This window comes from Astyanax mexicanus, chromosome 13, assembly GCF_023375975.1.
Source record: "Astyanax mexicanus isolate ESR-SI-001 chromosome 13, AstMex3_surface, whole genome shotgun sequence".
NCBI classification, from domain to species: domain Eukaryota; kingdom Metazoa; phylum Chordata; class Actinopteri; order Characiformes; family Acestrorhamphidae; genus Astyanax; species Astyanax mexicanus.
The window spans coordinates 39,094,607-39,149,738 of NC_064420.1; the positions used below are offsets into that span (position 1 = coordinate 39,094,607).

Genomic DNA, 55,132 nt, shown 5'->3' on the forward strand with positions numbered 1-55,132 from the left:
CACTTCTCATCACACTTGTGGCACAGTCGGCACAGCATCCAGCACAGCTGGCACACCATTGGGTGCACTCAGCACACAATTTGGCACAGTTGGCACACCATTCACCAGAGTTGGCACATTACCGGCACATAGGTACACCATTTGGCACAGAATTGGAACACCCTTCGGCAGAGTTGGCACAGCATCCGGCACACAATCTTTACACTATCCAGCACTTGGCACAGTCGGTATGTCATGTGGGACAGAGCACATCTGGCACACCATCGAGCACAGTCAGAACACCATCCAGCACATAGTCAGCACACCATTTTGCACAGTTGACACATCATCCAGCACACAATCCAGCACTTCTCAGCACACTTGCAGCACAGTCGGCACAGCATCCGGTACACTTAGCACAGCACCTGTCACAGCTCACACACCATCAGGTGCACTCGGAACACCATTTGGCACAGTTGGCACACCATTCGACACAGCTGGCACACTACCGGCACAGAGGCATACAATTTGGCACAGCCGACACACCACCCAGCCCACAATTTGAAACTGTCTGCAAACCATATGACACACAATCCAGCACACAGTTGGCACACCATCCGGCACAGTAACCACACCATCAGGCATTGCTAACACAGTATCCAGCACACTCGGCAAACCATTTGGCAAAGTCGGCACACTATCCGGCACAGTTGGCACACCACCTGGCACACTAAGCATACGTTCCAGAACAATTGGCACACCATTCAGCGTTGTCAGCACAACCTTCAATACATAGTATGCATGCTGTTCGGCACAGTCGGCACACCATCCACTATTGTTGGCACACATCTAGGATACCATTTGGCAAACCATTTGGCACAGTTATTACACCATCCAGAACACTCAGCACACGTCTAGCACATTCGCCACACCATACATGACACAGTCAGCACACCATTTAGCACAGTGTGTAACCTGAACAAACATGGAATCCTACAGCTGGAGTCAGAGAAATATGTGATGATGACATATGGGATTTTCTCCACAAATGTTATGGTTTAATAATCATAAATCTGCTAAATCACAGACACCATATTAGTCTATGTCTTTATACTACAGTTTTTTTTATCTGTTAGATGTTTTAGATCTATAGATCACTGTGAGTTATTCATTAAACAGCTATTAACTCTCACGCAAGGCTGCTGCTCCAGTTGAACTGTTCTGCCATCTGGTGGTGATCAAATTTAGACAGAGACTGTAAAGTACTGGAAACAGTATATGAACTTATTATTCTCAAAACGTATTCTTCATAAACTGAAATGTTTGCTGTAGTCTTTCTTTTCTGTAGAATTTCTTTGCTTTTAGAATTTTATTTAGAAGCCTGCAATGATGACACTGTTTACAAACAGTGGAGAACGATTCAGTAATGTAAGTAGCTAGCTAACTTAATGGAATCTGTAAGAGTGTTTAGGACACTAGGAATAATTGCTTTAAACTAAGATTTAAGATCTGTTGCAAGGTCCAGCTTCATAAATATATTTTCGTTAAACTTATAAAACGTAGTAGTCACGTGCTTGTTTCTTACAGCTATTTTTAATAATGATTTTAGTCTCAGCCTTCTCTATGGCGTTTACTGTATATCGTCATTTGACTACCAACAGCCGAGAGCGAAGTTTTTAAATGCAAGAGTCTATTTCATGCAGCGCTCACGGATTTTAAAACAAATATAGGTGTGCTCACACAAATTTATCATGCTCTCTCTCAGATTAACACTCCTTTTGTACGAAACGGCGCGCGCGCTTTAGGATATATCATGCTGATGTCCTATCTGTCTGTTCTTAATGTTTTAAGAGCGTGCGCGCGCACTCAGCTTTCCCTTGTGTGCTTGCAGAGCGTTTTCGCTCGAGCCCAGAGATTTTCACTGCAACAAACACTCTCTCCCTTAACCGACAGACAGTACACGAGAATGATATATCTGAGAGCGCGCGCGCAGTTTCGTACAAGAGGAGAGTTAATCTGAGAGAGAGCTGGTAAATTTGTGTGAACTCACCTATATTTTACACGTGAGCAAAAAAAATCCATGAGCGCTGTATGAAATAGACTCTTGCATTAAAAAAGTTCACTCTCGACTAGTAAAATGAGCATGTTTATGCGCTTTTTTACGTCGGACGCGTGCTTTTACGCATTTTTGCGCACTTTTACGCGTCTAATGCGTTATTACGCATTTTGTGCGCTTTTACGCATCTGGTGCGTAATTACGCATTTCGTGCGTCTTTACGCATTTGGTGCGTAATTACGCATTCAGAGCGCTTTTACGCATCTGGTGCGCAAAACAGGTAACTGAAGTATACTCACACAAAATGCTCTTGTCTTCTCTTTGTGTTGTCACACGTTGATTTGAATAGTTGCTTGGTTCGGATTTTTGCTTTACCACTAGCACCTAGCACTACTTATTATCCTGGTGAAAGTAAAACGCCGCAACTTTTATCAGGAAATTCAGCATGTGTCATTAAAAAAAACATTTAAATCACTTATATTAACATATAATTTAAATCTACACATATAAAATTCTGCCACAATTTATACACAGACATATCTTAGGTTTTTACTGTAATATTATTGTGTGTTTTCAACAGGTTTTTTTTATAGAAACTGAACACTGAACAAACGGAACTGTAAATTTAGCTCCGATACACAAATATTCAGCGAATTACCCTATAGATCGTTTGTCAGAAAAAAAAATCAGATCTTAAAAATGACAACAGAGGTAAAAGGTTGATTGGCACATTAATTGCCACTGCCTTTTTTGGCACATTGATTTGTATTATCAGCTGTATCATCAACTACCAGTCTATGTTGCATAATTTTCAATCTATAGACCATTTTCACTGTGAGTTGGTAATTTAACTTAACTGTTGGTCTGGTTGGCCTCTGCTGCCATCTGGTGATTAAGTTTAGACAGAACCAGCTCCTGTATGAGTTGCCCGTTGGTTTGCCTGCTACTTTAGTCTGTGCCTGTTGGTGTGCCAGCTCCTGTATGAGGTGCCTGTTGGTGTGCCAGCAACTTTAGGGTGTGCCAGTATGGTTGCCAGCTACTGTGCTAGTTGATTTGTTGTGCCAGATGCTTTAGGATGGACGTGCTGGTTAACGTGCAGGTTGCTCTAGAATGTGATGGCTGGCATGTGGAATGTTGCTGGTTGAAGTGCCAGCTAGCAGTACAAGTGCTGGGTGAAGTGCCAGCACCCGGCACACAGGGATGCAGCCCATACTGGTCCTTAACTTATTATGTAGCTACCACAACAAAATCACAGTTAAATAATACAAAAATAAAAATTTTAAAAATCAAATAAAAATCAATAAAATATCTGTAGTCAAACCAGTTTATAAAGTGGTCACTGAAATGTGAATACAATGAAATATTAATAGTACAATTATGACACTTTAATTCTTATTTTTAGCTTTTCTACTGAATACGCATGAAAAATAATATAATCATTTTGTATAATATCAAACATATTTAATCTAACACATAACAACCTAAAACCCGTCCTAATTAAACTTTAAACGGAGGCAGATCTAGGTAGAAAAGTCCGGTTCTAGCTGTGCTCCGGTCAAAGAGCGCAGCTGACAAGCTGGATATTTATTACAGCGCTTATAAATAACACCCATCCATGCCCCTTTTTAGTACCTTCCCCTTTATGTAACGTCAAATTCCGCCCATTTGGACTTTACCCATACAGTCTTCCTATTGGTTCAGAACCTGTCAATCAGCTATAGGACCGCCTCCAAGAAAATATTCAGAGCCGTCCTGCATGTTTATTGGCTCTCTCACCTGTCAATCATTTATTCAGTCCTTGCGAAATTGGCCCGCCTCCGCTTCTGTCTTCCAAACTGGACTCTTGTAATCTGTTCACCTTTAGAAGAATTACTGAGAGGAGGAATATCGGGTGATGTGAGGTATTTATGGGTTTATATTTTATTTAAACGCTGAATTAAACGGCTAGTCTGTGTTTTATCGAGGGTTTAGTGTCGTGTTAAGGACTGGCTATGCAGTCTAGCTGTGTGGACGTAGCTAGCGTAGTTAGCTTAGCTTGTTAGCTTAGCATGTTAGCTACTAGCTTTCTGCCAGCTGGTAGCGACACTAGCTAGCGACAGCTTTAGGCTCAGAGTTGTCGCTTTTTAAGGGGTCTAAAACAAATCACGCCAGAGAATTTTAATCTCTGAGGGTCAGATAAAATTTCACTTTGTGTTTTTAGACAGCTTTGCCAAAGTATGTCAAACCTGCCAGCCTGTCTCTGTCTCTGTCTCTGTGTGTGTTAGGTTAGTTAGCTGGCAGGCTGGGTCCTGTACAGCACTGTTATTGAGTGTTTTGTAACGGTGGGATGGGAACGGGTGGCCTGGCTGGCGCAGAGGGAGCAGAAGTACCGTAGACTTGACAATAATGGCTGTGAGATACAAAAAAAAAATATATATATTTATATATATATTTTATTTCTACAATAAATACTACTAATAACCACCGTTGTCCCATATCAAATTCCTTTTTTTGGCTAAAGGTGACATAAAAAAAAACAAAGGGTGTGAAATATCGTATACGCAACAATTTCCCCAACATTTACAAATATCATTATTGCATAAAATACCCTGAAATATCGTGTTAATATTATAGGACCATCAGGGTTCTTTTTGCTGTTTCCACACTAAATGAATTCCATTAAATCCATTAAAAATAAATAGAGTCGTATTATTGTGGGCCAGTATTATTTATTTTTATTTAAAAACTCAATAATGCTGTCGAAAGGAAAATACGTTTCAAATACTGTAATCTTGATCACATGAAGTACTGTATTCCTGAAAATATGAAGTAGTGTGTTCTTAAAATTATTATTATTATTTTTTTATTCAATGATCTGTCATATTGCTAAGAATGTCATTATCGCAGAAATCCCCTATAATATTGTGATATTATTTTAGGTCCATCAGGGTACAACTATTTTGCTTTTTTGCCAATAATATATAATTTACCACAAAAATACCCTGAAATATTAGGGTAATAGGGCCATATGGTCCACTCCTAGGTATAATCATATTTTGACAAAAAATGTACCAGTAGCAGCAGCAGCAGCTTTTAACCCATTAAAGCCCAGATCCATTTTTGAAATTTAAAATTAAATCAGATAAATTATGTGGGCAGGTCATTCGTGTTTTTTCTTCTTCTTTATTGTGGCAACATTACTGTCTATATTTTAAAATTAAATCCTGATAAATGCCACAACAACAATTTTATAACGTGTATTATAAGATTTTGTTATATAAATTGTCACATTACCAATTACTGTCAGTTATCTGGAACCTTTATTTAAAAATGATTGTTGGAACAGACCAGTAAAAACAAAAATGTTTATAAGTAACTAAATGTGCTGCACTTCATCTATTTGGACTATATTGATTACATTCAGTAATTAAATGTGCAGATTGACAGTGTTTTAAAGGTTCATTACAGCACCTTGTGCATCCAAATAAGGAAAGTGTATCACAGTACATATTGCTTACCCTACTTGATACTTATTTTCCTTTTCATACACAGTAATATTAAGGCTATTGTAGCTGATTTTTCTTTTGATTGGGAAAAAGCTATTCTCTGTAATTTCTTTTATTTTGGTAAAAGGTGGTTACATCAAATGCAGACATCAGTCTTAGTAAAAAGTGAATGCTTTGCTCAGTCCTAATTAATCTAATTGCCTTTTCTTTTTTTGAAATATATATTATTGTGTACCAAAATAAATTAACAGCTTTGATACAGCTGAACAAGATCGGAATCATCAAAGGTTTCAGAGTCATATTGATACGTTATATAAACAAAATGGTTAGACTGTACTGTTTATTGCATTTTATGATGCTGTTTTATTGCAGTCTATACATTTTCATGTATCAACTGAGTGTGCATGAAAACCTTTGGGTAGCAATGGGTGATATAAAAAAAGAATCACAATATTTAAAGACGGTTTTATTAGGGCTGCGTAATAGAGTTCTGGTGAAAAGTCCTGTATTTTGTTTAATTGCAATATATTTAGCAGAAATAATGAATTGCAATGCAAGTTTGTTCCAATATCAATCAGATCTACATTTTGCAATCCATAATATACATTTCTTTTATATATTTTTGACAAACTGGCAAAATTCACCAGTAGCAGCAGGTTATGAAAACTGGAATCCAAATACTTATACTTATTCTTTGGAATCTAGTAAAGCTGGATTTTACACCACAGCTAGGTTTTTTGCACAACACCTTTTGGGCATTCATGATTTTTAAAAAATATTTTATTATTATTAGTATTTATTTATTTATTATTATTTTTTTACTGAATCAGCAGTGCACTGTTATGCTGTGTCTTATATTGCGACAGAGCTGCTGGTGTCTTGAAGAACTTGGCATAGCTGACTGTTGTCATAGGCACCATATATAGCACTGTAGCTATCACCTTTCAGTCTGCACAGACCTGCTCTCCATTTCTATTGTTGCTATAATAGTACGATATAACAGATTCTGCGTTTGAATGTTATAATGACTGTATTGTCATTATGGGGAGTGTCTATTGTCCGTTTACTTATACCACTTACATTACGTAATTATGTAATCACATACTTTTGATATGATTACCCGAACTAAAATATCATTCAGAGTGATCACATCAAGAATCTCTGTGCTGTGAGCTCGTAAATGTTAAGAAAGACATTAATTTTATTATAAACTAATAAGAAATGCATTGTTTTTAACCTTCTGTTTCAATCTAATATTAAATAAAATCACATGTATTGTGTATTGTTGCTGGAACTGAACAGAAATTTCTGTCACCATTATGTTGTCTGGGCAGCTTATTGAGTAATCCAGTCATTGATTATTGTGCAGTTTTTGTGTTACTTGAGTCTGGCCCATGGACTTTGCACCCCATGCACCTGGCATCTCATACACATGCGTTGAATGGGTTCTAATTCTTTTGGCAAAACAGAAAGAGAACAAGCTTGTTTCTTCATGGTTAAATCCAGTTATTTGTGTAAAGTGTGGTGATTATATGAGTAGAGGAAGCCAATGTCTCATTAGTGGTGTATTATATCATACACAATAATATCATTATAATTTATTTAAAAATTTGTATTGTTATAAAAGTAGTATTTTTTTCTTAAAATTTAGTGTGCTGTCTTTGTTCTACTGTGAAGATTTAAGAATTTGATTTTGTATAATTTAAATTTGTAAATGTTTGTATGTGCACTAAATATTACTCACATTAGTTATGTAGTAGATTTTTTTTGAAGTAAAATTTTCACAGAATGTAATACAAAATATTTATTATTATTAACATTTATTTTGTTGCAGTAGGGTATTTCTAGAAAGTTTAGGGCCAAATCACCCACCATTAAATAACATGCATTGCTGAATTTGTGGATATTGTGAGTTCATCTACAACACTAAACAGTAATCACCTGCATACACTATCAAAGCAAGCAAACTGGCACCAGTAATTACATTATCGACTTATTGTACAATGTATGACCATGACCTTAATCATTTTTGCTGACCTCAGTATTACCCATTGTAATAGAGCATATTATGAGAATGAGCTGCATTTAAAACTACTTTTAAAAACAGTAGTTTTATTTTACATACGTTGTTATTTATTTAGAATATATATACATTTTTTTAAACCACTTGAAAGGGTGTAATTGCATTATTAAGCCATGTTTTGTTATTTTAAAATGCATGACATGGTATGGTCATACATTGATTATCATTTAATGCTTTCAAAAATGAGTTATTATGATGAGTTTACTTACAAACTTGTAGTATATGGTAACTTCACGCAATGCATAGTAGGTATATGTTTAATAGTTTAGTTTTGCCCTTTAATTTATTTATTGTGCATGTATTCTTACATCTGGTCTGTTCCACCCTCTTCTCAAAAACTAGAATATTAAATATTGTGAAAATTAGGATTTCTGACATTACATTTTTGCTATACACCTCATAGAAGCAGGTAGCATAGCTTTATTTTAAGGACTGATTCATGCAGTAAGTCGATTTGAATTTTGAATTGCTGTAGCTTAGCTTTTGTTGACTGTACTCCCTGTCTGTCCCTTTCATAGTTATCAGTGAATTTCCTGCTGCTTTGACTAATGCTGTCGCTTAAAGCATATTAAGCCATTTATGTGTTTTGAATAGTTTAAGACTTCGCATGCACAGTAAGGGTATTAAAGTTCATGTAGAATGAGCTCTGTTGCTTGGTTAAATTCACGCACAGCTCATCTAGTCCCTGCCTAGTAGTACTGCTGATAGAATAGGACTCTCTGGAGAAGATAATAAGAGCATCATAATGGCAACTTTCATGGCAATTTTTTAGAAAGCCACATCATGCCCACACAAGAGCATCTTTTTAAAAAACTTCACTTACATAAAAGAGAAAAGCTCTTTTTTTATATGAAATTAGTTATGGATTAAAACCCTATTTACACCTTGCCACATCATTTGACTAACCCTGGCTTCACACTGGCAGGTGACAAGTTGCTCATTTCTTCCCAAGTTTGTCTTTGGTTGGCATAGCCGGTTGGCACAGAGACTAGTCTAGCTTTTATTTTTAAAAGCTTTTTTTATTCTACACCTCATTTTATTTAAATTGTCCCTGTATTTGTTCTAAGATATATATATATATATATATATATATATATATATATATAATCATATAAAATAGGAAAGGAAGATTCAGAAATATTGCCCTCTATTGTGTTCAATACCCCAATGCTGGGGGTATTAATGAAGTACAACAGAAATTAAATGGTTCATTGTAAATGTTTCTGGGGTGCATTTCTTATGTGGTTTGACATTTATCCAAACCTTTATCCATAATCCTGATTCTCAAATCACGTCAAATGTACAGGTGTATACTGGGAGTTATAACACATCTGATTTGTTTCTTTGGTCCAAATCAGCAAAGGGGTTGTTAATTTGGAGCATTTTCCCTCTTAGTTTGGTTTGGTTTCACACAAGAAAAACCACAAGCGCAACAAAACGCATCACAACAAACCACATTTTATATTTAATAGTTGGGTCGGTTGAGGTCGTATCACATCCTCGTTTGAAACCAGACTGAGACCACCTCCTTCTGCAGGTCTCCTAGATGTATTTTTTTTATTCCAAACAGTGTGATTACTGTTTTCTGGAGTGAAAATGATCTAGAGTGAAAATGAACCTCTCAGTTTAAACCGGACTAAACGGTGCAAGTGTTGGTGTGTAAGGTTTAAGATGAACAGCTGCTTGAATGGCAAGGGAATGCTGATTTGGGAGTTAAAGGTCCATGATTAGGCCACTCCATTTAGACCTTCCTGCAAAGCACAGCACCTTCAGGAGTTCAGCAGTCTTTTCATTTTAGAGCTTTGTATTTTCTGATATGTCTGTCTGTAAGTAGATTAGTGAAACACTGAGTCACTGTCACTGATGTTGCAGTTAATGGAAAGGAAACAGGACAGCTGAAATTTAGCCTATATAAATAGCCTATATTCTCTGCATTTAGCCTACTTTAAATCAATTATTTAGTTGCAGTGTTATGGCTCCTAACTATTGGCTTTCTTCTGATTTGATGGCTTTGCGTAGGTTTCGTTTTTCTACAGATTACATACTTTTCTTTTTTTTTCTAAATGTTTCTCTTGTTTCTTTAGCAGCTCTTCATTTCTCTGTCTTTTTTTCTATAAAGGAATCACACAGACTCCTGCTTTGGAGGAAGGATGCCCTCTGACTGAAATTATCATTAGTAACTGTCCACCATGAACAGCGAAGAAGAGTTTTATGATGCTGAGACAGGTGGGAATACTAGTAATTTGTCTTAACTGCTATCCTAATTGGGTTGTTTATTCCACCCTACTTATCCCTTGGGTTGGTTTCTCACTCCCAGGTTTGGAATCAGATGACTCCTGTGAGGTTAGCTTTAAAGATGCCCCAGTGTATGAGGGAAAACAGACGTCAAATGGTCGCATGCACTCAGAGAATGGAGTGTGGGAGCGAAGGTATGAAGGAAGGCTTATGTGATGAATCATCAACATCTGATGTGTTTCATTTGGATCTACACTGTTTAAGTATTGTTGGACCCAAGTATTAAGTTGCACCCAGTGCTGATACATACAGCTCTGGAAAAAAATTAAGAGACCACTTCAGTTTCTAAAGTTTGTCTGTTTTTTCTATTTATAGGTATATGTTTGAGTAAAATGAACATTGTTGTTTTATTCTTTAAACTACGAACATTTCTCCCAAATTCTAATTAAAAATATTGTAATTTAGAACATTTATTTTCAGAAATTGGTAAATGTCTGAAATAACAAAAAAGATGCATAGTCCATATTCATAAAGTTTTAGGAGTTCAAAAATCCATATTTGTTGAAATACAGTTTTTATGCACTTTTGCATGTTCTCCTCCACCAGTCTTACACACTGATTTTGGATAACTTCATGCCACTCCTGTTGCAAAAAGTTAAGCAGTTCAGCTTGGTTTGATGGCTTGTGATCATCCATCTTCCACTTGATTATATTTCAGAGGTTTTCAGTTTGGTAAAATCAAAGAAACACATTTTTTAAGTGATCTCTCATTTTTCCCAGGCCTATAATGAGGCCTAAATGAAAACACATAGGTTGTGTAGTCTGGAATAAGAATGGAATAAGCCTATCTGTGTAGCGGATACACACAAATCTATTGCCTAATACTTTCGAAGGAAGAGTTCTTTTTAAAAGAACAGTAAATGAACTGGTGCCCCAATACCTTTGTCCATATAGTGTATAGGAGTATATTTACATGTATAATACAGTGTGTGTATTTGTGCCTTTCCTTTTCTACAGAACAACCCTCCCTGCTCCCATGTTCTCAAGAAATGACTTCAGTATTTGGGGCTTCCTGAAGAAGTGCATTGGCATGGTAAGGGGCATAAACTTTTAAAATGAAGTACAGCTGAATAGTGTGAATATTAATGTGGTATTAATATAATATAAACCATGAAATGCTCTATTCAGTTCATGAAGTTTATTATGTGTTATACTTATGCATACATTCTTTTTTCTTCTCTTTTTCCCCTTTACCTTTTCTACCTGTGAATTAATGTTCTGTAATGCACCGATGACTGGCAGGAGCTATCCAAGATAACAATGCCTATTGTTTTTAATGAGCCGCTAAGCTTCCTTCAGAGAATTTCAGAGTACATGGAACATACATACCTCATACATAAAGCTTGCACACTATCTGATTCCATAGAAAGAATGCAGGTAAGTACTCTTTCTGCCTTTTTTCCCTATTTTTCATTCTACCTTTCGACAAATAGGATATATTGTAATTGCTGGGCTTTGTTTCTTAGGTTGTTGCGGCATTCGCAGTGTCAGCTGTGGCATCACAGTGGGACAGAACTGGAAAACCTTTTAACCCCTTACTAGGAGAGACGTTTGAGCTCACCAGGTAAGCCAGTTTATCATATGGTCGTGTAAACAAACCTTTACATACCAGTCCATATGTTAAAATTCGAATCATAAGTGAATAGATTTTTCATACAAATAGTAACTTATTTACCCCACGCCACATTTATTATTGTATGCATTATGCACTTAGTTAAACATACAACTTGATCTGGGTTTCTGCATTCACTGCAAATATAATAAAAAAAAGTAAAAAACAAAGTAATACCACAAACATTTATTTTGTTCATATGTTTATTGATTAATGATTAGTGATTAATCACCCAAAGTGCAGACTAGTAACCACTTGCATCTATCTGGACCCTGCAATTGTATTTAAGTGAATCAGTATTTCTATAGTAGAATATCTTGTGTATATGGCCTTCTTTTCAGGCTCTGCCGCAGTATCTCTGTAGGGTTAAAGTAATAGGTCAAAGTATAGACTTGAATACTTTAACTTGATGTTATTGACTGCTGCCATTGACTGATTTCATTTTTAGGCAAGCTTTAAGTGTAGTTATTTAATAGGTAAAGAACCTGTGGAATCCAACAATTCAGTCTAATTAGCCAATAAAAAACATGAATATTACTAGTGTATGTAAAAGAACATTTTATTAGTAATCCATGCAGAAATACAGGTATTTACCAGGACTTGCTTACATTTTCTGTTTACAATGTGCTGTGTGTTTCTGTGTTCATTTCTTTGTTTAGGGAAGATGAGGGTTACCGGCTAATCTCAGAGCAGGTTAGCCACCATCCACCGATCAGTGCTTTCTATGCTGAATCGCTTAGCCAGGACTTTGTGTTCCACGGCTCCATTTATCCAAAACTGAAGTTCTGGGGGAAGAGTGTAGAGGCTGAACCCAAAGGCATTATGACACTAGAGCTGTCCAAGTATGTACAACAGAAAGGCCTTTAGATAATACATTTGGTCATGCTGGATATATTAGAAATATATATTTCAGATACACTGTTTCATTTGCAGACACAAGGAGGCATACACTTGGACAAACCCAATGTGTTGTGTGCACAATGTCATACTGGGAAAGCTGTGGATTGAGCAGTATGGAACAGTGGAGATAGTCAACCATAGGTAATGTACACTGCTAATTCTCTACAGCATATGGTCATTTTACTTTAGTAAATATTAAACAAGATATGTAGACCTAATTTTCTCTGTTCTTGTTTCAGCACTGGGGATAAATGCGTACTGAACTTTAAGCCATGCGGCATGTTTGGCAAAGAGCTTCATCGGGTAGAAGGTTATATCCAGGACAAGAGGTAAGCAGTCAGTAGTATCAGATGTCATTTTGAATCTCTGGCTGTTTAGCCGTATCATTCACAGCTTTAAGCTGCTATTAGTCTTTCTCTGGAATATTAAATTCAAAGTATAATGTATCCGATAACAGCATTACATGACATTTCTTTTCAGTACGTGTGGTTGTTTTTGGTCACATGCTTTTGTGGGTTTTGCTTGAGGGTAATTTACATTTATTATTACTCAGTAAGAAGAAACGGCGCATTATCTATGGGAAGTGGACAGAGTGCTTGTACACTATAGAGCCAAAGGTCTATGAAGCAAACAAGAAGGCAGAGAAGAAAAGTGGAGATTCCAAGAAACACAAACAGGTAATGACAAGTTTATCAGTGTGACTTTTTAATACTGAATCATAAGATGCAGAAATATCCCTTGATAATAAAAGACTCTGATTTCAAAACAAAAAGCAATAAAGTGTCGTAGTAGCACCGGGTCTTATTTATTAATTCTAAAATATAAAACTGGAAATATATATATTCTTTTTTGTGGTGTGTAGTCATTATGCCTGTATTTGTTAAAGGAGCAGCATAGCTGTAGGCAGCAGAGGGTGCCGGTAATTTATGGGCTGGTTATCGACTGCAGTGTTTGTGTGTTTTCCATAAGGAGCAGAAAACTGGCGGTAGTGCTGATGATGCTGATGAAATGCCTGACGTCCAGGAGACAGTCACTATGATCCCAGGCAGTACATTACTGTGGAGGATAGCGCCAAGGCCTGCACACTCAGCACAGGTAATAAACAAACTACAGCTTTTTCCTTCCTTCTTTCTCTTTCATTCTGCCTCTGCATTGATACCTAGCTTTTCCTTTGATCTTCACAGAGTAGTTGTTGTCATGGTTATGGTTTTTATACAGTGAATGCTGTGTGAACCAAACAAAATGTGTTTTTAAAGTTTTTAAAAAAGTAGTACTATCATAAAAAATTCTTTGAATAAGATTTTGTTTCTACATCTTTATTGTTACTTATTCTTGTGTTCCTAGATGTATAATTTCACCAGCTTTGCCATGACCCTGAATGAGCTGTCGCCTGGCATGGAGGAAGTCTTACCACCGACAGATTGTCGCCTGCGACCAGACATAAGAGCTATGGAAAACGGAGACATGGGTAATGATTATTATAATAACTTATAATGCCACAGTAACTTGTATCTATAACTGCATGCAAATAAAAATAAGTTATTGTTTGAAAAAAGCTTGCCCAATCAAGTTTTCACATCTGACACGATACTGACACAACCAAGCAGTTGAATATTCCCTGCTCAGCAGATGCTGATCATTAAGAGTCTATATACTAGGGGTGTACCCTATATAATATCGCCAATATTTTTGAATATCGTGAATAATATTACATCCTAAAATATCATGCCATATCACCCACCCCTAATTATCACATCAGGGTACTACTTTTTTGCTGTTTTTAGCAAAAGAAAAATTCACACTGTTCTCATTTCCTCTTATATATCTACTATCTACTAATCCTGAAAAGATGCATTTACACTCATCAGCCAAACGCATCTCTACTTACTCATCCTGAAATCTGATTGGTGTGTGTGACAAAATATGCAAATTCTCTTGTTACGCTGCAACTACTTTTAATACTTTGGTTGTTGTAGGAGGAATTTTGATTCTTTAATATGTCTTCAAGAGACTTATGTGTTTACACTGCTCGAACATGAGGCTTAAAAGTGATGTGATTGGATTTGTTTCTGTTTTTATGTGTGTATTTTAGGTGTGTTTACACTGGGTGCATTTCAATGTGGTTTTACGATATCTAGGTTTAATCCTGATAGCTAAAACACATGAAATGACCAAGTGTATACAGGGTATTCAAGATGGTGTTCAGCTGCTTATCCCAAAGTATACTTACTTATGCTGTCTCTTCATTTTAGACACTGCAAGTCTAGAGAAGGAGAGACTGGAGGAGAAGCAGAGGGCTGCACGTAGGGAAAGGGCGAAAGATGAAGAGGACTGGTCCACCAGGTGATTTGATTTGATTTACCCTAGCTATACTAATTCAGAGCTCATTGTTATTAATGCTTAATGCACATGTCTAATATCTCCTCTGCCACGTCTTCAGGTGGTTCCATCAGGGCACGAATCCTCATTTAGGATCCTCAGACTGGATCTACCAGGGTGGATACTTTGACAGGAAGTACTCAGACCTCCCTGACATCTACTGATCAGCTGGGAAGAGGGCATGGGTTTTTGATATACCTCTGGTCTCCAGCCCATATCATTGTCTTGCAACAATAAGCTTTTTTCGTTCTTTCTTTTTTTTTTTAAATCTCTATCAAAATGTGAGATACAGAATGAATGGTTTACTGGACTGAATAAGAAAGCATCTGCTCCCCAGGAAACCGAATCTTTATACTGGAATGCGAAACTCGGCACACTATATGACTGTATTTATTTTTGAAAGGTAGAAAATGCCTTATATGACTTTATTATGTTTTATTTTTTTTCTGTGTAAGATAGATTTATGGTAAAACGTACAGAACCTAAACCTCAGTAGAATGGTAATTGTAGTAGTTAATGCACAAATTGCTAACTCCCTTATCATTATATCATGCTGGTTATACTCAGGTGTTTTATGGGTACATAGTGTTGGTAGAGTTGGCATTAACGAGGCTGGAGCATTGTTTACGGTTGTTGAACCGTGGATGATCATAGCATGTTACGAGAGGCTCTTTTAGAAACTTAAGGTCAGACTAATGCAACTATTTTATCATTGCTATGATATATTAAATACTTTATCCAGAAATGTGACAAAAACTATGATGATAGACTAGATTTCCAGTGGGACATCCGGTGAATAATACTTTTTACATCATTTGTAACCTTCAGTAGATGAGGGGCTAGTACTTCCAGAACCCTGACATCATGATGACTATGATAAAGATGATAATACTAAGTCCCATTGGGCTTTTCCATGCCAGCTTTATTTGTCCCCATGGATCTAGTGGACTTCACTAAAGGTTGCATGCTCATTCCTCGCATGCATGCTCAGTTGCAATGTTGCAGACGTTTGATTTTTCTGACTAGACAAATATGAAAGCTGCTTATGACAATGTTTACTTAGTAAACAAAGGTTTTTTTTAATGATATAAAAACTAACACCTCTTACTAACAGCAAAGAAGTCTATTGTAACCTTTATGTTAATGTTTTGAGTCGATTATGGTTGCCAAAGTGACTCTTTTTTTTTTTTTCTTGTAGAAACTAAAGCCATAGAACTCATCAGGACTGCGAGTGTGTGTTGCAACAGTTGCACGCCCTTATGCACAAACAAGCTTAATTTAAAAGGAGAAGGGTGCTAATATCTTGTGTTTTCAGCACTTGTGGCTAATGAATGTTTCACTTTTAACACACATACAACATATGCACATGAAATAACCTAAAGCTTTTATTTCTTTTCTTAACCTGAAAGATTCAAAAAGAAGGTAAGCAGGGATGATGCACTGATAAGAGATCTGTTTTATTAGAAGATCTGAAAGGATTTAACAGTACTGGTTAAAGCTGTCTTTCACTTGAAAACTCTAATACTGTGTTCCTCATTCTTACCATTTTTTTCCACACACACACACACAGTCACACTAGCATTATATGTCCAAAAGTCTTTAGACACCTGCTTGTCTTGTTGGCATGTTCTAAAATCAAGGGTATTAGTAGGGTTTTTTTTATTCCTGGAGTAGAAACCTCTGGAATAATCTTCTGGAAATGCTCTTTAAACGATGTAGGAATGTTGCTATGATATGTGGTTTCGATTGCTTTCAGGGTCACACACATTATAGGCAGGTCAGTCATTGATGTGGATGATGCTCTGGGATGGGAGTGCTCTATTGGAGAATGAAGGATCTAGGATTGCGCTCTATTGAAAAAAACAGGCTCTAGGACTGTGCTCTGTTGGTGAATAAAGGCTCTAGGACTGTACTCTATTTGCAGAATGCAGGCTCTAGGATTGTGCTCTATTGAAGAATGCAGGCTCTAGGATTATGCTCTATTGGAGAATGCAGGCTCTAGGATTATGCTCTATTGGAGAATGTAGGCTCTAGGATTGTGCTCTGTTGGAGAATAAAGGCACTAGGATTGTGCTCTATTGGAGAGTGCAGGCTCTAGGATTGTGCTCTATTGGAGAATGTAGACTCTAGGATTGTGCTCTATTGGAGAATACAGGCTCTAGGATTGTGCTCTATTGGAGAATACAGGCTCTAGGATTGTGCTCTGTTGGAGAATACAGGCTCTAGGATTGTGCTCTGTTGGAGAATACAGGCTCTAGGACTGTGCTCTGTTGGAGAATACAGGCTCTAGGATTGTGCTCTGTTGGAGAATACAGGCTCTAGGATTGTGCTCTGTTGGAGAATACAGGCTCTAGGATTGTGCTCTGTTGGAGAATACAGGCTCTAGGATTGTGCTCTGTTGGAGAATACAGGCTCTAGGATTGTGCTCTGTTGGAGAATACAGGCTCTAGGACTGTGCTCTGTTGGAGAATACAGGCTCTAGGATTGTGCTCTATTGGAGAATACAGGTTCTAGGATTGTGCTCTATTGGAGAATGCAGGCTCTTGGTTTCTGCTCTAAGAATGCAGATTCTGTAATGGTGCTCTATCTGGGAATGCAGGGTTTGAGGTGGTGCTCTGTCTGACAATGCGATGGCAATCTATCTAAGAAGGCAGGATCTGAAATGGAGCTGTGTATGGAAACTGGTTTTAGCTCTATCTGAGACTGCAGGGTCTGGGATGGTGCTCTATCTGCAAATTCAGGCTGCCTGAAAATGTAGGATGTGGGCTGATGCTCTATCTGAAAATGCAGACTCTGATCAAATTATTATATATTTGAAAATGTAGGGTCTGAGGCGGCACTCTTTTAGAGAATGCAGTTTCGGGGCTGGTGCTCTATCTGTGAATGTAGGCACTGGCATAGTTCTTTATCTGAGTATGCAGGTTCTAAACATTCAAAAATAGTGCTCTGTCTCAGTATGCAGGTTCTGAGAATACAGATTGTAGTGCTCTATATGAGAATGCAGGTTCTGGGATGCTGTTCTATCTACAAATGCAGGCTCTGTGAGAAAGCTCTGTTGGAGAATGCACTCTCTGGGATGATGCTCTATCTAAGAATGCTCTCCTAATGCTGTCTCATCCTTTATAGAATTAGAGCACCTGCTCCAGAACATCCCATTCTATTGGTAAAGTGTTCCTAAAGAGCTTCTACAAACTATGTGATTCTTGTTTTTGCAATAGGTAGACCTCAGTGCACTGATTAGATGAGGTGTCGATACTTTTGGACATATGTTGCACTCACACTTTGGGAAAAAAATCTATGCAAACCTCCATAAGAAACTGTATCTTTTGGGAGAATGAATATGTCACAGAATGTACCTTCTCATGTAAAATACTTTCGTTGGCCTTATTTAAACTGTGTCAATCAACCTCGTCCACAATGGGCTGGTGCTTTCGTTCCATCCAGCTACATCAAACCATGTCGTTTGAGCGCGGGTTGGTGGCAGATATTAAGCTGCGCTGGGTTGGTTTAAAGCTCACTAGAATTTTTTTTTTTTTTTTGCACATCACTGTGTGCACTACAGTTTTTGGCCTATTTAAAAAAAAAACTTTAGCTTATGTGGGCTGTTGGTGGTCAACTCGATGTGACTAGACCTGGAACATGGTTGTCGTATATGAATTCAGAAGGAGCACATGTCTAGAATAGTTAGCATACAAGTATCATATAGTAGTATACTCCATGTAACAACTGTAGTATAATTATGGCTTTAAAGATCCCATAATCTTGTTAATGTGAGACAAGTAGTCAGTTTATTCACTATATTCTGGCATGTTTAGACATGAACTAGTCCTGTTCCATCACTTCTTATTGTACGTTGTGTGCTTTAAGTGACTGAGTGGTTGTTCTGAAAGAAATCTTTGCTCCTTATTCTCTACAACTCCAAATCAGAAAAGGATAAGACAGTATGCATCATGTATTTTTTTTTTAAATGTGATGTTTCCTATATTTACTTTTATTTGATTTCAGACAATTTGAACCCAATATATTTAATGTTTTTACCTGTTAAGCATTATACCATTTAAGCATAATTTCTGCATTAAATGTACTGACACCCCTGCAATGGCTGATAACAGTCTGGATGGCCCTTTTCGTCTTGAGCCCGTCTTTAGTGCCATTCATTTATTTAAAAAAAATACTGAGTAGTTTGACTACAATACAGGTTTTCACCATGTGATGGTCTATCACAAATGCCTCATTTCCCAGTAAAGTCAATGCCACGTCTAGACACGGTTAACATAAGGATACTGTTTTGCACAGTAAAGTTTTAGGTACCATATGTCTATGTAATGTAATTTTGTATTGTAATGATTGATCAGGTTTTGCCATAGTAATAGTAGTCCTTTCCCAATGTGGAAAAAAAATTCTTGTTTTAGTGCCATCTGAAGGATTGGAGATTATGGGTGTTCATTTTAAGTTTGCACCCTTTCTATTTACACACTAAAATGTTTCCCTAATCCTTGAATGGGTTAATGATAATAGTATGCACTGTAGAATAAGAAATAAGCAAATCCCTGCCAATATGTTTTTTTAAAGAAGATTAGTTTTTATTATTGGGCCTAAATTTAAATTACCCTTGGCTAGAATTAAAATGCAGAAATGGATGGGTATTAACAAATGAAATTATATTGAACAGAAAAAAAACTTACAATATCTCTGGTTCAGACTGTCTACAGTAAATTCAATGTCAAAAGTAAATGAAAGGAACACCACTAATTTTATTAATTTACATTTTCCACACTGTCAAAAATGTTTCTGATTTGGGTTTGTACAATGAGCCATCTTGAAGCAATAGTCATTAAGAAAGTCCACTGAAATAATAATAATGTGAACTTCCCTCCCTGTTTGTGACATCTCCATCTGTTATAATTGCTGTGATAACTCAAGTTAATGTTAAGGTGGGGCCGTGGCAGGTCCTGTAAAGTGAAGCTATGTAAAGTGTACACTGTATGTATGGCATCTGGAGAAAATGAGAGCCTGTCATTATTACATACCAATTGTATGTGCAGATTTGGGAGGAGGTTTGTGATTATCTGTCATTTGTGATTCTGGGTCATGTGACCCACAGCAAAGCCAGCGAATAAATAATGGACATGCCACACAGGCTGTGTAGAGTTTATATAGCTTCACATGTTTAACTTTTTACTATTTTTTGTATAAATGAAATCAAGTGTCAGTCATGTTGCACTTATGCTGTCTAACCTGATGTAAATCTGGTCATTCATAAATTAGCAATATAATATTATATGTAAGATAAATACTGCAATTAAAGAAACTTGTGAGTTGAGTCCAGTGTGTTCTAATCTAAATGTTCTCCACCAGATCCTGCTGTTCTCTTGTCCATTTTAATTCTTTCGTCCTTTTATTTCACCCATTATCTTTTATCTAACTTTTAGAGATTTTTTAAAACATGCTTTCACCATGGTGTTTTTTTTCCTTACCAATTTTCTTGTTGTGCTTTTGCTTTTTCATACGTCTTGTCATCTTTTCTTCTGTCTTTTGTCCTCGTGTAATCTCTAACACTGAAGTGTTACTAAAGCCTGACTTTATATATTAGACCACGTGATCTGTCATCATAATGTCTAATGTGCTTTTGTATAATTATGTGCCATATCATGTATATTAAAGCAGCCTAATATGTGTGTCAGCATAATATGTGGTTAAAAATATACTTTCATAATTAAACATCTCTTAATAGTAGATCAGTTATAGATCCAGAGCGGCGGCAGGGTTAGGATCTGAATTATGGTATGTCTGTTAATGGCCTCTGCCAAACCCCCTTTTTTTTTGCTCTTAAAGAAACCAGTTTCTTGTAGGAACTAAAAAAAACCTGAAGCACCTTCCTATTCTGCAATGGAGAAATGGGTTATAATAAGTAATATGTGATCACTGAAATAAATTAATACATTCCACTCAGTTGCAACAGTTAAAAATATATATTTATAAAGATTCTTCTATCAGAAAGAGAAAAGTTACAAGACTTCACATCCACACATCACAAAACATTACACTGTGTCATCGCAAATAGACTAAACTACCTCTTCAGTTCGTACCAATTCATGAACCTTTCGTACACAACATGGAGAAAGAGAGAGAGATGTTCACAAGAAGAGTGTATACAGCTCTCTACTTTCTCACTGTGCTGCATCTCATAGAACATCCTTCACAGTGCATGTTCAATCTCAGACCAGTAGTTATACGGTATGACTGAAATGTCCTAGATATCTGACCATCGTGGAGTGCAGAGTCCAGAGTCTGTACACTGATATGAAGACTCGCGGTATGGCAGCAAAATGATCAATGTAATAAACAAGGCACTTAATGCTGCAGTATAAACAGTGTGTACTCGGAGGATCTATGGTAAAATAAATAGGTAAATTCTGAATGACTTCACAACAAATGGAGCTTAAAATGCTTTTCTTTCAGATGAAAAACTGTACAAACATGTATAAAGAGTGCTAGAACATCAGTCAGTCACGCTCCCTGAGGGAAAAATAAAATAAAAATAGGACAATCATCACAGTCAGTTCCTGCTTCCAAATTCACCACTAGAGGGCTGTGCAGCTCAAAACAGTAAAACATAGTGAATATTCTGTAATTCTGTAATATTAAAACTGTTGGTTCACAGCTAAATGCATATTGAAAAAAAAACTGTACCACAGAAATTACACAAATCAAGCACAAAATTATGACCACCTTAGGAGCACTTGTGTTCTATTTCTCTGCATACTTTATCATCCTCCTCCATTCTCCCTGCCTCTTCATTGGCCAGGACCCCACAGGATAAACCACCACAGAGCAGCTATTATTTGGGAGGTGGGTCATTCATTCTCAGCACTGCAGTGACGCTGACATGGTGCTGGTATGTGTGGATCAGACGCAGCAGTGCTGCTGGAGTTTTTAAACACCTCAATGTCACAGTAGTCATGAAACATATGCATGACTACTGAATACTGTAATTATAAAGCTTTAATATAGCTAGAGAAAGAAGGTGGTGGTCATAATGTTATGCTTGATCAACGTACATCACAGTCATCCACAGGACTGAGCTACCATGGTACTGTCAAGCTACAATATCAAGGCTATCTGAAGGTCCAAATAAGAACGAGCAAGATTATGTACCTCTTACAGTAAATAGGCAGGACACACACACACACACAAACACACACACACACACACACACACACACAAACACACTAACATTAAATTATACTCACATCATCATCAATACAACACAACAGAGACTGGAGCACTGAGGGGGCAGTTTCCCTCTATTACTGAACACACTGTACACACAGTATAGTGAATTTAGGTCTATTTTTCTTTGTTTTAAGCCAGTCAGTGTTTAGACTAACCACTCTGCCCCTATTATTCAATGGCAAGTATGTACATGTACACACACACAACACACACAAACGCACACACACAGGACATTGCAGTGTCCACAAAACATTCAATCATGCAATTCTCACAGATTCCGAGAAATAAATACTGGAAGTTCCATCCCATATAAGATTCCTTTGTGCATTACAGTTACATCATATAATGTGCATTAAAATCACCTCAGCACAAATATAGCTACTATTGCTAACCTGTCTGTAATGCCACTCCTGTGGAAATAAATGTGCCAAAAATGCCAAAAAAATTGAGTCTACTGGGACCCCTTAAATTAGTATCTGTATTAGGCTGATAGAAAATAACGCAACATATAAAAACGTAAAAATATCACAGTTATACTACAAAATAAATAGTGGATGCCTTCCATTTACAACAGCTCAATGTTTGCAGAACCATTCTGGCTGAGAGTATAAGAAAGTAGAGCTGTAACTTTTTTTGGGAGGGTAGCATGGTCATATCAGGATGATATTGTCAGAAATTATAAAAAAATAAAATACAATAAAAATAAAAAATAACTTAACAGGAAAGAAAAAACTAAAATACTTACTAAATGGGATAAAAAAAGAAAATTAAAACCAGCATAGCTAGCATAAAATAGCATGTGTACTACACAGTATATTAAATAGTCGATAGCTGTAATTTAAAATAGCACAGACATCTGTGTCTGGGAATCCAAGAGAGCATAACTGGCTTCGCTCTCTGTGGGTGAGCAGACAGGCCCTCCCACTCCCATCATGCTAGATCACAAGGTCATGTAGCGCCAGTTGGCGCTGCCCTCTAAACTGCATGAACTGGCACTCTAATATAAATAAATGTGCCAATAATTTAACAGAACAAACAACAAAAAAGCATCAGGCTGGAAGACAGAAGAAAAAAATTAAAAATATCATCCAATCCTGTAAAAAAGAATTAAGAGACCACTTCAGTTTCTGAATCAGTTTCTCTGATTTTGCTATTTATAGGTATATGTCTGAGTAAAATGAACATTGTTGTTTTATAACATGTTCATATTTATAACGTTCAGAAATCAATATTTGATGGAATAACCCTGTTTTTAATCACAGTTTTCATGCAGCTTGGCATCATGTTCTTCTCCACCAGTCTTGCACACTGCTTTTGGATAACGTTATGCCACTCCTGATGCCAAAATTTAAGCAGTTCAGCTTGGTTTGATGGCTTGTGATCATCCATCTTCCTCTTGATTATGTTCCAGAGGTTTTTTAATTTGGTAAAATCAAAGAAACTCAGTAATGGAGTAATTCAAGAAAAAATAAATAAATAGTGGATGGCTTCAGTAAATATTCTTAAACACTAATTCCCAGTGATGCCACAGACATCTATGGCTGGTAATCCAAGGGAACATGAAAAGCGTCACATCTTCTCTGCAGGTGGCTGGACTGGTCCTACTCTCATGTTGCCATATGCTAGCTAACAAGGCATCAGTTAGTGGCAGTTACTGGAAGCTCAAAAAGATACAGAAACCCTGTAGAAGTAGGGGAAGATTCAGCTACCAGATATCTTTCTCTTATCCTATCTCTATTTCTATCTTCTTCACAAGCCACAACTGGTTCTTCTGTGGCATCTTTCCACAGAACTCTTTTTGGCACTTTTATTTTTGAAGAGTGTGGAATAAAAAAAAAAAATTCTCGAAATTACATAAACTAGTTTGGCTCTCATAACAGGTCACTGCACAATCACAGTCTAGTCTGATGAAGTCAAGAGGTGAAAACAGGACCGGGAGTGTATGGAAAAGAAAACAGAACGGCACAAATAACGCGCCTGGTAAATGTCATCTCTAACATAGAGTGATTTGCTGGATTTGATTCAGAATGCCACACATTCCTCACAGCGAGGACCTGAACCGAAAAAGAGTTACACCACCTCCAGTTATGAACAACATACAATCAGTCTTCATTCACAATGCCTGCAGTAATATATCTGTATGATATATAAATACAGTAAGAGATAAATAACATGGCACATTAAGAAAAATGCTCATTGCTTTAAAAAGTCAGAATTAAAATTCAGAGTAAAAAAAAAAAAAAGTATGTTAAAAATACAGTTTGATAAACTGCACTCTTTGTGATTTAGCACAGTATGTCAACCTCTAAACTAACGGTCACACCAAACAAAACTGGGTTTGTCAGTTATGAGGGTTGTTGAGTAACACGGAAGACTGAAGGTGCTTTAGGACTCATGACTTATAAAACTGCAGGCCACCGTAGACTGTTCTCCAGTCCGAGTCCTCAAATACACAAAACAGCCTGCAGCTCCCTTGGAGGGAATGGCCTTTCTCTGGACCTACACCTGCTGCACCAGCCTGCGGTAGTGTGGCATGACCTTGCTGTCCGGGAGGTACAGTGCCATCTCTAAAGCAACCAGAACAGGAAACTCCAGAGGAATCAGCTCCCGTCGACTTATTCGAAAACGCTCCTCCAGCTTCTGCTCAGGAAGAAAAAAAGAGAAGATAACAATTAATACATCAAATATAGAGAAACCTTAAAAAAACCACTAGAAAAATAATAGTTACAAATCTTCGAAATGTCCATTTCACAAAAAAATAAAAACAAATGTACCTTCAATTGAAGGTTATTTAGAAATAATTTAGAGACTACTTCAGTTTCTGAATCAGTTTCTCTGATTTTCATATATGTTTTCATCAATATTTGGTGGAATAACCCTGGTTTTTAATCACAGTTCTTGGCATGTTCTCCTCCAGCAGTCTTACACACTACTTTTGTTTAACTTTATGCCACTCCTGGTGCAAGCAGTTCAGCTTGGTCTGATGGCTTGTGATCATCCATCTTCCTCTAGATGATATTCCCGAGTGGATTTCAATTAGCTAAAATCAAAGAAATATTTTTAAGTGGTTTCTTTTTTTTTCTTTTTTACAGAGCTCTATTCTGACAATACTTCTATACAGAAACTAAAAGACTGTGTGTGTGTGTATTTGCACATTTGCTATTGTTTTCAACTTAAAGGAACTGAATTTATTTATTAGGAGGGCTGTACACAAAATTATAGACATATTCTGTAGTATATATTAAACATGTTATCTCTGCCACAGGGAATCCTCTTAATTCTCATTTCTGCATTTGAAAATACCAGCTGTGGTATATGGATCAATAGGAATGATCTGAAAAAGTCAGTTTAAATGAATCATGCAAATGAAAGTACAATGCTCCATTAAAAGTATTTCTCCAATAAAAGATATTATTGCCTTTTTGTTGTTGCTTTGCTGTCACTGTATCTGTTTACTCACAGTCGTGTTCAAGTTATTACATTACAATCCTCTTAACTAATTTAATGGTTAGAATGTAGCTACAGTATTAGAACACCAGATCACTGTTGGTCAACCGTTTATGCATCTGACAGTAAAGATATGAAGACACAAGAGGAACACAAGACTACATTTTCTTTTTTTATGCTAAACATGTAAATCTTGATGCTAATTAATCGGGATGTCCGCAATATCTAGTAATAGGTTAGTATATTCACTTGGACCAGTGCCACTCACATCTATCAGCTGTTTGACCTCCAGCTTCTTAAGGTCACTGCTGATCTTGGCAGCCAGCAGGACGCAGACAGCAGACACGAGCTTTCTGTTGTGCTTGTTCAGCCGACCCTGCAGAACCAGCTTCTCAAAGTACACATAGGCCATCGCTATGGTAACCGGCTGCAGACCACACTCCTCGCTCACAGCACGCATCTCCCTTTTCAAACTGTGAGAGAAATATGTTAAACACATGGAGGTTTAAGGTTAGAAACCATAAACAGTATGGTTTCTGTTATATATTCTGTATATGTTTCCAATGCATCAGTACTTTTACTAAGTTAAATAAATATGACAATATATATATATATATATATATATATATATATATATATATATATATATATATATATATATATATATATATATTTAAAACAAAAATTACAGCCCTGTTTCCTTAAAACATCTTCTAATCTCTCCTCCTAATCTGAGTTTAATAGAATTATTTCTAGCTCTCATTATATCAACACCTTGTTTGGTAAATTGGTAAATTTGGTAAATCAGGTGAGCTGCCGATGGAACTGAACATATACACATGCTGGCTGAGGAGCATCCAGGAGAAATCTGGAACTACACTACACTTTGTTCTTCAGCTTGGCTCACAGGATATAACATACTTAGTTAAAAATAAGAATGTCTTGTTACGTTTTACTGTATGCATGTTTATTTGCATCTGTTTAAATCATTTGATTTTTTGGTGCTTTTTTCAGGTAAAAACACTCATATTGCTGAGATAAATGGATTAGTGTAATTTGCTTTGGTGCCTTAAACTTTTGCACAGTACTGTATATAACATTTTTCAAGTGAAGATTAAAATTAATATAATTGAATGCGTTAAACGAGACAAAGATGTGCTATTTACACAGATGTATTATGCATAAATAACCAAAGCAAGACTTCATACCTTCTAATCTTGCTCAAGGTCAGCTTTATATGGGGAAACTTTTCTTTGAATGTCTCATTCATGTCCTTCTTCAGGTCAGACGGTTTCACATATTCAATAACAGTTGTCTGGAAGACACAAGAAAGCATTTATTTTACTGGGGCCTTTAAAGAGCACAGGATTTCACGTTTATTGGCACTGCAAGACTAAAAATACAGCCCCTTTCCAGTCTGCAATGCCTCACACTATCAGTAAGATCATTACTGCAGTGCACTGAGTCACAGCAGGGTGCTTTATAACTTTCAGCCTCCAGCCTTTATCTACTTTTTCCTGGTCTTGTGATCTACAGCTGATGTGGTCATAAACAGAGTTTGCTAAAGGTCTGCAGAGAGCTTGATAAGGTACTGTTATATTACGGTTTGGAAAAGCTTTTAAGAGACTGTTAAGTTAGGACACGTACCACGTAGGAGGCAAAGATTAGGACCCTTTTGTGCTTTCCACAAGGCCACTGGGGGTCACTCAGTAGATTGGGGTCATAATCCGTCAGCTCTTCAACACCTGGGAAAAGTGCACAGAAATTAAGTTGTAAATTTAAAAATGTGGTAAAATTGATAAGACAAACCAGTGTAATACACTTTGTTTCAACTACAATATAGGTCAGTTTTCTGGATGTAGATTAGGCCTAGTTGTATGCTGCCTTTAAGTCCTCAGAAATTCCTACTTACGAGGTTGGAGATCGCAAATATGACTTGACATGTTTTTTGGTCGGGTGGAAATGGACGCCATTAGGAAAATCCTTTTGTTTATATTTTTTGTCTATTATCATAAAAAACAGGAGGGTTATTTGCCCTAAGACAATCATTAGGTGAGTGACGTTTTTATCCCATTAGAACCGTGAATAATATCAGACTTTTAATTTTTTTACACATATTGCTAGTGATTGTATAAGTTAGTTAATAGCAACCTGCAATTTTTTACGTGTTGTAGCAATTGATTAGCTTTTTTTTATTTTTTATCGTTTACTATAGGAGCAGGATTCATACTGGCAGATGCCATGACCTCTTGTTACTGACATGCTCCCAACTGGGAAAGTTGGGGCTTATCTAAAATTCCGAGTTTCCACTGGTAAAAACTGTTTTGTGGTGGTGTTCATGACTTGAAGGCAGCAGTAGACTACATTTTCCTTTCAATTAAAAACCTCTATTCAAAATGCTGTGCAGTCCAAGACTAGGTTTAATCCCTGTCTGGGAATCTGCCTCTACTTTTGCCTAATTGTTTGTGGACACCCCTTATAATGACTGCATTCAGCTACATTCACCCATTGCTGATACTGATGTGCAAAAGCACACATACACACAATTTTTGTAGCCCCTAGGCCTGCCACGAAAATTATGTTAGGGACAAATCGAATGATAAATTAAAATGTTGATACATTTTTGACAACCTCAATAGATTGTGGAAATGTAGTTGCTCTGATGTTGCTAGTAATGGGATTCGCTATGGTATCTATGTGTGTTGCTGTGGTGCTGCCAGGAGGTTAGTATGATCTCCCAGGTGATTGCTATGGTTTGCTAAGTTTGCCAAACAGTTGCTGTGGTATCCCAGGTGCTTCTAATGTAGTTCCTAGGCTGTTGCTATGTGGTTGCTCCGGTGTTTCTAGTTGGTTGCTAAGTGGTGGATAAGAGTTTGGGAGCGAAGCGTTTGCTAGGAAGTTGCTATGGTATCCAAAGGTGGTTATTATAGTGCCACAGGTGGTTTCTGTAGTACTGGATCATCATTTAAATGTAAAAGACTTGTATAAAACTTCCACACCCAATTCATTCATATGGGGGAAAAAAAATCAATTGCTGCATCTAAACTAAATATTTTATAGCTATATACAACACAACTTCCGCCTCACAGCAAGACGGCCTGGGTTCGATTCCCGGCTGGGGCGTCCCGGGTCTTTCTGTGTGGAGTTTGCACGTTCTCCCCGTGTCTGCGTGGGTTTCCTCCGGGTTCTCCGGTTTCCTCCCACAGTCCAAAGACGGCACGTTCAGGCTAATTGGAACTTGATTGAAATTGCCCCTTAGGTGTGAGTGTGTGAGTGAATGTGTCTGTGTGTCTGTCTGTGTCTGTCTGCCCTGCGATGGATTGGCGGCCTGTCCAGGGTGTATCCTGCCTTCCGCCCGATGCCTGCTGGGATAGGCTCCAGCCCCCCCCCCGCGACCCTTCACGGATACAGCGGTTGACATTGAGATGAGATGAGATGAGATATACAACACAAGCGTAAACAATAAAGAGTTTAAATATCTTTATATATATACATATATATATATATATATACATAAAGGTGTGAAGAGAAATGCAGCAAAAATCAGTCAGAAAATTATGAAAAATATAAATTGGACAACAGTACAGTTGCTTTAGCAAAATTATATAGATTGATATTTTAGTTATAAGGCCCTATCTTGTGTGCTTTCAAAATTTGAGCAACATACCAGACTCTTGTAAGATGGCCGTGCTGAGACGAGACGGAGTGAAGTTCTTCTGGCCGTTTATCCAGTTTCGGGGCATGGGCGTCTGCATTGTGCTTGCTTCCTGTGGCGCATTGCTTTTTTGTCTGACTAGGGCATTAGTAGGGAGAAGGAACCGTGCATACGATACTGTCTGTAATAGACAAACAAACATGCATACATCAGGAATGCATGTGAGATATGTACACAGAAAGACAATTATGCTAAATAAAAAAAGAATGTATCTAGGAATACATGGTGGGAACGTAAATAAAGGCACATGATCCATCTGCAACTCCCCTTCTTACCTTTCCAAAAGCCCCCAGCTCCACGCCCTCCAGTGCAGGAGCCATATCAGCCGCTCCCCCTGACGGATGCCTCTGTCTCTGGGCCTCCAGTTTTGAGTCACTGCGAAAGACGGGTAGCTAATCGGTTAGTCATCTCTACTGAATAATACACTCTGTGGTCAACTGTTGTTGCTTATATCAGTTCAGATGCTGAGATAGAGAGAGGGTTACTAAATAAGGCACTGCTGCTGTTTATTTGAAATAAGAGTCACTGGTGAAGCCTGTTGGTGCACCAGCTGTTCAGGCTGATCTCGTGCTGATCACTTGCTCAGACTGCTTGTTTATCCATACACCAGTGAGGGCTGCCGTTTGTAAACAAGCTGTTCTAAAGAAGCTGAATGTTAAAGAAAGCCTGTGGGGTTTTGAGAAGGTACTGAGTTATTAGAGACGCAGTAAGGCACTACAGGTATACAAAGCATTTGGATTATTCTACTGTATGAATAAGATGGGAATGGAGAATATGGATTGAAGGTGGACAAATCAATGCTTATTCTGATTTCATTAAAATTAGTATTTGATTTAGTATATCTGAACTCAATCTGATTATAAACATATATAAGCCTTTCAAGCAACTAAAACTAAAACAGAAACAGAAACTACAGTTAAACAAGTGCAAAGAAGTTAACAATTTTTGACAATACATTTGATATTGATCCCATGATTTATTGATTTTTTGTACATTAAACACCTTAAAGAATATTCTAGTACACTTTGTCAAACATATCAGATTTCATTAAAAAAAATATATAAGTAAGTATATTTTTATGTATTTGATATACAGTGGAACCAGTGGGCACTTTTCTGGATCTTTTCTGGATGCACCATTCCAACAAGACAGTGCTCATCCACATGCCAATGCCATCTCAAGAGCTTGCCTTGAGGACACAGATGTGACGTAATGGCCGTCCACATCTCCAGACCTATCTGCAACTGCAAATATTGGATGATATTGGACGTGCAATCTACAATCCACCTCTATTGCAGGATTATTGCAGGACACCATTAGGAACTCCTGGCCTATTGTGTTACACATAAATTATACACCATTTCTGTAAGCGTAGCTCAATCAGTTTAGCATATATGAGTCTAAATTTTTAATCATGCATTGTACTGGTAATCTTTATCTTTCTTATAAATTGCATCGCAATCAGACACTACATTCTGTGTAAAACTATGTTTTTTGATGATGAGTGCACAGTATATAGTAGGACATTATTAGTCAACAAAGCTTACTCCTCCATTAATCATATCAGAATATACCTCGTCCTCAACACATCATGGGATCAATATCAGATTTACCAGTTGAGTGTGCTCTGCCCCCCACCATAAAACGTATTCCTACGACAGAGATCTCAGGATTAACAGCAGCCTATGGGACTATTGATTTGTCCACCCCTGCTGGGTGTTTTTAATGTTATGTAATGAAAGATGTTGTGTGGCTGTCTGCAGGAGCTCAGTACCTGATGTGAAAGCTCTCTCCATAGGGCAGTACAGAGAAAGCAGCACACAGAGACCGCTTAGCACAGATCAGTACAATCCTGCAGAACACAGACACACAGCACGTACACAGAAGAGACAGCGTCAGTCCTTTGATACACTACCCAGTAACACACATACTTGAGTTACTATACCTGTATATACTAATGCTGCATTTCAACTGAACTCGAATCGAATTTTCCTACTTGGAAAGCCATGAGAACCTCACCCAGCCAGATTTTAGAATCCAAAATGGCTGCACTGCAAACAAACAGTTTTAAAAGCAGTAGCACCAAATAGTTTATTATCACTTTATTCTTTTTTTGTGTCATTAAATCAGATGTACACACAGTACTTTCCAACGTCCCATCATGTTCAAATGTAACAATGATAACTTGTGACATTAAACGTGACATATTTTGTCTGAATTCACTATAAAACACAAGTAAATGATTGTCAAACTATTTGTGATGAACTTCCAAGTGTTTAGCTAACACTTGTTTAATTTTTATTTTAAATGGTGTACAATTATGTTAATGTTTCACTGTTTATCACAGTCAATTTGAGCTTTACATCATTCCCAGCTCCAAGATCTGACTTCTAAGTTAAATGGAATGCAGCATTAACTCTAAGCTAATTATTAAAAGACATGAGACATGTTAGGTGTCCAAAATAGGGGTGGGCAACATGGTTTAAAAAAAAAAATAAATCTTGATATTTAAAAATATTTTCATGATACACAATATTTTCTGCTATGTTTGAACTGCAGACAAAATGTATTAGTAGAGGCAGATTCGTGCCTCAGATTCATTAATAAAGCTCTTTATAATGAAATTTGCAGTTGGTCAGTACTCTTTAAACATATATTATAGTTTTAAACAGTGGTATTACAAAGAGTCTTACAGTAGCAATATGTTTTTTTTAATGCAATAAATTAGTCATATTCCCCACCTCTAGTCCTTTAGATGGACCACACTATTTGAAATGGGATTTGAATTTGTGTTGCAGCTGTCTCTCACTTTTTATGTTAATATAGTAGTTAACTGATTTCATGTTATGTAAATATTAGGTAGATTTTCTGTTTAATTACCAATAATCACAGTTTGGTCCATTACAGATAAAACTGGGTAATAGAATGCACTCAAAATCTGTCTATTGTGTGCTCATTTGAATAAAAAAAAAGACAGTACAAAAGTACAACCTGGCCCAATATTTGGTTCTGGAGATATGAGGGGCCAACATGTAATGAAAGCTTAGCAGGAGGAAGATATTGCTTGTTTATTTCATTACATTTTGAGTGTCATGTTTGTCCATTTTAAAGATACCAGAATATCAGTATCAGGAACCACACAAGCCAGATTAACTAAGATTATCTAACCACTTGTGATGGTGTGATGCAAGTGTGTACAGATTAAGGCATGCAATTTGCACAATGCTGAACTGGTGCCTACAAATGCCTTTACTTGTTAGCCTCTTAAATCCAGAACAAATCTTAAGGCAAGAAGGTCCACTCTTATACTCTATTATTTTACACCCTTTCTTTATTCTTAACAGTTAAAATGTACCTTAAAAATGAATATACTGTATGTAAATAAGCACTGTTATTTTTGGCTGCCCTGTGTTGTGGTACATTTAAAAGGCAGAGCTGAGCTGAAATGTGTGTTCTTGGATGGGACTTAACTTAGGTTGACAGATATAGGGTTAATGTAGAAGATTTTCACAGTATAATAACCAGATCAAAATGCATGTGTGCATGCATTTAATTTAATTCAGTTTAATTTAGTTGTAGTGGTTGTGCTGGTGGGGGAGGATAAGAGCTCCACTGGTGGAGCTGCCATTTTCAGAGAGAACCATTGCTCCAGTCATTTCATGCACTGTCCCTGTTCTAAAAGGAACTATGACCTCACTCTGTTACCCTTCCCCTAATGACACTACAATATAACTAGCTAATATATATTTATTAACAACAATAAAACATTATATTGTACTTACTCTTACATATATAGCATTTGCTTGATTCTGACCTCCATTTGAATCATATTAGACAGATGGGTGAACAACATTAAGAGTCTTGCCAAGGACGCTTACTGGTGCAGTGCAGTGTAGTGTAGTGTGCTTGCCTAGACATGAAGTCAACTCTATTCTGCCATTGTAAAGGTGATCTTACTATCACTAGTGTAAATCAACCACTAATGCTAGTTAATATGTTAATGGACATGAGCGAACAAGGTTAAACATTTCAGGCAGACTGTAAAACATAAATAAATAAATAAATAAAATACTGTCAGGCCATCTGCTCTTTTTGAGCCCAGAAAGAGTATCAACACACACACAGCACTACCACAACACACACACAATACAGCATCACACTACATCTGGTGTGAGCCCTCCAGACCTATAAATTTTGCTTAGTACAGTGGTCAACACATCAAGCTCCATGTCAAACACTGCATATAAATGACCTGACTGCGAGATGTTGTCATGGTGAGAAATCTGGCTCACGCTGCAGATTCAGCCAAGCAATACTGTCCTTCCAAAACCATAAGAAATTCCAACTTGCAACACAAAAGTCACAATAATCTTTGATCTGCAGAGCCCTGAAGACTTACATAACCTTTAAACTACTGTAGAACTGACTCAGAATGAATAAATCAGCGTGACCAGCTAATCTCTGAATAAATTCACTAATAAAAAAGCTGGATTACACCAATGAGAATAGTCTAAATCCAACTCTTGCGAAAAAAAAAGCCAAACTAAACATTTCTTTGTGTTTGTTTCTTGAGACAATGTAGGGTACATGCTTCTCTGACAGGTTGCTTAGAGGCATGAACAATAGCATGCCCAGCAGTTCAGCAGCTAGTGACAGACTGTGTTGGATGAGGATGAAGGGCACACATTGCACTCTGCTGATGTCATGGGGCTGAGGATATGAATGAGAAAATCAACAATGTCGAGTTTATGCTTGGCAGTGTGTCCAGGCCTAATGACAATAGGATTTGACAGTCAATCTTTTGCAAGCAAATAATACCAAAGGATCAGAGCAGATTAGGTTTAAATATTACAACAGAAGCTGTGACGTGTAAACTGTGGATAAAAGGTAAAAAGTGAGGAAGCATTAAGTTTAAAAAAAAAAAAATTAAAGCTTGATTACTCCATTAAATGCAGCATTATATAAGAATTGGAACTCCTGGGCTGCCCTCACAGTTGGGAAGTGCAATTCAAGCTTTGCGCCACTAAAAGTGGAGGAAGCATTAGAACATGTGGAGGGCATAACATAAAATAACAGGATTTTATAAAGATTTACACAGCAGCATTACACAGTTCCCACAAGTGTTGTCTTTTCCACTTCACACCCAGAGTTACACTTTGCTGAATGGTAAGAGTCACAATTCTCCCTATTATATGTTTGTAGAGCATCAATATAATTCTAAAGCTGTTACTTTAAGATAGAAAATCTACATGAATTTGCTACAAATAATCAGTTAAATTTACCTGATTCATGAATCAACTAATTGAAATATTGTTTTTAAAACACCTGTATTTATTACTATACACTCTCTCTTAACACAACAAACAGCCCAATTAAACAATTTTCTCATTGTACTTTTTATGCTTTTATCTATGCCTGTATTTGAAATATATCTTTTTAAATTTTCTTAGTATTTTATTAGTTCCTCTTTATTATTGTACAGTCTAATCTTACCATTTAGTGCATTAATTGTCATAATAGTCTGTACATTACAGATATATCACTGAAAGTAAAAAAAATTCTACAGGTTCTATATTGCACGTGTCTAGAGAAGGAAAGAAACGATATGTTAGGTGTTATAGTCTTCATCAGGTCAACAGAATCAGCTATATTATTCTGTAAATCAGTAGATTAGTATGAAAAAGATGTAAACAGCATCGGCAGCAATAATGCGAAAATAATAGTGCTTCTATGGTGGAGTTCTATTTTCAGGAGATCCTTTATGCAACTTTTCCTTTTTATGATTTTCCTTCATGTCAGAATTATAATTGTGTATAGAAGCACTGAGCCTGTCTACTGTGACAATTCAGCTTCGTCAGAGCAGTCGAATATAATAATAAAAAGCTTCAAATATCCTATGTGTCATAGGCAGACTCATGCTGCTCTCAGTTGGCTAACTCCCACTGTCTCACACTTGCTGACTCACCTGCTGCCTCGGGTGTCATACTGCCTCATGTTCTTGATGAAATGCACCTTCTTGGCCCGAGGCCCTGGAGACCCTGACTGGTTACGCGTTCTGCAACAAAACAGTGAAGACAAGTCGTACAGGAAATGAATAGATGTGTGAAGCAATGAATCATCGAAACCATGCTTTAATCTCTATTCAAAAATAGTCTGATAAGTAATACATTTCTCACTAAATCAGATAATTTTTTGGTTACATTTCTGGTTCCTTTTTATATATTCTTTGCAAAATATATACACAATATTCACTGTCTATATAGTTTTAAAGAGTATATAAATCTCTCTCTCCCTCACTCACAAACACTTTAAATGTTAAATTTGCCTGTGCACAGCTTGATTTTCATGGCAAATTCTGTCAAATGAATGAATGAATGATTTCTTGAACGAATTTTCAGCACTGTTAAAAGGAAATCTTGTATATCTGCAAATTCAGAATTTAGTACTATTTACTGTAATTACTGTCCTATCCCCTGGCCGCAACACAAACCAGTGTCTAACAGTAGACGGGGTATTTTCCTACTAAAGTTCTGTAGTCTTTCCTACAAATATACCTTTACTCATTCCAGCCAATTACGGCAATAAAACGTTCGTTTCAAAAAGGTTCTGATGACTATGCTTTAAAATCTTTCTTTTTAAGTTTTCTTTTTCTGTATTAAGCCAAATTTTGATCAAGTTACGTTCAGTCTCCTGTTTTGCAGATGTTCTTACACTGGCCAGACATGAATGTTTGTATTAACTAATCATCGTTACATGTTGGTGCTGATGAGTTTTGTGTGGCTGGTATCACTGAAGGGGAATATGATCCACTCTGAGACGTAACATGAGTTCCAGTCCAGACCAGCAAGCTCCTCTCAGACCTTATATAAGGACATGATAATCTCTCCTTCTGAATGAAGTACCGAGGCAGATAGAATGAGTTAGGAGATTAACAGATGGGAACATGGGGCCAGGCTTAACCTTATAGAAGGCTTGATTTACTGAAGATGTAGTGGACCTCTAATCCATGTCCATTGATCTAATACACTAGGCCCTCTCACCCCTGTGACCCCTGGAACTAATCATTTTACTTCAAAACTGAATAGCTTGCATAACGTTGCTTACTTATCCATCATTAAACTGTGGCAAAATAGAAATGTTCCATTTAAAAAACATAAAATTACATTTAATCAAGTCATAGAACCCACTACTACACTATACAAAAACTTGGAAAATGGAGGGAAACCTGGCCAAATGTTTTATAACTGTGAACACCCAAGCAAGTAAAATGTGGTCTACAATATGATAATCTGTTAATACTTTAAGTAAGACTATTTCCCCCCACTGCTTTTAGGCTTGCAGTTTAAAATAACAAAGCAGAAAAGAACCCAAAGCAAAGGTTTGGGCACAGAGCGAGGTCAGTACTTTGTAACATTGTCTACACCAAGAATCACATGTTTTTTGTAATATTTTTTATTTCTTGTTTGGATGACTTTTGTCTGATCATTTACAAATATATTTTAACTCCCTGCCTACAAAGAGTTTTTCTTGACATCAATTGTTTTCATTTTTAGAGTGCTAGGCAACTTCTTAAAGGAGTCCACAGACATCTCTCCTCAATATGTGCGCTTGCATCCTCATGTTCTTTGCCCGGCATCATCTTCCACTGCACAAATTGCATTCCAATACTTGAGAACACATTTACCAAGAACAGTTAAAGAGTTCCAAGAGGTTTGCATTGCCCACGAAACAGAGGAGGGATTACTTGGTGAACTGCCGACAAAACGGAACTGAAATATCCAGCATTTACTGTAAATTCAGGACTGTTGTAATGGCAGAAGACACTTAAATACAGTTAGGGGCACTGTAATTCTGATATCAATATAAACATGTATTACATCATGCACTGAGGGATTCAGGCTATGGAAGCTGTATACTGTATGTGTGTTGAACATCATACAAATCTTACTGAAACATTCTCTAAACCTTTTCTTTGATATATATTATTAATTAAATATTGTCCAGCCCTAACTTTAGCAAAGTTTTTAAGTTCTCATATTCTAAACGGTTCTTCTTTGAGAAAAAAAGAGGTAGTAAAGCTGCTACAAACAATGATTGTTCAATCTATTATACTGTTAGGCTTGTATATTCTCCTTTCACAAGCCTTGTCAGCTTGTGCAATAGCAAGTATGTAGCACATCTCCATAGGTTCCCCTGTCATTGTGTTTTGACAAGTTCATTCTTGCAAAGCAACTTGTCATGAACCCTCTTCCAAAAACACAAGTCAGTTCTTTACATTCTTGCTACTGAGAAACATTCTATGTGTACTGACTGTTACTGGCCATACTTTAATGACTTTTATAGCTCTAACAAGCTCTTATCTCTCCTTTATTAGTTTAATAAAATGCAAATTTTGTAATACTTAATGAGACTGCAATTTTAAAAGATTTTTTTTTCTAACTCTATATTTTTGGAAATCAGTAAATCATGTACTTCAAAGTATCAAATTGTATCAAGCAAGGCCAGTCTGTTTCATACAGCTGTACATACTGTATAAGCTCCAATAATGAATAGACCAATACACTTAAAACTAATCCAGATAGTGAAATTATGTTGAATCAATGTTTATTTCTTTCCATGTTTTATGCAACTGAAACAACATTAATCTTGGATGCCAAAATTGATTTTTTAGTGCATGTAACACATTATGGTTTAATATGTACTGTGTGTAACTGTTTCCTTACATTAAATATGTATACCTTGTTTGTACTCTGTAGTATATACAGGGACATTTAAATAATACATCTTATTATTATCACAATAACTAACTATTATTCTTATGTGTGGGACGCACTTTTCGTCTAAAAAAGGCTTTGGGAATGTATAAGACTGCCAAACATTCAAAGACTTTAAATATACCTTGATTTAATGTCAGAAGTTTCACACTAAGTGATGCTTATTAGGTTTAATTAAATAAAGGTTGTTCAACCTTAAAATAAGTAATACAACAAAAAAAACATGTATTCAATGTTATTTACTATCATGGCAAGGAATACATACTCAGTAAATACTGTAATATTGTTCTGGAAAAAAATAAGAGACCACTTAAAAATTATGAGTTTCTTTGATTTTACCAAATTAAAAACCTCTGGAATATAATCAAGAGGAAGACTGATGGAGGAGAACACGCCAAGATTCATAAAAAACTGTGATTAAAAAACAGGGTTATTCACCAAATATTGATTTCTGATCTCTTAAAACCTTATGAATATGAACTTGTTCTCTTTGCATGATTTGAGGCCTGAAAGCTCAGCATCTTTTTGTTATTTCAGACATTTATCTGCAAATAAATGCTCTAAAGGACAATATTTTTATTTGGAATTTGGGAGAAATGTTGTTTGTAATTTACAGAATACAACAACAATGTTTATTTTACCTAAACATGCCTATAAATAGCTAAATTAGATAAACTGATCCATAAAGTCTCTTAGTTATTACAGAAATAAAGTTATATATAAATCATCTAAGGCGAAAATGAAAGCTAGACTATATGAAGACCCGGAAGTTTACATTCTCACTATTGAAGAGATTAACTAACGTTCAAGAAAAGCAAACTAATCTTAAAAACTCAGAGATTTTAATTGTTTTCACTATTTTAAGTCACAAACAGCTTGCCAGACACTTCATTACACACACCTGAATGGCCGTTGCTTCAGAAAACATGTAATATTAAGCGATTTTTAAGAGAAAACGTAGTTAATATCAATAATGTGAGCACAGAAAAAGCTCTGAGTCTGGGACTTTACAGATAAAGGGGTTCGTATAAAGGTTTAATATGACATTTTTAAATAATATTCCGCTTCTGTAGTGAATGAGGTGGATTATTTTACTGAGTTAAACCGTCAGTTAAGCCGCACCAGCTCTATTTGTGTGTGGTCAGCCGGGTCATAAACCTGTAAACCAAAGAAACATCTAATTAAATCATAGAGAAAAGCTAAAACTCACCGCTGCCGGAGGTCCAGATGTGCGGGGTTGTAACTGGAGGGCACGGCGGGTGATTTACTGGAGGTTAAATTGGGATTCTGGGGTCCAGAGACGGGAGACAGGGGGAATCCCTGAGACGACGACAAAGGATCCGAAAACACGTCGCTGCTGCCCTGGTTAAACACCAGTGCCGTGGTGGGGAGCAGGGCCGGGGGAAAGGTGGTAGTCCTCGGTAAACCAGCAGCAACAGCAGCGTTAACCGTAGAGACCCCGCTGATGGGAGCTGACAGCTGGCTGAAGGCTCCGTAACTGCCCGCTGTATACAGCAGCGGAGGAGCCGCCGTCGGTGCGCCGGCCTCCACGCACTGCTGCCCGGGTTCTCTGAGACCAGCAGTTCCATTGCTGAGGGCTAACACTGGCCGTCCGTCCAAAGATATGTTGTTAAGAAACAACAGGGCCGCCTGTCTCCGCCGCGAATCCTTACTTTTCCGCAGCTCTTTGTGCGCTGGCTTGCTTGTACTACCACTGGCACCTGCATGAGGACCGCAAGCAGCGGCCGCCATTCTCCGAATGACTCGGTGGCAGTTTGGATCTCCGTTGACTGAGGGAGAACCTAGCCACGCCCAGGACGCAGCTCATTGGTTGGGTTTTTGAAATTATTCATGAGAACCAACGCTCGCCGAAAGCGGATTGGCTGTTTTATTCTTTACTCTCGTAACAATAGTATTAATATTCATACGAATAGGAGGGAACGTGTAATCTCAGATTACACATTAAATTAGAGGTCTATGTTTAGATTAAATACATTAATAAATTTTAGTGGTGTAGTAATCGTTTAAAAAAAATAATCAAATTATTCACAATAGAATTATGTGATTAATCACTAAGCTTTTGATAATGGTTTTTTTTAATGTGAATAAAAGAATCAGGGTTAGAAACACTTATTTTTTATTATTGGACTCAATCCCTTAAAAGCAATTCTCTGTGACTAAATCATAGATCAACTCATGAATATTTTTTTTAAATGCTGGTACTGAACTGTATTTTAGGGAAGGTGACAAAAATAATAGTGTATTGTGGAATAAACTTGGCAGACTAGATTTTTTTTACTGTATTGAAATGCTAAGATGTTTAAGTTTAACTGCTTACTAGCTTTATTGGAGAAAATAAACGCGGGTGTAGCTCCATATTCCACCTTCAACATTAAAAAAAAGGAAACCATCAATGATGTATGTGCAAACTTCAGCATAAATTAAAGATAATCTACCTTCTGAACTCAACAGTAAAGCCTGCTGTATTATACCGCTAAATAAAACAGCTAATGCATCTGTTTTGTCACATGATTAATTTGCATAAAAAAAACAATATATATAAAAAAATCAATATATAAGGTTCCAGATGAACGACATGTGTTAACGTGGTAAATGTTAACATCCCTAATAAACAGTCATATTGCAAAATCATAACACCATTGTTTTCCACACTCACTTTCCATTTTATCAGCTCCACTGATCACATACAACACTTTGTAGTATAATTACAGACCATAGTCCTTCTATATCTAACATCCTTTTATATCCCTATAGCTGTACATGCTTAAATTGTTTGAAACTTAACACTTAGAAGTTGCCCAGTACCTACAGAGGAGGATGGGATCCTCTTACTGAGTCTTGGTTCATCTCAAGGTTTCTTCCTTAATTTGCTTATCTCAGGTGAGCATTAGCTTGTCTATCTCTGAGTAATGTTCATTTTCATTCATTCCCATGTCTTGAAATCTCATAATGACAGTGTTTCATAATCTGTTGATCCATTTCAATAATTATTTTCCCTGGTAATGAATCTGTTATTGTTCTTTTAAGTACTGGCTTTGTTGCAGAATTTGGCAGTCTGGCAATCTGGTCTTTTAGAATGCATGCTGTTTTTTTCATTTGTTGCTCTTTAACCCTTTAGAAACCCACCAGACACTGAATGCCATGTAGTAACCTTTGGATGGTAGCTGAAAAATAATGTTTGTATCAATAATGTTATTAATCACGTATATGTCAGCAAAACGCTAATGTAAACAGTGCATCAATTTCCCAGGCCCAGGATCAATATAGTTATTGTGCGTCAATTGCAAGAAAAATGCAGGGAGCAAAACCAACCATTATATATGGCCTTTATAGATCTCACCAAAGCCTTTGATTTGGTGCACCGGCAAGCTCTTTGGTTGGTTCTGGCAAAGTTTGGCTGCCCTGAAAAATACATCCGGGTTCTGAGACTATTACATGATAATATGTCTGCCATGGTACTCAGTGACAGTGGAGATGAATCCGAAACCTTCAGGGTTGACAAGGGAGTCAAACAGGGATGTGTTATCGCACCAACATTATTCTCCATCTTTGTCGCTGCTATCCTTTATCTTATAAGCGAGAACCTGCCTCAGGGTGTAAAAATTGTGTATAGAACTGAAGGTCAACTCTTCAATATCAACCGATTTAGAGCTAAAGGACGAACTTCCACTGTGTCCATCATGGAGCTTCAGTATGCGGATGACAACGCCCTTGTAGCCCTCTCAGAAGAAAATCTACAGGGCACATTGTCTGTCTTCGCTAAAGCATACAAACAGCTTGGCCTAGCCATAAACATAAGGAAAACCCAAATCCTTTATCAACCCTCACCCAAAAGCAGCTGGCCTGTCCTGCCCCCGAATATAGCTATCAACAACACCAGACTAGAAAATGTGGACCAATTTCAATATCTTGGTAGCTTCCTGTCATCGAAGGCTGATATTGATGATGAAATAGACTTCCGTCTCAGCTGTGCAAGTAGGGCTTTCTCAAGACTAAGGAAAAGAGTCTTTGAGAATCGCGACCTCCAATCAAAAACCAAAATATTGGTCTATAAAGCAGTGGTGCTACCTACCCTCCTGTATGCGTCAGAAGCCTGGACCACATACAGTAGGCACTTAAAAGCACTTGAGACATATCATCAAAGATGTCTCCGTAAAATACTGAGGATTCGATGGGAGGACCGATGCACTAACACCAGCGTTTTGGAGGAGGCACATATCTCCACCATCACTGCCACCATTGCTCAAAACCAACTCAGGTGGGTTGGGCATGTTATTCGCATGCCTGACTCTCGCCTCCCAAAACAAGTTCTCTATTCTCAGCTAGCTGAAGGGAAACGGAACCCTGGAGGCCAGAAAAAGAGATTTAAGGACAACATCAAAACCAATCTAAAAAATTGCCACATAGAACTCAAATCTTGGGAAGACACTGCAAAAGACAGGGTGAGCTGGAGAAATCTTGTACAAAAGGGTGCTGCACTGTATAACGATGACCTCTGCCAGGCTGCACAAGTCAAACACAGACTTAGAAAAGAGAGAGCAACATCCAAGCAGGCCAGACCCAAACCTACTACTGCTACTTTCCCTTGTCCATATTGTACAAGAATAATTGGGTCCAGAATCGGCCTCTACGCCCATCTGAAGACCCACAAGGATTAAGAAGGAGGATAGTCATACTCGATTACGAGTGACCGCCGATGATGATGATGATAGTCTGCCTCAGTGTGGATGCACAATGTTAGGCACATCCTATAATAAGTAGTTACGGACCAGTGGAGGGCAGTGGTGAGTTAGTCATTAGTGCACTGGATCGTGGTTAACTGTCACTGTTGGGCCTCAATACGCTTTTTAATGCATTACTCAGTTGTGGAAAGATTTGATGTGACACAGTGATGTGGAAAGTTATAGTCTTTAGGTTTTTATAACTTATATGATCTTAGAATTTAGATCATGTGTCTATCTATATATTTACCTATCAATCTATATCTACATATCTATCTATCTATCTATCTATCTATCTATCTATCTATCTATCTATCGTATTTTATAGAGCTGACTGTTCCGTTTGAAGACGAGGTAGATGGAGCTTATGAAAGGAAAAGGCTGAAGTATACAGACTTGGTGGCTGTAAGAGAGCGAGGGTGGCAAGCGTATATTAGACCGGTGGAGGTAGGTACTAGAGGCTTTGTTGCGAAGTCTGCCACAAGACTGCTGTCTGAATTCGGAAGTAGAGGTCGTGTGCTAAGGACAGTAGTGAAGGAGTTGTCAGATGTAGCTGAAAGATCTAGTCAGTGGTTGTGGTTCAGAAGGGCTGAGGCTACGTGGGGAAGGGAATGAGTTTGTGCTTCTACAGCAGGCTTGGAGGGGGGTGGGTCTGGGACGCCAGACTTCACTGTTGAGCCTTCTGGAGGTGTCGTGGGCCTAATTCAGCGAAACACTGACGAAGGAAGGTGCCTGCCTGATGACCCCTGAGAAGAGCTTGCACTGAAGTTTGTGTTAGAGTTTGGATGAAGGGGATTGGTGTGGTCCTGCTGTTCTTGTAGTAATTTGTCTCATGAGTTTTTGCAGACGTCTGAGTACTTGGCAGTTGAGGCACGGACCATGAACATAGTTCGCTATGCTTCTGGATTCCTGTCGAGCCTGTATCAGATGGTAGTGGTTGCTGTGTTCTGCTCACGCAACTTATAATGTCATTTATTGTGTGTGATTGTGCTTAGGTAAGTGTGTTGTTGCCATAGGTTAAGGAAGTGAGCTTAGATTAAGGAAGGATTCTGTTTGTTCATAGGTTCTTTTTCGGTAGGTCTGTTACTTGGCAGTTGAGGCAATGGACCATGAACATAGTGGATCCTTGTCGAGCCAGTATCAGATTGTGGTGGTTTTGGCTATTGTTGTTAGTTGAGTGAGTAGTAGATCCTGGCTGAGCCCTATGCATAACCCCAGCTGTTAGGTGCAGGATTTGTCAATTTCCTGTATTATATATATATATATATATATATATATATATATATATATATATATATATATATATTATGGATATATCTAGTATAATATATATATATATATATATATCTATATATATATATATATATCTATATATATATATATATATATATATATCAATCTATGTAATTATCTATCTATCTATCTATCTATCTATCTATCTATCTATATCTTTATATCTATCATACAACTATATAAATTCAAATAAGCTATCTATCCATCCATCCATCCATCCAGCACATGTGACACCACTGCTTAAAAAGCCTTCTCTCAACCCCGCCCAGGTTGACAACTACAGTAGAAAACACTAGAAAGAACAGTTTTAAATCAGGTCTCTGGCTCCCTCTCCCAGAATGACCTTCTGGACCAGAACCAATCTGGATTCAAAAAAGGACACTCTTCTGAGATGGCTCTGTTGTCTGTGACTGAAGCGTTGAAAACTGCCAGAGCTGCAGGTCAGTCCTCAGTGCTCATTCTGCTGGACCTCTCGGCCGCATTTGACACAGTCAAGAGTATAGTTAGGAGAGACACCCATGACTTCCTCCTAACTATACTCTCAAAAATGGGGATCTCATACAATGTGCTGTCATGGTTCAGATCATACCTCACTGGACGCTCGTTCAAGGTGTCGTGGCAAGGACAGCTGTCCTCAGCACACTCCTTATCCACTGGGGTTCCCTAAGGTTCGGTACTGGGACCCCTTCTCTTCTCAATATACACCACCTCTCTTGGTCAGGTTATCCGCTCACACCGATTTTCCTACCATTGCTTTGCTGATGACACCCAGCTATTCCTGTCATTCTCACCTGAAGATCACTCGATCTCTGCACGGATATCGCAGTGTCTCTCTGACATATCCTCATGGATGAAGGAGCATCACCTTCAATTAAATCTCTCAAAGACTGAACTTCTGGTTATACCAGCAAAACCATCTTTTCAACACAATTTCTCTATAAGCATCGACTCTCTCTCTCTCTCTCTCACCGACAAAGGTTGCTAGGAACCTGGGTGTTATGGTTGATGACCAACTCTCCTTCATGACAGAACAGGCTCCTTCCTACCTGCACTCACTCCTGAAGGCTTACGCTACCTCCCGTCCGCTGCGCTCCTCCAATGAACATCGCCTCGCTTTGCCAAACAGTCACACAAAGCAATCCAGACTGTTCTCATAGAGTTCCCCAATGGTAGAACAAACTACCTTCCACTACCAGATCAGGAGAATCTCTCACTATCTTTAAGAAACTCCTGAAGACTCTCCTAACACCTCTAACAAACTAACTACTTCTAACCTCATTTCCTTCTTCCCCTCCTTCACTCCTCTATCCTATTATTTCCCTTTGACCTCCTTTAATCCCTATCCAAAGATGTTTTACCTTATTTTACTTCCTTATTTAACTTATTTTACTTCTGTACTTTACTATTGTAAGTCGCTTTGGACCGAAGCGTCTGCCAAATGTAATGTAATGTAATATCTATCTATCTATCTATCTATCTATCTATCTATCTATCTATCTATCTATCTATCTATCTATCTGTCTATCATATCTATATATATCTATATATATCTATCTATATATATATATCGTTATATCTATCTATTTATATATCTATATACCTATCTATCATTATATCTATCTATCTATCTATCTATCTATCTATATATATATATTTTTATATCTATCATATATCTATATATCTATATGTATATTTATCTATCTATATATATATCTATATATCTATATCCCTCTATCTATCTATCTATCTATCTATCTATCTATCTATCTATCTATCTATCTATCTATCTATCTATCTATATATATATATCTTCATATCAATCATATATCTATTTATATATCTACACTGCTCAAAAAAATAAAGGGAACACTCAAATAACACAATATAACTCCAAGTAAATCAAACTTCTGTGAAATTAAACTGTCCACTTAGGAAGCAACACTGATTGACAATCAATTTCACCTGCTGTTGTGCAAATGGAATAGACAACAGGTGGAAATTATTGGCAATTAGCAAGACACACTCAATAAAGGAGTGGTTCTGCAGGTGGGGACCACAGACCACGTCTCAGAACCTATGCTGTCTGGCTGATGTTTTGGTCAGTTTTGAATGTTGGTGGTTCTTTCACACTCGTGGTAGCATGAGACGGACTCTACAACCCACACAAGTGGCTCAGGTAGTGCAGCTCATCCAGGATGGCACATCAATGCGAGCTGTGGCAAGAAGGTTTGCTGTGTCTGTCAGCGTAGTGTCTAGAGGCTGGAGGCGCTACCAGGAGACAGGCCAGTACACCAGGAGACGTGGAGGAGGCCATAGGAGGGCAACAACCCAGCAGCAGTACCGCTACCTCCGCCTTTGTGCAAGAAGGAACAGGAGGAGCACTGCCAGAGCCCTGCAAAATGACCTCCAGCAGGCCACAAATGTGCATGTGTCTGCACAAACGGTTAGAAACCGACTCCATGAGGATGGTATGAGAGCCCGACGTCCACAGATGGGGGTTGTGCTCACAGCCCAACACCGTGCAGGACGCTTGGCATTTGCCAGAGAACACCAGGATTGGCAAATTCGCCACTGGCGCCTTGTGCTCTTCACAGATGAAAGCAGGTTCATACTGAGCACATGACAGACGTGACAGAGTCTGGAGACGCCGTGGAGAGCGGTCTGCTGCCTGCAACATCCTTCAGCATGACCGGTTTGGCAGTGGGTCAGTAATGGTGTGGGGTGGCATTTCTTTGGAGGGCCGCACAGCCCTCCATGTGCTCTCCAGAGGTACCCTGACTGCCATTAGGTACCGAGATGAGATCCTCAGACCCCTTGTGAGACCATATGCTGGTGCGGTTGGCCCTGGGTTCCTCCTAATGCAGGACAATGCTAGACCTCATGTGGCTGGAGTGTGTCAGCAGTTCAGATGAAGGCATTGAAGCTATGGACTGGCCCGCCCGTTCCCCAGACCTGAATCCGATTGAGCACATCTGGGACATCATGTCTCGCTCCATCCACCAACGTCACGTTGCACCACAGACTGTCCAGAAGTTGGCGGATGCTTTAGTCCAGGTCTGGGAGGAGATCCCTCAGGAGACCATCCGCCACCTCATCAGGAGCATGCCCAGGTGTTGTAGGGAGGTCATACAGGCACGTGGAGGCCACACACAATACTGAGCCTCATTTTGACTTGTTTTAAGGACATTACATTAAAGTTGGATCAGCCTGTAGTGTGTTTTTTCACTTTAATTTTGTGTGTGGCTCCAAATCCAGGCCTCCATTTGTTAATAAATTTTATTTCCATTGATTATTTTTGTGTGATTTTGTTGTCAGCACATTCAACTTTGTACAGAACAAAGTATTCAATGAGAATATTTCATTCATTCAGATCTAGGATGTGTTATTTGAGTGTTCCCTTTATTTTTTTGAGCAGTGTATATATAAACCTATCTATATATATCTATATATATATAGATATATATCTATATATAAATGTATTTATATCTCTATATATATATAAACCTATCTATATATATCTATATATATATAAAAACCTATCTATCATATATCTATCTATATATCTATATATATATATATCTATATATATATCTATCTATATATATATATATATATATATATATATATATATATATATATATATATATATATATCTTCATATCAATCATATATCTATATATATCTATATATAAATGTACTTATATCTATATATATAAACCTATCTATATATATCTATATACCTATCTATCTATCATCTATCATATAACTATATATCTATCCACATATATATATATCTTTATATCTATCCACATAGATATAATCCACCCAGGAGATTGGCACTTCACCCAGCGACAGAACGCTGCAGTCATCTTAGCTGTCCATCGCAGAATCCACCTGCAATTGACACAAATGATAATTGTATTCCAACCATTTTTTAAAATGTACTCCATGAATATACTTCACTTAGTTAGTTTACTATATATTTAACAGTATGTGTTATAAAATTGTTATGTAAAAAAAAACAAATTACAAGACAAAGTAAAAACTTTTTATATCAAGTCAGTTTGAAGTATTTCTATTGGCCTGTCTATTGTCAAATGTAACAACTGTAAATTCAATTTAGTTTATTTGCAATGTGAAATGTAATTTTTATGCAAAGCTGGGTATGGCCCTGCTAACACTGATGTTTTAAACAGCCCAGTATATATTTTATGAGCTTATTTGATTATGTTTGAGCACATAAACCGACCAGTATAAACCCAAGAAGGGACAATTACAGTCTGCTACCGTTATTAAATAAAATAAATGCTAAATAATGTGTTACACTAGTCAGCTCCACTTAGTGCACACTCGTTACTGAGATAAACCGCTATGACCCTGCAGCTGAACTATCACAACTCAATAACAACCTGTTTAGGTTTAATGGTTTATAATTCATCCATATCAGTAAATATGTCGTTCTGATATTAATTAATTAAGCTGAATTCTATAAGCGAGTCTGAAAGGGTTAAAGTGAGGTTATACTGGGTCTGATAGAGGTGTAGCAGTTTAATAGAAAAAGAGGCGGAGTGTGAGGAGGGTGAACCTCAGTAAAGCTGGCCCTTCATATCATTAGAAATTAAATAAAAATATTTCCATTGGTTAGTGCTGCGTTTGTGCTGGTTTGTGCAGCAAAAATTAACGTTTGTGCTGTTATCATTATTGAGATATTAAACATTTAATTTCTGACCTGTTATGTAACGCAGCCCTCATTTGTGGCCAAATTTCACCAAAGTGGTCTCCTTGGTTAGTGCTACGTTTGTGCAGCAAAAGTTAGCGTTTGTGCTGATATCATTATTGAGATATCACATTATATTCACTGTTATTGAGATATTAAACATTTAATGTATTACCTGTTATGTAACACAGCCCCTCATCTAAGGCTAAATTTCACCAAAGTGGTCTCATTGATTAGTGCTACGTTTGTGCTGGTTTGTGCAGCAAAATGTTGCGTTTGTGCTGTTATCATTATTGAGTTATTAGGTAAAAATAATTTAATGGGTGTGAAGCTGGACCCTCATATCATCAGAAACAGAGTAAAAATATTGTGGCGTGGAAGAGGAAGGAAGACCCATGAGACTCATGCTGAATGCTCAACAGCTCCTTTTATTGAACAGGCTTGCCACTCACTCACACTCTTTAACAAGACTAGGAGAGCTAAACCATAACCACAGAGCTAAATAGCCCAAAGGCCACCAACCCAGCTGTGTGTCTCCCAGATGGCAGATCCAGAGTGGTGCCCACCCTCTCTGCATAACCCCTCCCAAGGGAGATGCCCCACCCCTGTCATCCTCGCACACAGGAGAACAGAAACATGCCTGCAGGCAGCCACACACACAACCCAGAGCCGCCACATAGCCCCCCTCCCAAGGGTCAGCCGTCCCGGCGACCCCACCAGCCCAACACAAACCCCGTGTACAACAGACCATTTTTTTTTTTTTTTTTTTTTTTTTACAATCAGTCGCAAACAAAGTCATTAAGGCGGGCGGGCGGCCTCCGTGCCCGCGGCAGCCTGGAGGGGCCGGGCACGGCACCGCCTGCCAGCGGCTCCGAAGAGCCAGAGTTCAGGTCAGGCAGGCTCCGCACCACCGTCCACAGTGTCCGACAGTCTCGGCCTATAGGGGGCCAGCCTATCACGGTGCACAATCATAGTGTGTCTGCCCCCCCGGATCTTATACACCACCTCCCCCAGCCTGGACAGCACCAAGCACGGACCCACCCAGGCCGACTGGAGCTTCGGGCACAGTCCCTTCTTCCGCTGAGGGTTATATAGCCAAACCCTCGCCCCCACTGCCAATGGGTCCCCAAAGCAGCACGTGTCGTACGCACGCTTCTGCTTCAACCAGTCTGCTGCCGGACAGAAGCAGCGCGTGTCGTACGCACGCTTCTGCTTCTGTCCGGCAGCAGACTGGTTGGAGCGCGCTAGACGGTGTGCTAATTCCAGCGAAGACATAAGGTCCGAGACAAAAGTGGGCGTGTCCGAAGCGTACCCGCCCCCGTCAGGAGGCGCCCCCAAAAGCCAGGGAGACCGGCGTCCTCAGTTCGCGCCCGAACATAAGCAGAGCCGGCGTGAATCCCGTCGTCTCCTGCACAGCGGAGCGACAGGCCAGCAGCACTACTGGCAGGTGCCTGTCCCAGTCACGCTGGTTCTTGTCCGACACCATGGCCAACTGCGCCGCCAGCGTGCGGTTAAAACGTTCCACCAGTCCGTCACTCTGCGGATGAAGAGGCGTCGTCCTGGTCTTATGGATTCCCAGGATGCGGCAGACCTCCGCCATGACCTCCGACTCGAAATTTCTCCCCTGGTCGCTGTGCAGTTCTTCCGGAACCCCGAATCTGCAAAAGAACTCCCGCACCAGGATATCCGCAGTAGTGACCGCCCCTTGGTCCGGCACCGCGTAGGCCTCTGGCCACTTTGTGAAATAGTCCATCGCCACCAGAACAAAGTGATTTCCAGAGTCTGTCACCGGAAAGGGGCCCAGCACGTCCACGGCCACCCGCTCCATCAGGCTGCCACACTGGTAAGGGTGAAGTGGGGCCCTTCTTGGCAGCGCACACGTCACAGCAGTGCACGAAGAGTTCCTCGTCGGTTCTACACCCAGGCCAAAAGAAGCGTTGCCTCAGGCGCTTCAGAGTCTTGGTGACACCAAAGTGCCCAGCCCCAGATGACCCATGAACTCCCCGTAGGACCGATCCCCTAAGCGCTCGCGGTACCACCACCTGAACAACGCGCCGCCCGTTCGCCGGATCCTCGCAGGTATGGCACAGCACGCCGTCGGACAAACTAAAACTAGCCCAGTTGGAGCGCAACGCCTTAGCAATCGGGCCCAGCGGCACCATAAATGTTTAAGGCTTTCGACCACCGCGAGTAGTTCCCGGCGCGTTACGCAATAGTTGCACTCCGCCTTGTCCAGGCGGCGGCTATAGTACGCTATTATGCGCTCGGAGCCGTCCTGAACCTGCGACAGGACTGCTCCGAGGCCGTGGTCGCTCGCATCAGTATCCACAATGAAACTCTCAGACACCTTCGGATACGCTAGAATCGGAGCATTGCACAGGCGGCTTTTTAGCTCCTCGAATGCCCGCTCCGCCTCATCAGACCAGCGGAATTTCACACTAGGCTTAGTCAGAGCATGAAGCGGCGCTGCCACGTCCGCGAACCCCCTAATAAACCGCCTGTAATACGAGGTGAGCCCCACGAAGCTGCGAACCATTTTTGCGTCTTGCGGTGTGGGCCAGTCACGGACCGCCTCCGTCTTTTTGGGATCGTTTTCCACGCCAGCACCGCTCACTACGTGGCCCAGGAAGCTCACGCGCTGCCTTAGCAGATTACACTTTGCCGGATTGAGCTTCAGGTTAGCCGCCTGAATCGCGCCGAGCACCATTTCAAGGTGAGACAGTGCGGAGTCGAAGTCGGTTCCGTGCGCCAAGACATCATCCAAATAAACGACGCAGCACGACCGTGGAACCCCGCATAAAACAAGCTCCATAAGACGCTCAAAAGTAGCCGGCGAGTTACACAATCCGAACGGAAGCACCGTGAAATGCCATAGGGCTGAGCCGAGCGAGAAAGCGGTTTTCTCCCTATCCCCCGCCGCGAGGGGCACCTGCCAATATCCGCTCCTCAGGTCTAAAGAGCTGAACCAGGCTGAGCCAGACAGCTGGTCCAGCGTATCGTCGATCCTGGGGAGCGGGTAGGAGTCAAGCTTCGTGACAGCGTTAAGTCGCCGATAATCCACGCAAAAGCGCCAATTTCCATCCTTCTTTTTCGCAAGGACCACCGGGGCCGACCACGGGCTGCTCGAAGGCTCAATAATGCCCGTACTCGCCATCTCGCGGACTAACTGCTCATCCGCTACGCACTTTGCTAACGCCAGACGGTGCGGCCTCAGCCTGATGGGCTAGGCGTCACACGTGTTTATCGAATGAACCGCAAGGCTAGTTTTAGTACACTCGCACTCAGACACAGCGAAACTCGTGCAAAAACGGCCGATCAGTTCGCGCAAACGGAGTTGTTGGGGACCAGATAAACCCACAGAACTGCGCTCCAGCATCTCCTCTATCGGATCTACACTCAACCCCGCATCCGGCGGACCCTCTACCGTATCACGCACCGAATCACACACATTCCCTCCCACCAGTTCACTTACCCCTAACTCGTCGCGTATCTCTACGGGGAGTCCAGTCACCAGCACCGAGCCCCGTGCACAATCAATGATAGCTCCGACGTGAGAGAGCAGGTCCTTGCCCAGAATGCACGAGTCGTTGATGCGTCCTACCCAGAACTGTTGTTGAAAGGGCCCCTTGCCGACATCAATCGCCAACTCCGTTAATCCTAGGAGACCTATAGGATCCCCGGTGACTGAAGAGAGAGCGATGCGCTGGCTGTTGTCAGTCACAAACTCGGCCGCTACCTCCGTCGCTAGCTCGGGCCGTATCAGAGAGACTGACGAGCCTGTGTCCACCAGCGCATTCACCGTCACTCCATTCAATGTGCATTTCAGGAAATAGCCGCTGAGTCCGGCAGTTCCGGAATCAGATCCCGAGGGTAAGCATAGCGTTCCTGGGGCCACCGTAACCCTCACTGGGTGGTCCCGGCTCCGTTTCCCGGCCGGCTGCAGTGCGCTCGCTTGTGGCCACGCCCCCCGCAGTGCCAGCACTCCAGTTGGGCATCAGACCGACTCCGACCCCACCTCTGCGAATCACGGGCAACCGGCGACGCCCCCCACGGTCCAGGATGGCTTGAGAGGATGAGTTCGGACCGCTCCGCCACCTCCACCGCGGACTCCAGGGTCTGCGGGTCGGCCAGCCTCATGTGTTTGCGCAGCTCGCTTGGCTCGAGGGCGCGCAGAAAGTGATCCAACGCGAGCCTCCTCTGGGCCGCTCGCGGAAACGTTGGGTAAGCTTGGCGGGTTAGCAGGGCCATCTCCGATGCCAGCACGCCCAGTGTCTCTCCCTGCTGTCGGCGTCTGTCCGCCACTAGCATTTTGACGGCCGCCTCCGACGGTTGGCGGCTGAAACGTGTTCTCAGCGCCCGCGTCAGTTCAGGCAGCTCGCAGCGGCACTCGGCGGGGAGCTCGATCAGTACCCTCAACGCGTCGCCCCGCAGCGCCAGGCAGAGGTTGGCTGCCGTCTCGGCGTCCGTCCAGCCCGCACCGCCCGCCACGATCTCAAGCTGAGCTTCGAAGGCTGTCCAGTCAGCGCTGCCGTCGTAGGGGGTAGGGGGTAATCCCAGAGGCTTGCGCCGCCATCATCGCGCCATCCATTCCGCGAGTCGGCGCCGCTGTCCTTGCGCCATCCGCTCCGTGAGCCAGCGCCGCCGTCCTCGCGCCATCCGCACTGGGAGCCAGCGCCGCCGTGCTCGCGTCGTCCTCTCCCGGCCACGACCTCCGAACAGCCTGCTGGCGCCGTCAGGTCCGAGTCCACTCCGCTGGAGAGCCTTGCCTCTAGTCCGTTGGTCCACTGTCTTCCTCCTCAGCCGTTCGATTTCCCCTGCCAGCAGCTCAATATCTTCCAGCAGGGTCACTTCTGACACCAAATGTGGCGTGGAAGAGGAAGGAAGACCCGTGAGACTCATGCTGAATGCTCAACAGCTCCTTTTATTGAACAGGCTTGCCACTCACTCACAGTCTTTAACAAGACTAGGAGAGCTAAACCATAACCACAGAGCTAAATAGCCCAAAGGCCACCAACCCAGCTGTGTGTCTCCCAGATGGCAGATCCAGAGTGGTGCCCACCCTCTCTGCATAACCCCTCCCAAGGGAGATGCCCCACCCCTGTCATCCTCGCACACAGGAGAACAGAAACATGCCTGCAGGCAGCCACACACACAACCCAGAGCTGCCACAATATGTCCATTGGTTAGTGCTGTGTTTGTGCAAGGCATAAATACAGTAATAATTTGTAAAGTTCAACTAATACTCTACAATACTTTAAATGATAGCTTAAATATATCTGACATCTGTATTAGTAGAATAATTGGCAATAAAATACATACAAGGTAACTTTTACTATTATTAGACTGTCTATTTATCAGCACTCAAAGCAACACGCATAGATTGTAACAGTTACCACCTATTCTAACTTAAGAGAGACGTTCTCTTCAAGTAAAGCATTAATAATGCTACACTGGGTGAACATTGTGAATTGTATTACACCTTTAACTGTTTTATTAAAACTAAACTAAACACTGAGCTAATGCATAAAAAAAACAGCGCTCCCTAAACAGAGCCAAACACAAACATATTAATAAGCACTTACAGTCTCATGGACGCACGATAAAACTATTAACAAAATCCGTCCAAAAGCCTCGTAGCATCCAAAGTTAGCTTTGATAGGAGAGGAGAGGAGAGGAGAGGAGGAGTAGCAAATATTTCAGGACGCAGCCAAAGTGTGTGTGTGTGTGTGTGTGTGTGAACAGAAGTGACTACCCAGGGCCCGAGTAGGGAGAGGGGCCCATGGAATTCCTGATTTATTGTTTTTAATTTTTTGGTGATGTTTTTAATATTGAATTGGGCCCTCCAATTAAATATTTACTAATTAATATTTTACATATATATATTGATAATATCAACTGAGGGAATGAACTTTAGTCACAGTCCTCTCAACATATTGGACATTGTGGGGGCCCCCTCCTGGAGGGGGACTAAAATGGTTTAGTCCGCCCGACACAGCGACCGACTGCAAGTGTACCGTCAGTGAGCCCAGATTTAATGACCTGGGGGCTAAAGATGTCATGCTGGCCAAAAAGCAGAAATCAGGTTATCAAAAGAAGAAAGAAATGAAGGAAAAAGAAAAAAAGGCAGAATGAAGAGACGCAGCTGTCGACGGCTTTCTTTCCCAAAGGTGAACAGAGTTTACTTGTTTACTTGTTATGCAAAGTCCAATTAAAGTTAACGTAGTCCACTCCAGACAGCTGCTGCTGATGTCTGTAGGCTCACGTGAAGCCGTTAGCTTAGCTAGTTGCCAAGTGGCGCTGCCGCAGCAGCAGTGTTCAAGTATTCAAGGGCAAGCTGCCCCCTCCGACCTCCCCCCTTACGTTGTATGTTGGTTCGCGAGGGAGAGAGAGAGAGATGCTGACTTGTAGAATTGCTGCCT

The 55,132-nt window shown here is 39.4% G+C and overlaps 2 protein-coding genes across 3 annotated transcripts; one reads left to right on the forward strand and one right to left on the reverse strand.

Moving 5' to 3' along the window:
• Nucleotides 1-3,822: 3,822 nt before the first annotated feature.
• osbpl2a (oxysterol binding protein-like 2a) lies at nt 3,823-20,112 on the forward strand. Its single transcript, XM_015605082.3, has 14 exons — nt 3,823-3,936; nt 9,723-9,829; nt 9,921-10,032; nt 10,856-10,931; nt 11,141-11,275; nt 11,365-11,462; nt 12,170-12,352; nt 12,444-12,551; nt 12,650-12,739; nt 12,964-13,087; nt 13,380-13,505; nt 13,755-13,878; nt 14,663-14,753; nt 14,851-20,112. Exons 2-14 carry the CDS (start codon nt 9,793-9,795, stop codon nt 14,951-14,953), a joined length of 1,407 nt encoding a protein of 468 aa, XP_015460568.2. The 5' UTR covers nt 3,823-3,936; nt 9,723-9,792; the 3' UTR covers nt 14,954-20,112.
• Nucleotides 20,113-20,746: 634 nt separating this feature from the next.
• On the reverse strand, nt 20,747-41,267 carry cables2a (Cdk5 and Abl enzyme substrate 2a). 2 transcript variants are annotated; one of them, XM_049486380.1, is made up of 9 exons: nt 39,172-41,267; nt 35,153-35,242; nt 30,962-31,039; nt 29,463-29,562; nt 29,140-29,308; nt 27,120-27,217; nt 26,681-26,787; nt 25,741-25,945; nt 20,747-24,665 (listed from the first exon to the last, which is right to left on the reverse strand). In XM_049486380.1, exons 1-9 carry the CDS (start codon nt 39,711-39,713, stop codon nt 24,525-24,527), a joined length of 1,530 nt encoding a protein of 509 aa, XP_049342337.1. In that variant the 5' UTR covers nt 39,714-41,267; the 3' UTR covers nt 20,747-24,524. The 2 variants fall into 2 exon arrangements, with proteins under 2 accessions (XP_049342337.1, XP_049342338.1); XM_049486381.1 differs by lacking the exon at nt 30,962-31,039.
• Nucleotides 41,268-55,132: the final 13,865 nt, after the last annotated feature.

Excerpts from the sequence above, each read along its gene's own strand:
- osbpl2a (XM_015605082.3), top strand. The coding sequence starts at position 9,793 with ATGAACAGCGAAGAAGAGTTTTATGATGCTGAGACAG. Across the intron at positions 11,463-12,169 it reads GAGACGTTTGAGCTCACCAG|GGAAGATGAGGGTTACCGGC; the intron begins GTAAGCCAGTTT and ends TTCTTTGTTTAG. Across the intron at positions 14,754-14,850 it reads GAAGAGGACTGGTCCACCAG|GTGGTTCCATCAGGGCACGA; the intron begins GTGATTTGATTT and ends CCACGTCTTCAG.
- cables2a (XM_049486380.1), bottom strand. The coding sequence starts at position 39,713 with ATGGCGGCCGCTGCTTGCGGTCCTCATGCAGGTGCCAGTGGTAGTACA. Across the intron at positions 31,040-35,152 it reads TATGACACCCGAGGCAGCAG|GATTGTACTGATCTGTGCTA; the intron begins GTGAGTCAGCAA and ends TGTGTTCTGCAG. Across the intron at positions 25,946-26,680 it reads ACCTTGAGCAAGATTAGAAG|TTTGAAAAGGGAGATGCGTG; the intron begins GTATGAAGTCTT and ends TTTCTCTCACAG.